This window comes from Euprymna scolopes, chromosome 2, assembly GCF_053919585.1.
Source record: "Euprymna scolopes isolate OS-2025 chromosome 2, ASM5391958v1, whole genome shotgun sequence".
In the NCBI taxonomy this organism is placed as follows: Eukaryota; Metazoa; Mollusca; class Cephalopoda; order Sepiida; family Sepiolidae; genus Euprymna; species Euprymna scolopes.
In genome coordinates, this window is record NC_136483.1 from 1,505,796 (window position 1) to 1,577,884 (window position 72,089).

A 72,089-nucleotide genomic window follows, 5' to 3' on the forward strand; every position below is an offset into this window, starting at 1 on the left:
TTTTTTATACAACCCGCTATCAACTACAAGAATACTTCGTCGTCATTGTTGATGATGACAACGACGACTTCGTCAAAACATCAACAAAATTACAGTTTCCCGAGTTCTTCTTACCAGTAAACACACTACGTGTATATTGGTGATGTTTCAAACCGTCGCAGTTCATACATATATATATATATATATATATATATATATATATATATATATATATATATATATATATATATAGTTTAACTCCCAAGTATTTACGTCTTTTATATTAAGATTTATCTAATAAAAAAAACCCAAAATACAATTAACAAAATACAGAAGTGTATTTGTCAATTATTCTATAACGACGGCGACTTCGACGTCAAAACATAAACTAAATTGCACCTTTTTTCGAGCTTTCTCATCATTAAACACAGTAGATTGGTGATGTCTTAAATCGTTGCATTTCATATATATTATATATTGAAGAGTTTATTTCCAAAATATTTGCGTTTTTTCTTAAGATTTCAACTACAAAAAATAAAATACCAAACAAAAACAAAATTATTAACAAAATACGGAAGTGTATGTTAATTATTTTCTCTTTTCCATGCGATAATATTTTATATGTTTTCTGGTAATATGATATTGAATACCACATGCCACCAACAAACTTTATGCTTTCTTACAGCAAGCTAAATAACGCAGGTGCCCGCAGTGTTTGATTTATGGTAAGACTATTTGTCGGCGACAATTTTACATGTATTATTCGTTTACAGATTACCAAAAAGCTTATATTGCCAAATTAGGATGAATGTGAAAGTCGATGAGAAAAAAAACAAATATTTTTTTTAACCTTGAACATTACCCTCACTAATGCTATATAGAGAATACGATTATATTACGGTTATTAACTCGTAATTAAATTGAAGATGTTAGCTCTATAATATTTGCGGTTTTTTTATTATTATACTGATTAAGAAAAAATACAGCAATCTAAAATGGCCGTATTGATCATGTTATTTAGTGATTTAATTGAAGAGGTTAGCCTCTAAACAATCGCGTTTTTGTGATTGTTAAGAAAAAGAAAAAATACGAAAGTTTATTGAACGAAATAAAACGAACTTATTTTTTGCTGACAATCTTATTTCTTCAACATTTTTCTTTTATAACATTTCGTATATTTTTTGTAACCAATTATAATAAAAAAGACGCTATTATTTGGAAGCTAAACACTTCAATATATAAATATATATGAAATGCGTCGATATTTCGTCACAGTATACTCATTTTGGCTACTGGCGCCATAGCCCGCTATTTTAATAATGCCTACAGTAGTTTAATTGTTTTCTTTTTTTACTACTGAGCTGGAGAATATTTTTCCGCCGGGCAACGCTGGACAGGGACCCTGCTAGTATATAATCAATCAACAAGACAGTAAAGAAAAATATATATTCATATGAATAAGTGATAAAACAAATAGAATATCTAAAGAAATTATATAATAATAAACAAATAGGTGATAAAATTAACTAATTAATGATATATATGTGTGTGTGTGTGTATATGTGTATATATGCATGTGTATGTATGTGCATATATATATACATATACATTCACATGCATACACATTCATATATATATGCACATACATAAACATGCATACACACACGCACATACACACACGCTCGCGCACAAACACACACACACACACACACATATATATATATATATATATATATATATATATATATATATATATATATATATATATGCATTGAGAACCAATCTACCAACACGTAGGCCTCTCCCGTAGACTATTGTAATTATTCCAGACGCGTGTAGATATTGCACAAACACAGCAGGAATTAACATCACTAAGTAATTTATAAGCGTAACACGTAAAAAATCATTTATATCCAAAAGAAAGTAAAAAGCTATAATAATTTCTAACAATATTAATAATCATAAAAACTCGTATCATGGTAATTGATTCGACGGCTTTACTGCGTGTCTTCCTTGCGGTTATCGATACACAATAAATAAATATATAAATAAATAAATAAGAAATGAGACAAAAAAAGCCTTACCGACGTTTCTTTCCTTGCCTGAGAAAGGGATTTTATTCTCGAAAATTCGGGATACCTAAATCTACCATCCTGTACAACAGATGTTGGTAAATAAACATATTTGAAAATGTCTTCCATAGTGACCTTATTTTTTATACACTATGTCCAGGGTATATCCAACAAATTACATTGCCATAGCCGTAAAACACAACTACTTTCTCACACAGACAGACACACACACACGCACACATATATACACGCGTATCTGTCTATCTATCTATCTATCTATCTATCTATATATATATATATATATATATATATATATATATATATATATCGCGTATATTTGAGACAGATGTTATTAAAAAGCGCGGAGTATTTTTGCTTGATTATATTCTTTTTTTATCTTTTCCATTTTCCGAATTTTTCTTTTTTTAACTTTTTATCAAACTTGTATAAGTTGGATCCATATGTTTGTTTTTTGCAAAGCGAGCGCTTTCGACTGAAACATTTCCGTCATCCTCAGGCGATTATGTCATTTTGGTTCTTAAAATTTCGTTTATTTTACATTAAGGTTTTATATTACAGGGATTAAAATTCATATATTTTCTTATAGTCATTTGCTGGTGTTTTAAATGATTGGGCAATTTTTAACAGCGGATGTCAATATTAATATTTATATTGTGTTTAATTACGTTTACAATACATTAAATAATTAGATGGTTTTAATAAATATATTTCCAATTAATTCAGTACTTATTATTACTTATGAACTTAGTACTAATAATAAAATCCTGTTTTGGGGCATTATTATCGATTCTATAACAAGGAATTAATCATTTCCGTATTATGAAAAGCTTCATCCGTTAACTCGTGCATCTTTAATAACAAAAGCGAATTATGTTTTGTTCCAAAATCGCAATATTAAAATATCTGATTTCTCCAAACAAATAATAATAAAATATAAAACAAGTTCCAATTAACAACCAGTTTCAAAACTCTCTTGCCAATAAATAAATTAAATTATTATCAATTCCAATATGAATTGTATCATATCTTCTTCAATGTATTAACGGCTATATGACGTCATAAAACAAAATCTTACTTTCATTCACAACGCTATGCTCTCTTTTTTGTAATTTTCAACGACTGTTTCCGTTTCTGATATAGAACAGGGCCATACATTTCATTACATCAAAAATATTTTTTTAAATATTTGTATTGGTTTGTTTCTTTATTATTTCTATTTTTCTCTCTATCCACCCCCTCTCTCTCTCTATCTCTATCTATCTATCTATCTATCTCTAAAAATGTATGAGTGTGTCTGTGTGTTTGAAAATTAGCGGAAATCCCTCTAAAGCTCTTTCGGCTATCATTTAAAAAACTTGATATCAATGAAAAATAATGTTAACGGCCAAAATAAGGAGCAACGGGGAATGTTATAGAACAGCCGCCTGTTCTTCTAAGTAAATGATATGAGATAGGATAGCCGAGGATTCGAACTTGCGAAGCTAGATTTGGAATTGAGAATTCCGATCATAAGTTAAAATAAATAATACAGGAATGTTATTGAAAATGGAATGTAGAATTACTATTGTTTAGTTCACATAAACTGTTTATTGAAAAAGGAATGTAATGATGTAATTTTGTTTCTGTTAAAGAAATGAAATTAAAATAAGGAATTTAAAAACGGACAATGGAAATGTTTGTAAAATGGGTTAATCAAAAATTAGGTTAGAGAGTCGGCTTTGTGAAAATGTGAGGCGTGTCAGGCCACGTGTCTGATATGCACGTGTTGGTTATGCAATGACGTCATGAGTTTTCAATATAGTTGGAGCTTGGCAAAAGGTAAGTCAGTCAGTAGGTCAGGGGAGAAGAGAGAAGTAAGTGAGTCAGAGACAGAGCTGACAATGGAACCTTGGAAGCGGGGGTAGAAGAAAGAATCATGTAGAGACTCGAATTTTTTGATGCAAAGCCATTGACCGGTCGAAAATGGAATAAACGAATATCATCATCTTTTTATATCTGCGTCTTCATGTTATGTTATTCAACAGAAAATGTATTGTCAATATTATAAAATTCATATTATAAGAACTTTGTGAAAATCATCATCTTAAAAATAGGTAAACAAATATATGTGTCAATGTTATAGAAGAACTCCCATTCACAGAACTGTCAAACAGTATAAATGTCAAACACACATCTCTCGGTCTATCCATCTATATATCAAATCTCCTCTCATTGTGTATTACATGCCGTCGGCTCTCCTGTATTAACATGTGCCCTATCACTTTATATATAAGAACTCTCTCTCTCTCTCTCTCTCTCTCTCTCTCTCTCTCTCTCTCTCTCTCTTTATATATACGCGATATATCTGCACACCAACATGAAAACTCTAATACGAACAGCCAGAAACAAATATATAATATACGCCTTCCCTTCTAAAATATAACGCAGTATGCAACCGGATATTTTTATTTAAGGTGTCAAAAGACAATTAAAATAAACGATCTAATTCAATAAACGAGTATAAGGCGATTAATATGGCATGGCGGGGAAGAAAAAAACAGAAAATTGGTGGTCAAGGTTTGCCACATTCAACTTTTTTATCGATTTATTTCTGCCAAATTTTTTAAATCCGTCTCTATCGCTATTAAAAAAACCTTCTTTATGCCGACAAAAAGAATCGATATAAACATAAATCTCTTTAGAGAACTTTGTCCCTCCTGTTTTTATTCTGTCTTCTGTTTTTCCCTCCCTCACAATTCCATTTAAATCGTTATAGTCGCCAGTTTATTGAATTAATTATTTATTTTAATCGTTTTTTGACATCTTAAACAAACATAAAAAAACATTGCTTTTTATTTTCGCCATTAATATTCTTTTTCATCGCTATTGTTTTTTCTTCTGATTAGATGATTGCCGAAAGAGCTTTAGAGATATTTCCGTTAATGTTCAAATGGGTTTATAATTTTTTTACCTACAAACACTTATACACACACACACACACACACACACAAACACAAACACACACACACACACACACACACACATATATATATATATATATATATATATATATATATATATATATATATGATAATTGAGCTGGATTTAACCCGACGATATGAAATAAAATGCGGGCTTTTTCAAGAGGAATGGTCATTGACGAGAGAGTCGGAAGATTTGGGGCTATATATAATTATGGGGGAGAGCTGTGTGTTTTCCTTATGTAAATTAGATGTCTTTATACATATATACATTTTATGAGAGAAAATAAATTAGAACAAACTAGCGTAGTGGATTACGTCAAAAAGTTTAAATATCGTAGAGATTTAACAGAGTGCGTCTGGAAATATAACCATGATAGATTAAGTAAATAAAATGAAACGAGCTTATGAAGGGAGTTTTAAAAAAATAGAGATAATTGAATTGGGATAAAATAGCGTAGTAACAAAAGATGGCGTCTAAAAATAAGAATAGGAGGTGATAAAATCGGGTCTAAAAATAGACAGTGACAAAATAACATGCAGTAAATAAGTAAAATAAAAATAATAGAATGAAGTGAAATTGCGAATGGAATTTGTGTCAGAAATAGATGTAGAAGTGAGGTATGCTGATCTGAGAAACGTGTCGGAAATGTAACCGTCTATGATAGGGAATGAGAAATAGAGAAGCTATGTATTATGCTACTAACTGCGTCTGAGTAAGTAGAAAAACCAAGCCGATTACTGTAGTGGACATTGAAGTCACCAAATACATGAACTTGTGCTCTAGTATCGAGGGGGTGCTGTATCTATGCTGTCAGAGACTTGCTTGATTAGTCCTGGGTCAAGGGAGGGCGGTAGAGATAATATAAGTAGCTAATTTTATTTTGCATGTTATCTCTAAAGCACATAACGGCCTAGTCGTGTTTTCTAGTTTTGTTTTTCTAGTCAATGTGAGGGTATTTCAAAAATAGGCTCGTCCGCATATATGTCTGTCTGAGTCCTTACAGCAAAGTGGGAGATAATCGAGCATGTTAAAGTGGTTAGAGGGGATGGAGGACTGTACGTTAGTTTCCCTTTGATATCTGGGTTGTTTGTTAGGAAAAATGATTCTACATCATCTAAATTAGTTCTAAGCTCGCGGATATTCGTACATGCAAGCCTCAAGAAAGGAGGCAAATTGGATTGTGTGGAGTGTAGGCCTAGTTAAATCATAATTTTTTATTCGATTGTCATTTTGTTTTATTAAAAAGTTTCAGTTAGGGTGAGAGGTGCTTAACACAGTGGTTGTGCAGAATACTAATACATGCAACACAAGTAACCTATCAGCCGACTCCTCATCTACAGGATTGTGGGCTCGGAAAATCGGCACTACAAACATCCCGATATTATACAACTGTTGATGGAGCAGCCGCTCTAAGCGCTACCAAAGTGTTAGGGCTTCCGTACTATCAGTCAGAAACAGCAGTCAGGAACTGACAAACGGATACCCTCAACCCGTCAGACAAAAATCAACCCAGTCCAGTTGCATTGGCATGCATGGTAATCAACCGCCCCCCCCCCGAAGTACACAGTTTTAAGGGAAGAGAATGTGGCGAAATGGGGAACGGTGTTCATTGCCCTTGTCAGGAAACAAGTGTTACATGATAAGGGCTGTCCCCTTTTCATGTAAGTATAAAAATAGAGAGATTTAGTTAAAATGAAAATGAAATAGCATAGACGAAATTCGAACCTCGTAATTTAGGGTTAGAAATAGATTACGAGAGAGAATTTGCAAATGGAATGTGAAAACAAACTATTGTTTAGCTTAGAGATAAAATAGTTTCAAGAAAAGAATGTGCATTGTCAATTCTGTTATGAAAATTCAATTGAAGAATGCAACTATAAGATAATTTAATAAACATGTTTTAAGCATATTGGAAAAATAGGTTACTGGGAATATAGGTTAAAATTCCTTTTGTAAACAAAGGAAAAAGTTTTGGACACGCATTTCCAGAACACGTGAAAGAAGACACATGTTTTAACATGTGTATGAAGTAATGGAAAATGGGAAGTTCTCGATATAGTTAGAAACTTTAGAGTTAAGCAAAGAGAAACGGGGGGAGTCTGAGAGAGAGAGAGAGTCTGAGGACGACAGACGACAGTCCAGACATGGGATTCGAACGTCTAGAAGCCAGACGGTCACTTTTGAAACTTAGAATGTGAAACTTTGAATTCTTGACTCAGAAAACCACGACCGGTCGGGAGAAGAAATAAACCCATAATGTGTTTTTATAAACGTCGTCTTTGTGTTGTAATTCTACCAAAAGGTAAAGTGAAAATTGTTATTATATGTCTTGTATATCATGTGTTTTAAAATGTCTTTACATACACGTCTCGACATCTCATATCTACAATGTGAACACTAAGACTGTCTGAACACTGTTTCATCACTCAAAGAGCTTCTATTATACTTCTAAGTATGAACATTTTATATATATGAATCTTGTCATAGCACGAACATCTCTCTCTCTCTCTAAGACACAACAACAAACTCTTAATAAGACTCTCTAAGACTCTAAGACTCAGACTTATAATAAGACGTCCTAACAAAGAACAATAATAATAATAATAATAATAATAATAATAATAATAATAATAATAATAATAATAAAAATGAACTATATAACACAAGATCGAGGATGTGATGTTTCTGCCGAGTCCTCATGCTCGAACCTCTCCGCCTGGCTAATAGACAAAAAAGGAGCATGAAAGCCGGGCGATAGACATAGCCTATCTTCTCGTTAAGTAGTTTAGGTTTTCAAACCGGTAATTGGTTCTAGTTACCATCTCTAGGAAGGTCGTCGCCCAGAACTGAAGAGGCCTCTCGCCGCTAGGTTTAGCTGCAGAGTTTTCCTTCTCCTAGGCGGATGCCTTAGATAATTTACGGGTCATTAAGCGCTGAGAGGGTTAGCCCTGCACTTGGGTCCTAAATCAAGTATTTCTGCGACCCCCACATGGTAGTTTATGTTAATGGGTTAGTTTTTAAAGGTAATATATCTTCTGAAAAACTGAAAAATTGCACTCCTCAGAAATAAAAGAACACTCCTATGTTGACCATTTCATTCTTACTAGAAAAAAGGATAAGTAAAAGTTCATGCAGTGGAAGCAACTAAATTTTCAACTGGTTGATTAGAGATGGTATTAATATTTGATTTAAAATAATATTCATATGTTAGTGTTGGGAATAGGGTAACAATTAAAGTATGATTAATTTAATATTAGGAATTAAATTAATGTTTGATGCTCTGGATATTTAAGACGATAGGAGGAATACTAAAATGTATCTATTCAATATAGAGTAAAGGAGATACATATGTATGATTCGAAGGACAATTCAGTACAGGTATATCTGGAAGTAAAGTATAAGCTATGGCGTGTTCAGTATGTATAATTTAGTATAAATAAGAATATGAACATATTTACAGTAGATACGAACGTATAGAAATTGTAGTTATGAGTTCTGACTTTTAAAAAAAAGATAACTTTGCCTTTTGTTTAAAATTCGAGATAGTATTTAGAATAAAAAAGAGTATCGGTCCAGTTTTTATGGTGTGTTTTATATTGCTTTCGCCACAACTAAGGGAAGGAGATATTGATATTTTTATTTGATACATAATCTAAGTACAAAACTATGGCGAATAAATATCTATTTTATAGCTAAGCAATGGGATAAGAATATACGCTAATGCATGTCTTAGCAATAGAAGTCTATAGATGTTTAGTGCGTATTATTGTTTAAAGAGTCAGCCTGCTAAAGTTAAGGACTTAATCCTAAACCGCTGTCCAGAGGTACGTGCAATGTATGTGATTTTTAGCAGCTTGGTAAGAAGAGCAATTGTTTAGTTTTCAGGAGAGATGATTATAACTTACAGAACACAGTACAAATACACATTAGTATATACAGATTTTTGGGTAGAGTTTAGGAATATACAAATTTGTGATAATGTTTATCATGCAAAACAGACAAAAGCAGTCCTCTTCGAGGCAAAGTATCTATTGGATATAATTGGATATACGTAGCAGTGCCAATGGCTCAGTTTTGGAAGAAACAATTAAACATCATATAGTATAGATTTAAGTAGCAATATAGCTATGAAAGTTCATTTCAATGCAGGTATAACTGGAAGTAAGGTGTAAACTACCGACGGAGCAGTATAAGTAATTTGATATAAAATAGTAATATGGGTATATTTATAGCATATACGAAGTTGTAATTATTAAGTATTTCACCAAATTCAGAAAAGCATCTTGCGCAATGTATTCTCCTGTCTTATCCGTCATCCCCCCATGATACAAAGTTAAACGATAAAAACAAACAAAATGCCGGCAACTAACGATAAAAGAAAAAAATGCCGGAAATTATTCTCTATTAGAGTAGATAAACTTAGGACTTTATATAAAAAAAAAGTTAGAACTTTTTTAACAATAAAAAAAAATGTAAATAAAATATTTTAGACATCTGAACGTAACGACTTTTATTCTATAAATAGATAGGCACTCGACCAAGTTATCCGGAAGTAGAAATCTTACGCTCCAGAAAGCATCATATGCCAGCTACCAGTTGACAAAAAGACGGCGGAGGGAACACTATGGCAAAAACGTTAAGTATTTTTTTAAAACTAATCCTAAATGTTTTTTTATGTTACCTTGTTTAAACTTGTTTTTCGTGTTTTATTTATGTATTTTGTCTGTATTCTCCTGTCTTCTTGTCTGTATTCTCCTGTCTTATCCGTCATCCCCCATGATACAAAGTTAAACGATAAAAACAAACAAAATGCCGGCAACTAACGATAAAAGAAAAAAATGCCGGAAATTATTCTCTATTAGAGTAGATAAACTTAGGACTTAATAAAAAAAAACAAGTTAGAACTTTTTTAACAAAAGAAAAATGTAAATTAAATATTTTAGACATCTGAACGTAACGACTTTTATTCTATAAATAGATAGGCAGTCCACCAAGTTATCCGGAAGTAGAAATATTACGCTCTAGAAAGACATCATATGCCAGCTACCAGTTGACCAAAAGACGGCGGAGGGAACACTATGGCAAAAACGTTAAGTATTTTTTAAAACTAATCCTAAATGTTTTTTATGTTACCTTGTTTAAACTAGCTTTTCGTGTTTTATTTATGTATTTTGTCTATATTCTCCTGTCTTGTTGTCTGTATTCTCTTGTCTTATCCGTCATCCCTACATGCTACAAAGTTACACGATGAAAACAAACAAAATGCCGGCGACTAACGATAAAAGAAAAAATGCCGGAAATTATTCTCTATTAGAGTAGATAAACTTAGGACTTTATTTAAGTAGTATACTTAATATATACTATTACTGCAAGCTTGCCTGTATTGAAAATGCTTACTTCCTTGCTGGCCAATCAAACCATCTAATATAGTTAGCCTTATGTTCAAGTACATTCGAAATATAATACAGTGCAAAGAAACAGTTACTCATGAAAACGAAACTCCTAAAGTAAAACCTTGAATAATTATCTAAACTCGAATGTAAATTAATATTAAGCCGACTTTACAAATTGATAATAGTTAATTATTGGATTTTAATGAATTATAAGGTGAAACTCTAATGATTCAAACTCGATAGATAACGACAAATTCCACCAATTAATATGGGAGGGGAGATTATCATCAAGTGTCCTGAATTGTTAACTTAGAACCGGACTTACTACTTAGATACAAATAAGTCACTTGTACCCATTCCCATCCCCCCCCCTTTTTTTTTTTTTTTTTTTTTTTTAATGGAGAGTAGATAATACAGTGGATGTGTTATCGGCAGCTCCAGTAACTCTCGCTTCTCCTATTTTGTCATTCAGTCCTCATTCAATTAGTGATTTTTCTGACAAAGGGTGAAGAAAAAGTTGCTTAAAGGTCGGTAGTACTTGGTGACAAGTAGTCTGAGATGTCGGAAATTTTTCTGTCTCTGTCTGTCCTTGTGCCCATGTCACTAGTAAGGGTGATGGAGGTAAACGTTTTGTCTGGGGTGACGTTATCCGCCTGATAGTCAGGGACCCAAAATTGGATACCACTAAGGAGGCTGTCCTATCAGCAGGCGCAAAGTACTGGGACTGCTGTATTGCCATTTAGTAAGTGGATCGGGACCATGTAGTAGTCTCTGGTTGGGCCTCTCGATGTCATACTAGTGGGTAATTGTTACGGCTTTACCTTTTCGTGTGCTACAAAAAAATAAAAAATAAAAATTTTCCTGTCTTTTTCTCTCTTACTTTCCCTCTCTGTACTGCTCTAACCAAGTATGCCGACCTATTCCATAAATCCCAAAACCTCAACATAAAATTTCTCCAGAATAAAAACTCGATTAAACCTAGAACCCCATCTTCCAACGTAGACCCCCTACTACCAGGTCTCCTTCTCCAACATCACGAGTCTACGTTCCAATCTTCCAGAGGTTGAAACCCAATTACAGGAGACGAAACCGGACATATTATTTCTAAGGGAAACTGGAATAGGGCCGACCACTTCCCTAGATGAGTTCATAATTAACGGATACTCTAATTTAACAGCTAAATCTGACACCCAAGATCGCCATGGGCATGGAATATGTGCCTACATTAAGGATGGCTTCCCGTGTGGCAGGGATATCTCTAGAGAAGATCCTAATTTACCCTATATGTGCTTCAGGGTTGCACTTGCTAACACCACTGCATTTATATTTGCCCTCTATATGCCCCACAACAGCGGAGTTACTATCTTTAAGAGCATATCTGAGAAAATAGACCACATACTGTCTTCACATCCCTCGGCTAACATCCATATCTGTGGTGACTTAAACGTCCATAATGTGGAATGGCTGACCCATTCAAATAAGACAAATGATGAGGGGAGGTTTTGTCATGATTTTGCCATTGCTTATGACCTCACTCAGATTGTTCGTGAACCAACCCGTGTGCCCGATACACCCGGTCAATATGCAAGCCTCCTAGACCTTTTTCTCTCAACTTCCCCTGAGCTATGTTCATGTTCCGTTCATTCTCATCTAGGATTCTCCGACCACTCTGTCGTATCAGTTAAGATAAAAACGAAATGTTAGGAGCCCCCAGACGTACCACTCCACCGTACTGTATACCGGTACTCTATGGCTGACTGGGATAGCTTCCGTACATTCATATCTGATTTACCTCTGCACTCCATGTTTAAAAAGGAAGTGTCCTCTATAGTATCAGATCTGACTGAATGGTTAATTGTAGGCATAGACCAATTCATACCATCTAAAAAATTCCAACCAAAAACCTAACAGCCAGCCATGGTTCTCCCCAGAATGTGCTGCTGCTATCGCGCACAAAAATCACTTTTTTCCATAGCTCTCAACGTAATAGATGCACTGAGACTAAAGCTGCTTTCAGGACTGCCAGCAACCACTGTAAAAAGTAATAAAAAATACAAGAGAGCTATATGCCCAGTCTGTTAAATCCAAGGTAGCTGATCAGCGGCTTGGACCCACCAGTTTTGGCAAATAACAAATAGGATCCTGAACAGATATGTGCGTTCTATCCCAACCATTATCAATGAACCAGAGGTCATCTCGTCAGCGTCAGACAAAGCCAAACTATTTGCAAAGAACTTTGCAGCTAATTCTACCCTATGCGACGAAGGCCATCAACTCGCCATATTTCTTCCTATAACACAGAACAAGCTAGGTAACATACAAATATCCGTGTATGAGGTCGCCAAGCTAATCAAGAACCTAGATTCCAGTAAATAACTGGTCCTGATGGCATCACAATTATAGTGTTAAAAAAGCTTCAACCAGAACTTGCTCCCATACTTACGAAACTGTTCAAGCGCTGCCTTAAGGAGAAGTGCTTTCCGACTCCCTGGAAGACCTCATCAGTTTGCCCTGTATTTAAGAATTCAGGTGATAAGTTATCTCCCTCTCAGTACAGACAAATAAGTCTCCTGTGTGTTATGAGTAAGTTGCTGGAATCCATATTAAATAGAGAAATAGTCAACCACCTCAGCAGGAATAACCTTCTAGTGACACACAATATGGTTTCCGCTCTGCAAGATCTACTGCAGATGTGCTGACGGTTATATCCCACAGGATTAGTGAATCTCTTGATAAATGCTTACTTTCTAAGGCAATTGTTCTTTACATATCAAAGGCCTTCGACAAGGTATGGAATAAGGGTCTACTTCACAAGATTTCCAGCTACGGTATAACTGGAAATTTCTCTCCGATAGGCTCATAAGAGTAGTGGTAGATGGACAAAAATCGGAGGCCTGCAATATAAACGCTGGAGTCCCTCAGGGGTCAATCCTAGGCCCAACTCTCTTCCTGATCCACATCAATGACCTCCCTAAACACATACTTAAATCATTCGTTGACATCTATGCTGATGACACGACCATCTACGGCAACACATCAAAGGCTGTAAATGACAATGTTCTCTCTGATTCTCTCTCCTCTGATCTCGAGCGCGTGGTTCAGTGGGGGAAGATGTGGCTGGTTACCTTTAACGCATCCAAAACACAACTCCTATCCTTACATCATCAACGCTCTGATCCCCAGCTGGCATCAATTGTGATGGATGGCTCTCGTCTGGATGAGGCCCCGTGTTTTGACAAGCTTCTGGGTTTGACCTTTACTCTTGATCTGAAATGGAACACGTACATCAAGTCTGTTGCCAAGGTCGCTGGAAAGATGGTGGGATCCTTCTATCGCTCAGAAGATATCTCACTACTGATGCAATTCTCTATCTATATAAAAGCCAAGTACGTCCAAGGATGGAATACTGCTGCCATATCTGGGCAGGAACTCCATAAAACAGCCTATCCTGCCTTGACAGAGTACTTCTTGGCTTAGTGGGGGATGCCCTTTTCTCTACCCTGCAACCTCTCCCCACAGAAGAGACATTGCGAGCCTATCCTTGTTTTATCGTTATTTCCCTGGCAGGTGCTCGTTTGAACTCTAATCTCGGGTCCCCCCTCGCCAATCTTTCACGAAACACACCCGTCTAGCCGATCCACTGTGAAAAATTTCCCCCACTCTTTATCTGTGCCTAAATCAAAACGTGGATTCCATGAACAAAGCTTCTTTCTTAGAACTGCACGCCTGTGGAACTCTGTTCCGTCTGCCTGCTTCCCACCGGACTACAACTTGGATGTCTTCAAGTTCAATGTTAACAAATTCCTAATGAACCGCCCCCTTAAGTAAACACTTCATCAAATCTCCACACTAACGTAATGCACTTGCAATAACCCTTATCCCTGAGTTGTTTGCGGGCCTTGATAAGTGGTGATCACTGTGTAAAAAAAAAAATTTAAAAAATCATCATTAGCAGTTTCTTTACTCCTCCTCCGTTATATTTGTCAGGGTAAATAAGTTAAGGATGGCATCTATAGTTGGGTATTTTTTTGTCTTTTTTGTGTAAAAAGCAGTGTCAAGCATGGATGTGTGCTTGCCCCATACACTATTTGGAATTTTCTTTGCCCTTCTCCTGAGAAATGCCTTCAATTCATCAGGAGACTGAATTGACTATTGGTCCAGAATGAATAGCCGTCTCTCTACCATCAGCCGCCTTTGGTCAAGGACGAAGTCCAAGAATTTGCCATCAGAGATCTACTGTTTTCTGATGATTCGGTGATCGCATCTTCCACATAAGGACTTCAAAGACGCATTGACAGATGTTCCAATGCTTGCAAAGAATTCAACCTTACCATCAGTCTGAAAAAACTAAGGTAATGTGCCAAGGAACCTCATCATCTCCCATCATCATTATAAATGGACAGTGCTAAGACGAAGTCCATCAATTCAAATATCTCGGGTTTAGTCTCAGACAACCTATCTCTTGATGTAGAACTAAGCAAGCGCATCGAAAATGCATCCAGTACTCTAGCAATATTGACAATTTTGGTTTTGGAAAATAAACATCTCACCATCACCACGAACCTTTACATCGTCTGTGTTATCAGCAACCTTCTGTATGGCAGCAAAACATGGACAACCTACAGCCACAAAGAACGGAAACTGAACACATTTCAAATGCGTAGTCTATGGAGTATTCTTGGAATTTCTCGGAGGGCAAAGCTACAAACAATGCTCGCAAGGGCATGCATCGCCTCCATATTCACCCGCTTTCGCCAAAGACGCCTACGCTGAATAGACCATGTACACCACATCCACAATAGGCGAATCGCAAAAGACATTCTTTCCGGTGAACTCAATACTAGCAAAAGGAAACTTTGTCGTCCTTACATCTGCTACGTCGACGTGTGCAAACGTGACACGACAACACTTTCTTGGAACTGCACGCCTGTGGAACTCTGTTCCGTCTGTCTGCTTCCCACCTGACTACAACTTCGATGTCTTCAAGTCCAACGTAAACAAATTCCTAATAAACCGCCCCTTAAGTAAACACTTCATCAAATCTCCACACTAACGTACTGTACTTGCAATAACCCTTATCCCTGAGTGGCTTCCTTGATAAGTGGTGACAACCGTGTAAAAAAAACTGGAGTAACTGGAGGGGGGTGGAAAAGGAGTATGTTTTCTGGATCAAGAACCCGCGTGGCAAATATACAACTCAGTATGGACTTGAACGCATCACTGAAGTGTGTCGACGAGGTATCCAGTCACATTAAGGATTACGGCCGACAACACAATCGCGGCTACCCGTGAAGAACGGGAGCGAGTCTGACTCAGAGTCAGGGACCAGTGAGACATCGCTCTAGCTCACAGCAGCTCCCTCAGAAGGTGACTTACATCAGTAACCTCCCAGCGGAAGTAGTATTCTTCAACCCCCAGTCCGCGAACGAGAGCTTAAGCGAAGAATGGGCATGCATCGTTCCCCCTCAGAGGAGTACCCGGCGACGGCGATCACCACCCCATGGCCATTTCTGTGATCATGAGATCAGGAGGGAATTTGATAGACAGAGAGGACCTACCTCAGAAACGGGAGAGAATCTGTCTCGGCACCAGGCTGAAAGACAGAAAAAGAAAAAAGAGGCCCAAGATAATGGCTGTTGTATTTAAAGCCTCCGGTCACATGTAGATATCGAGCAGTCTCGTTTTGTATATGCAAATTGGGTGTGCCCGATTCATTATAAAAGGTGAGTCTCTAGGAAGAGTGGAACAAGCATTTAAGACATGCGAGTAGAGAACATCGACGTGTATCTCATGCTGTGAACAACGAACTCTACTCGACTATACTTGTGACTAGCGAACCTTTACTTGACGTTTTAGCCAAAAAGTTCTGTTGCTTTGCGTTACACCAAGACTACTGATACAACATGATTTAAATTTAATTAGTGTCATCCAATTTGCCTTCTTTATATTAACGTGCATATAGTAATTAAAACTTAAAATATACATTTACGCATATACACATACACGTGTTTATACATATATACACTCTATTTCAATTTTTGTTATCATAATCTTCCCTTTGAGCCGAATTAAGGGTTAAATGTGTTCGTAATTTATTCTAGGAATTTAGAGAGTAAGGAACCAGTTAAATTTATTTATGTCTAGTAAAGACATCGCACGTTCATCACGAGTGTACATAATATATTTTATAGAGTTCTGTTTTCTCTTATTAAGATCATTTTCTCTCATGTATACATACAAACAAATACATAATAGTATAGATTGTATATATACAAACAAGTACGAAATATTATAGATTGTATACATACAAACAAGTACATAATAGTATAGATTGTATACATACAAACAAGTACATAATAGTATAGATTGTATACATACAAACAAGTACATAATAGTATAGATTGTATACATACAAACAAATACATAAAAATATAGATTGTATACATACAAACAAATACATAATAGTATAGATTGTATACATACAAACAAGTACATCATAATATAGATTGTATACATACAAACAAGTATATAATAATATAGATTGTATACATACAAACAAATACATAATAATATAGATTGTATACATACAAACAAATACATAATAGTATAGATTGTATACATACAAACAAATACATAATAGTATAGATTGTATACATACAAACAAGTACATAATAATATAGATTGTATGCATACAAACAATTACATAATCATATAGAGTGTATGCATACAAATAAATACATAATAGTATAGATTGTATACATACAAACAAATACATAATAGTATCGATTGTATACATACAAACAAGTACATAATCATATAAATTGTATACATATCAAACAAATACATAATCATATAGATTGTATACATACAAACAAATACGTAATCATATAGATTGTATACATACAAACAAATACATAATAGTATAGATTGTATGCATACAATCAAATACATAATAGTATAGATTGTATACATACAAACAAATACATAAAAATATAGATTGTATACATACAAACAAATACATAATAGTATAGATTGTATACATACAAACAAGTACATCATAATATAGATTGTATACATACAAACAAATACATAATAGTATAGATTGTATGCATACAAACAAATACATAATAGTATAGATTGTATACATACAAACAAGTACACAATCATATAGATTGTATACATACAAACAAATACATAATAATATAGATTGTATGCATACAAGCAAATACATAATAGTATAGATTGGATACATACAAACAAGTACATCATCATATAGATTGTATACATACAAACAAGTACATAATCATATAGATTATATACATACAAACAAATACATAATAGTATAGATTGTACACATACAAACAAGTACACAATCATATAGATTGTATACATACAAACAAATACATAATAATATAGATTGTATGCATACAAGCAAATATATAATAGTATAGATTGGATACATACAAACAAGTACATAATCATATAGATTGTATACATACAAACAAGTGCATAATCATATAGATTGTATACATACAAACAAATACATAATAATATAGATTGTATGCATACAAACAAATACATAATAGTATAGATTGTATACATACACATAAATACATAATAATATAGATTGTATACATACACATAAATGCATAATAGTATAGATTGTACGCATACAAACAAGTACAAAATAGTATAGATTGTATACATACAAACAAGGACATAATAGTATAGGTTGTATACATACGAATAAATACATAATAATATAGATGGTTTACATACAAATACATACATAATAATATAGATTGTATACATACAAACAAGTGCATAATAGTATAGATTGTATACATACACATAAATACATAATAGTATAGATTGTATACATACACTTAAATACATAATAGTATAGATTGTATACATACAAATAAGTACATAATAATATAAATTGTATACATACAAACAAGTACATAATAGTATTGATTGTATACATACAAACAAGTACACGCTAATATAGATTGTATGCATACTAACAAGTACATAATAGTATAGATTGTATACATACACACAAATACAGTATAATATATATTGTATACATACCAACAAATATAATAATATAGATTGTATATATACAAACAAGTACATAATAGTATAGATTATATACATACAAACAAATAAATAATAATATAGATTGTATACATACAAACAAATACATAATAGTATAGATTGTATGCATACAAACAAATACATAATAGTATAGATTGCATACATACAAACAAGTACATAATCATATAGATTGTATACATACAAACAAGTACATAATCATATAGATTATATACATACAAACAAATACATAATAGTATAGATTGTATACATACAAACAAGTACACAATCATATAGATGTTATACATACAAACAAATACATAATAATATAGATTGTATGCATACAAGCAAATATATAATAGTATAGATTGGATACATACAAACAAGTACATAATCATATAGATTGTATACATACAACAAATGCATAATCATATAGATTGTATACATACAAACAAATACATAATAATATAGATTGTATGCATACAAACAAATACATAATAGTATAGATTGTATACATACACATAAATACATAATAATATAGATTGTATACATACACATAAATACATAATAGTATAGATTGTACCCATACCAACAAGTACATAATAGTATAGGTTGTATACATACAAATAAATACATAATAATATAGATGGTTTACATACAAATACATACATAATAATATAGATTGTATGCATACAAACAAGTGCATAATAGTATAGATTGTATACATACACATAAATACATAATAATATAGGTTTTATACATACACATAAATACATAATAGTATAGATTGTATACATACACATAAATACATAATAGTATAGATTGTATACATACACATAAATACATAATAGTATAGATTGTATACATACAAACAAGTACATAATAATATAAATTGTATACATACAAACAAATACATAATAGTATTGATTGTATACATACAAACAAGTACACGCTGATATAGATTGTATGCATACTAACAAGTACATGATAGTATAGATTGTATACATACACACAAATACAGTATAATATATATTGTATACATACCAACAAATATAATAATATAGATTGTATATATACAAACAAGTACATAATAGTATAGATTATATACATACAAACAATTACATAATAATATAGATTGTATACATACAAACAATTACATAATAGTATATATTGTATACATACAAACCAGTACATAATAGCATAGATTGTATACATACACACAAATACAGTATAATATAGATTGTATACATACAAACAAGTACATAATAGTATAGATGCATCTATATCGATAGGTGACACAACAACATTAGATTCAAGTAGGTTAATGATATCAATCGAAATCAATTTTGTGCTGGACTGTATTATGTAACAGTTTGATGATATCTATTCACGCAGGTATATATATGCATAATATTTTTAAAATGTTAACCACATACATTATTCTAGTTAAACATTTTCGGGTAATTTATTTGTAAGTATGCAAAGTGGACTCACTTTTGTCCAGTTCAATGCATATTCTGTTCTGTTCCAGATATATTTTTATACTAAATGAACGAATCTTGAATATTGGCTTTAGTTTTCTTCTTTTTGGTGCGATGAGGTCTATCTGAACTGAGATTCCACTGAAACATGTATGCATATATGTAAGCAATAGAGTTTGCATAATACACATACTATTTACCTGCTCTGTTCTCGCCTGAGTACTGTTTAATAAGCACAGGGGTTTCAGTGGATTTACATCTTGGAACTATACAAATAATTATATATATATACAAATAATTATATATATACAAATAATTATATATATATATACATATATATATATATATATATATATATATATATATATATATATATATACATACATGCAGATTTATATTCATTCAAAAAGAATCGCAAAACAAAAAAAATATCATTTACATAAAACGCGAAACATTCGAGGTTTACGCTTCGTACCATGGGGTCCTTACTTCGAATGTCGCTAGATCCAGCCTCCCTGATGAGTAGTAGACGACGAAAAACGTGTCATTGGGTAATTATATTTAAACAATACAGAGCAGTTCCCCATTTGGAGGTACCAAATTGGTCAAAGGAAAAATTATTCCCAACTCGCATTTAGGTAAAAATGTACTTTCGTATAAATAATTGAATTCGTTCAAAAAGTATCGCAAAAGAAATAACATATATATATATATATATATATATATATATATATATATATATATGTATAGGTAGATATTTATAAATGACAATGTACCCCGGAATTAGTAAGCGTCAGTTTTAGATTCTCTGTACGAAAAGTGTAATGTTAGTGCTAATATGGGACATTATTTTATTCGGATTAAATATAGCGGGTAATTATGTATGATTGTATTTCATTCTCTCTTCCTTATAAATTCTCATATTTATTAGTACTCCATTATTCATTAGGACTCTATTATACGCTAATATTGTTGTTATTATTATACGCTGTTTTTCTCTATACCAGTCACCTGAGAACATAATTCAGAAAAGTACAATCAGTACTGATGATACTACTCGTAATGCTAGTATTCTTTCTCGCAGATTCACCTGGTATTAGGTGAAATATGCAGCTGATCTCGAAGTTGGCCTCGGTTCGGTTATAGGTAAGGGTAAAAATGATTTTTTTAATACAGTTAAGACTCGGCACGTGTCTAAATCTTACGCGTGTCCCTTTTATTTCTGGGATAGTAAGTATTGTCTCCGTTCTTAAGAAAAAACGTGGCTTATATTCTTGACCATTATTTCTCATCAAATATTTTGGGCAGTTTATATATTAAATCCATTGCTTTTTCTTCTTATCGCAAAGTTGTTGTTCTAAATTGTCTCGACCAATTTCTTACACAAATCTCGACAAATCAAATATCAGACTCTGTATAATATACTTTTCTTATATTTGGGCTGCGTAATCATTCTTTATAATTTGATTGACCCCGTCATTTCTTTCTTGCCTGCACCATCTATTACGCAGTTGTTATTTTTCTAGTCACAGTTTTACAATTATATTTTAACAAGCGTTATACATAATTTTCTAATCATTTCCTACTTCATTTGTTACAACCCGTCTCACAGTTGGTCCAGTGGTCTCCATCAAACCGCTGTTTTGATACCTTATTTTAATACTGTAGACTTGTAGAACGCTCATCCTGCTGACGGTTTTCCACCTATCTACAGCCTTACAAGATTAAGGCCTGTCTTTATGATAATCATCTTTCGTTCGTGATAGCGCCTTACACCAAATGGATTTATTGCCTTGTCTGGGGAAACTTCCATACAAATGAGAGTTTATAACTTCTTCAAAACTGTAAAAATAAATGTTTACATCATTAAAACTTGGGATGTTCTTGGTTAATAGAATGAGAAATGATCACGAATATTCAAATCTACGTGTGTTCCTTAGAACCGCACTACATATATTTGTGCCACATTATTTGAAGCTGAACAAACAAACACTACTCTCCTAACTTGTAATTATAAAACATATTCTAAAAAACTCTTTCCTTATACATAGAATATCTTAAATTCAATTCCTTATACACAGGATAAACGTAGCTTTTATTTGTAATTGATTAAACGTAGCTTTTATTTGTAATTGATTCTTAGCTGACTAAAGTTAGTAAGTGCAGGATTTGAAAATAATTTAAATCTGATTTCTTTGATTCAGTTTGTTTTTCTTTTTTTTCTACATCTTATACTTTAAAAGTTAATGATTTTTACAAGCACAAAAAACATGAGCGAAAATGCCTACAGCGTTAAAACTTGTGACTTTACCAACAGGTCGCAGCATAAATGGCAGGGTCGTATAAAAGAGGGTTTCTGAAAGTCGGATTTGAGAAAAAGTTACTTTGAAGTACGTGAGTGCAATTTTTGTAAATCAAAAGCAACTCTTTGATTTGGTTGCCGTTTGATGCTTTTACTTTGAGAGATCGGTTCGTTGTTCGCCTTCAACAAAACAAAAATAACAACGAAATGGGAAGAAAGAATTTTGTTCTTTAAGTTATTTGTTTAGTTGGAAATACTTCATTAAAAGCTTAAGGAAATTAAGTGCATGGAACTCAGGTCAGCAGAAGAGTATTTCTATCAACAAATTTTACAGACCTTATCTTGACTATGAAAACATTCTAAATTATACTATAAATAAACATATAATAAACGCATTTACATAGTATAAGACAATAAAAAAGTAGAATTTTACATAAAACCGATGGACACGTGACAAAATGATCATTACAATGAAAATAATTCATTGATGTACTTGATGATATATATATATTCAGAACTGTATATATATATATATATATATATATATATATATTCAGAACTGTATATATATATATATATATATATATATATATATATATATATATATGTACATATCAATGGCTTTACTTCGCGAACGAAGATTCTTTGAAGGTGGTTGTCCACGTAAACTGCAGGCATGTTTGTGGCTGATGAGACCAATGCGAGACAAGCAGGCTCGGCCACAGCGACTGCATTCAAAAGTTCCATCAGGTGCGGTTGCTGAGACTTCCCGAATCTTCCTCTTGTAGCGCCTTTCGCGCAGGATCTCTATGCGAGAGAATTCAAAGGAGGTGATGGCCTGGTGGACTGTGCGTCGCCAGGTGACACGGTCTGCAGCAAGAGTAGACCACTGGCGTTGGTCAATGTGGCAGGTTTCAAGTGACTTCTTCAGAGAGTCCTTGTAACGTTTCTTCGGAGCTTCTCTATCACGGGAGCCGGTGGATAGTTAACCGGAAAGAGTTATCTTGGGCAGTCGGTGATCCTCCATTCTGGAGACGTGCCCCGCCCAGCGCAGTTGTGACTTTAGCAGCATAGCCTCGATGCTGGTGGTCCTCGCGCGCTGGATGACCTCAACATTGGTGACGTAGTCATACCAGAGTACATTGAGGATGGTGCGGAGAACGCGCTGATGGAAACTCTCGAGGAGTCGTGTGTGATGGCAGTAGGTTACGCATGTCTTAGAGCCGTAAAGAGGGGTTGGCAGTACTACGGCTCTGTAGACACAGATTTTTGTGTCCTTCCTCAGGTGTTTATTCCGCCAGACCCTGTTGTATAGTTTGCCAAAATACTGTTCGCCTTGGCTAGTCGGTTATCGATTTCCTTGTCGAGCTTTGCATCTGAGGTGATAGTGCATCCCAGGTAAGTGGACTGGTGTACTGTCTTTAGCTTGGTTTCACCTATGGTGATGTGCGGAGGGTTGTACTCTTCCCGAAGAGTGGGCTGGTAGAGGACCTCTGTCTTTTTCATACTGACCTCGAGTCCAAAGAGCTGGGCAGCCTTTGCGAAGCAGGATGTGAGATGTTGCAGGGCTCTTTCGGTATGGGCAACAAGGGCTGCATCATCGGCAAAGAGAAGGTCTCGAATCATATGCTCGAAAGTCTTAGTGTGGGCTTGCAGCCTTCTGAGGTTGAACAAGCTGCCGTCAAGGCGATATCGGATATAGATCGCATTGTCGCTGTCATCAAGATCTTCGGTTGCATGTTTAAGCATCATGTTAAAGAAGATGCTGAACAGAGTCGGTGCTAAGACGCATCCCTGTTTCACGCCGTTGTTGATGAGGAAGGGTTCTGATAGGTTGTTGTTCACTCTGATTTGGCCGATCTGATACTTATGCAGCTGAATAATCATGTGGAGGGGTTTGGGGGGGCAACCAAGGCGCTCCATAATCAGCTAAAGCCCTTCTCTGCTCACTGTATCGAATGCCTTGGTCAAGTCCACAAACGTAATGTAAAGTCCCCTGTTCTGCTCTCGACATTTCTCTTGGAGTTGCCTGAGGACGAAAACCATGTCTGTTGTGCCCCTGTTTTCTCTGAAGCCACATTGGATTTCTGGGAGATGGTCTTCAACGATAGCAGGTATCAGTCTACGCAAGAGCACACGTGCAAGGATTTTACCTGCGATAGAGAGCAGGGTGATTCCCCGGTAGTTTGAGCAGGCCGATCTTTCCCCCTTGTTTTTGTATAAGGCAATGATGACGGAGTCGTGGAGGTCCCGTGGGAGTTTTCCTTGCTCCCAACAACAGGCAAGGAGTTCATGGAGCTTGATGTGCAGTTCGGGAACTCCATATTTCCAGATCTCTGGAGGGATCCCATCAATTCCTGGGGCCTTGCCGCACCTCAAATGTCTAATGGTCTCAGTGAGTTCCTCCATGGAAGGAGGCTCATCCAATCCCATTTTAGTTGACAACTGAGGAATACGGAGTATTGCTGAGTCATGAATGGTATGGTCGACTCCGAACAGGGTTTGAAAATACTCTGCCCAACGACTCAGGATGGATGTTACGTCCGTGAGGAGTACCTGGCCGTCTACACTGCGCAGAGGACTCTGGACACGGTGTGTGGGGCCATACACTGACTTGAGGGCTTCATAGAGCCCTTATAGTAACCAGTGTCTGCGCACTGTTGAGTTTTTATTGCGAGGTCGGACCACCACTCGTTTTGTATACCTCTGAGCTTTTGCTGGAGGATGCTGCAGCTATGACGGAAGGCTGCTCTCCTCAATGGGCAGGATGGTCGAGCCAGGGTGACCCGATGGGCCACTCTCTTTTCCGCTAATAGGTTATTTATTTCATTGTTGTTCTCATCAAACCAGTCCCGGTTCTTTTTGGTAGAGAATCTCAGGACCTCTTCAGATGTCTGCAGGATGGCTGTTTTTTAGTTGATCCCAGAGTAGTTCAGGTGAGGGGTCTATTTGGCTACTGTCGTTTTTTAAATTTATTTTGCAAGCTTGCTTGGAAGACGGCTTTTACCTCGTCTGATTGTAGCCTACTATGGTTGTACTTTTTTCTGGGTGGTCCTCCCTTCCTTGTTATGGGTTTAGGGCGTATTCGGATTCTGAAACGCACTAGGCGGTGATCAGTATGGCATTCTGCGCTGGGCATCACTCGGGTATGTAAGACGTCTCTGAGATCTCTTTGGCGATATAGAATATAGTCCATGAGGTGCCAATGCCTGGACCGAGGATGCATCCAGGTTGTCTTTAACTGGAAGACGGTGTTGGTAATGACAAGTTGCAGCTCCATGCAAATCTCTAGCAGTAAGCGCCCATTGTCGTTGCAGTTTCCGACGCCATGCCTGACAAGCACACCCCTCCAGGTATCTGCGTCTTGGCCCACTCTGGCATTGAAGTCGCCAAGGATAATCATCTTGTCCGCTGGAGGAGTGCGCCGCAGGACATGGCGGAGCTCTGAGTAGAATCTGTCCTTTTCTTCAGATTTTGCTTGAAGAGTTGGCGCATACACACTGAGAATCGTGGCATATTCCTTGTTCTTTAGTGGGAGGCGCAGGGACATAATGCTGTCAGAATGACCAGTTGGAAGGCTTTCCAATGTGGAAGCGATGGATGTTTTGATCATTAAGCCAACGCCTGAGTGATTCCCCTCTGTTGCAGGCCTCCCTGGCCAGAAGAGTGTGTATCCGGCGCCGTGTTCCTGAAGGTTGCCTTCCTCCGAAAAGCGAACCTCGCTAAGGGCAGCGATATCTATATCCAGTCTGTACAGTTCAAGTGCAATCAGGGCAGAGCGACGCTCTGGCCTGTTGCTGTCGTCTTTGTCATGCATGGTTCTGATATTCCAGCATGCAAGTTTCAGTACTTTTGCATCCTTACAGGTAGGTGCATACCTTCCATTTCTTGTTGAATTTCGACCGAATTAGGAGATGCCCGTTGACCGCGGCTAGCCAACTGGGGTTGACGGAAATGAGCTTTTTGTTTAGGCCACCTTTTCTAGGCCACTCTCCTTGTGGAGCAAGCAGTGCTGTCCCTAGATAAGGCTGCTTGGTCATTCAGGGCGCTGTCGAGTGATGCTGTATATATATATATATATATATATATATATATATATATATATATATATATATATATATATATATATAAATATATTTCTTTTTCGGAACATGTCATCGGAACCAGTCCCCCCCCCCGGTGCACAAAAACGCTGTTTAAAAGACCAGTTGAAATCTACTCTTAGAGCGACCAAAACTAACACAAACAACTGGGAGAGTTGGTAAAATATATATGAAAGCAATGAAATCTCCGAAAGCAACAGAGGACAAAAAGAAGAAACAAAAAAAGCACGAGAAAATCTTGAGGCCAATAATCTGTGAACCATCCTGCTATCCACTGTGGTGGCTGCAGCCATCTCTTTCGTGCACAAATATGATTTGTTTCACATCATAGGAAATGCCGATGAGTAAAATATAAACTCGCATCCGAGTTCTGCCAATGACGACAGTATATATATATATATATATATATATATATATATATATATATATATATATATATATATATATATATATATGTGTGTGTGTGTGTGTATATGTATATATATATACATATATATATATGTATGTATATATGTATATATAATACATATATATATGTATATTTATATATATATATATATATATATATATATGTATACATTTCAAAAGTCAGAAATAATGAAGACAACGAGGTTGTTAAATAGTGCTCAATAAAAAGAGCAAAATCTTTTTTTAATTATTTTGGGTAAAAATTACATATGGTTACTACAAATAGCCATCTGTTTCAGTTAAAGAGACTTCATCAGGCTACTTGGAACCTCTCGACGCCAAAAAGAAAAATGAAAAAAATCCCTTTTTTCATTTTTCTTTTTGGCGTCGAGAGGTTCCAGGTCGCCCGTTGAAGTCTCATTGACTGAAACAGATGGCTATTTGTAGCGACCATATGTAACTGTTTACCGCAAATTAATATATATATATATGTATATATATGTATATATATATATATATAATTTATATATGTATATATATATATATATAGCTATATATATGTATATATATATATATATATATATATATATATATATATATATATATATATATAGTATTCTGAATGTTATCGGGTTTATATAATTGATAATTCGGTAATCGTTCATATACCATAAAATGTTTAGTTATAATGAGATGACTTAAATTGTAAGCTTCAAAATTACCATATTATACTGTTTTTAGAAAATGCCTCTTTTTCATTCATCTCTGTGCGAGTTTTTTATTAGTTTTCCTTTCTTACTTCTTCCCTTCTTGATCTTTCTTTAATGGAAAACTTCGCCGTTTAGGCATTCCAAATAAAAAAAAGAAAAGGAAAAAACTTCATATTGCTATCCTTCGAGAACTTCTGGTTCTCACGCGATCTCGTCCTAGTCTCGTTTTCGATTCTGTCATTCATCCTTTCACCGCGGAATTTGAAACGATACACACGGCCTTTATTTTGACTCCATGAACTGGGCTATTCCCTGTTCTTAGCCACGAGGTACGTTCAGAGCATCCACTTATTCCTCACCTCTTTATCGATTTACCTCCCTATTCTTTCTATGAAAAACTTGAAACCTTATTTATGTTTAATTAATCCAGTGTTTAAGTTCTACATTCAATTTGGAGAAATTCTAATTTATTCCCTCCTTCTTCGCTCGCAAAGAACTTTCTCAGACCTTTATTTCTATTTTTATTTTATGGGCGCTTGTGTAGTTTATGCGCCGTACTAAAATAACAACCTTCGTAGGAAAAAGACCTAACTGCTCCATACTTTCACCTAACAATTTAATAAAAAAGAAAAAAGACATTTTCTAACTGCTCCATACTTTCACCTAACAATTTAATAAAAAAGAAAAAAGACACTTTCTAACTGTTCCGGACTTTCACCTAACAGTTGATTGCAAAGGATAAAAGATATCCCAGAATTTATTAATTTGAAAATCCTGTCCAAAATATATAATTTACTTTCATGTATTATTTCCTTTTGTTTAATTATTTTTTCTCCTTTTAATTCCTCCTTTTGCTTTATTTTTATTTCAGATTTCTTTTTACCTAATTAATAAAGCGTGTTCAACGTAATAGCTGTTTTCGTTATGTTAATTTGAGTTTATCTGTCTGCCCAACACACGCTTTCTGAAGTCTGACTGTTGGAAGGTATTGTAGGTACCTGAAAGCAAGATTCTGAGGAATAACTGCCGCGAGTCCAGAACATTCACATTTGTATACTACGTTTGAAGTTAAACAGTCCCCCCCATTAGGCATTCAGTAGGGTCCCGGCAGTTACATTCTTTTACGTTGTTAGATTCAGTTTCTGTCCTATCTGTATTTTTACAAAATTTTGTTTAATTTTGTGTTATATGAGCCAATTATGGTATTTGTTAAGTTAGCAGACGTTGAGAAAGATAGCTTAACAGTATTTTTGATAATTATTTTACTTAGTTTACTATCTTGCGGGAAATTTTTGTCTATAATTTGGTAAAATTCCCTAGGGATGTTATTTTTTATGTGGTGGCTGAACGGTGGATTAAACCACGTCTGGCTCTTCCATTTTTCTTTTTAACTTCTCTTTCAGTTTTATTAGGGTCTATTTTTTTTTCATTTTTCTTTTTCGTGTTTATTGTATGTTTCATTTTTCATTATTTTTGCTCTTTTTTCCTTTTTTATATTTCCTCATCGACATGTTGTAAGATATTGCATTTGCATTGTTTATTGTTCTTTCTGTGCCTATGTTATTGTTTTGAGTTTCCTTAACAAATTTAATTTGTTCTTTATATCCTGATCTAGCTAAGGCTTGGTTATAATATTCCTTGTTTTAATTGAATAATTCTTCATTTTGTGATATTTTGGATATTCTTTTGGAGGTGCTATGTATATGTGCTTTTTTTATATTATTCGGATGGTTGGACTTGTGATCTATGTAGAATAGCGCTTGGTTGGGTTTATGGTAGGGTTCATAGGAGTTGTTATCTAAATTCAGGGTTATGTCTAAGAAGTTTACACATTTGTGGTTTGGGTTTATTGTTATATCTAGGTTCAGTTTACTGAAAAATTGTATAATGTTTTTGTTTGGTTTACTCAAATAACCTATTTGTTGAGTTCATGTGAAATAATGCATCATCCCGGTATAGTCCTCCTCTTAGTCCTGGAATCTTTTTATATAGTTCATTTAGTATGTAAAAGCCTACAAGGTCGGTTACTTGTGCACTCTCCGGGGCCCATTGTGACGTAGAAGTTGAGGTTTCTGTTCTTTCTGGTCCATAGTTTGTTATCATATTTAATTAGAATTCTTCTTGCTAATCTTTAAATGTCTAATTCTAATTTTATTATATATATATATATATATATATATATGTGTGGGGGGGGGAATCACCCTCAAAATAAACTGTTCTATCCATTACATAAACCATAGACCTTTTGATCCCAGGTGTGGATTAAACATCAGAGCGACCCTCGTCTGCTCGGTGCTGTTTGCTACTCTTTTCAGTTGTAACCTTTTTACGTTGTTGTTCCAGTAATAAATTGTTTAAACTCTATTCCGTTGTTCTGTTTTCTTTGCAAGCCATAACACTTGCGACATTGGATTCGGATAACGTACTCAAGTTTAAAAACAGTGTTCTAAAAAACTAAACACTGGTGACATTTTATTCAAGGAGCATACTAAAATCGAAACAGTAACGAAATTGAAAAAAATACTCGCGTTGAAATAGTATTCTAAAAATACTAACGACGTCGGACTCAAATGTTATCAAGCCTAAGGAAGCGTCTAACATAATACTTGCAACTGAAAGGTTCACGGCAACTAAAAAAAGCAGATCATAAGGGGGAAAAAGAGTTTAAAATAAAAAAGTCCGTCACGAATTTCAAAGATGGCACTGTACTTTTGCAAAAAGAAAAAGGTTCGTCACTTCTTAGAAAGGTAAATTTTTATACTTTGGGAAAAAGAATTCGTCACTTGTGGTTTTCGCTGCTAAAATTGAGCATCATTTATTTCTCTGGAGAAAAATATACACTTGATTTTTTTTTTCTTTAGACAATGAACTTTTTATATATTTATGTTTTTTTCTGTTCGTTTTATTGTCTGGAGGAAGAAATAAGAAAGAATAAAACTGTTTTTTAAAATTCAGCGAACGTTTTGAAATTGCTAATGCTGACAAAGCAAAATGGACGAATTGAAAGTAGCGTTGGAACATTTGACCAAGTTGCATATCGATGCCGCAAAGCGTCATTCACAATCTGAAAAACACTGGACTGAACGTCAAATACGATTCGAGGAACAGCAAAAGGAATTGCAAAAACAGTTAGCGGAATGTAAAATACGAACCGAGGAACAGCAAATGGAAGTTCAAAAACAGTTAGCCGAACGTTAAATACGAACCGAGGAATTACTTAGAAATTTTTAAGAATAATGCGAACGCGGAAAGCAATTCAGCATTTTCTCAGAATACAATATGGACCGCGATAGACAATTGGTAATAAGAAGAAGAGGAAAAATCATTCGCAGCGTATTTTCGGCCTCATGAATTATTTTTTATATTGACGGCAGCAGCTGGTCAGATCAAAAGAAAACAAGACTTCTACTACAAAAATTGGAAATGGCTTAGCATGATAAATTCGTGGATTACATCTTGCCTCGGAAAACAGCAGATTTATCATTCAATGAGATGGTAAATTTGTTAACAGAACTTTTCTCGCCGAAGACGTCTCTTTTCCATAAGCGTTGGAGATGTTTGAATGTGGTAAAATACGATAATGACGATTTTGCCACCTAAGCAGCTGTAGTGAACAAACACTGTGATGACTTTAAGTTATCTGAACTAACAGCAGACAATTTTAAATGTCTTGTGCTTGCGCAAGGGTAAACCTCAGGAAAAGATGCAGAAATCAGGCGCAGAGTCCTTACAAAATTAGAAAATGAATCGAAATTAACACTTCAAAAATTGACTGAGGATTGTCAAAAAGTAGAAATTATTTTTAAAAAATGCAAAAAATATCGAAGCAGGCATCGCAAATATAAAAAAAGTAACTAAGAAAAACCCGTCGAAATGGCACACATACACTAACCACTGAAACTAAAAGCACCGAGCGCTTCTTTCAGATGTGGTGGAATACATTGGGTAAGGGATTGCTCATTTTTAACAAAAAGATGCTATTTATGCAATAAGATCGGTCATAAAAGTTCGGACTGTAGGAAAACTCAGAATAGAAGCCGTGTGCGTCAAACCAGAACTGAGGACGTCGTAGATGAAAATCTACGCAAATATGTAACGGTAAACATTTTCGGCAAGGCTATTAAATTCCAATTAGACAGTGGATCGGATCTTTCAATAATAAATCTCAAAACGTAGAAAATATTACGAAAGTTGACTATGTTAAAAACTATCAGAACGGCGACGGCCGGTAATGGTACAAAAATCATTTTGGAGGTGAATAAATTACAAACGTCACTTTACGGGGGAAAACAAAAAAAAACTACGATTGTATGTGCTAAAAGATAGTGAGGACCTGTTCGATTCTGACACATAGAGGAGTTTCGTCTCTGGGATCTTCATATATCAACATTTTGCAAGAAAATAGATACTGGCCGAGCAGAAACGGAGAAACTTATAACTTGTTTTAAAAAAGAATTCACAAACGTATTTACTCCTGGCCTGGGGAGATGTACAAAAATGGCCGCAGATTTTAAGTTGAAACCTGGCACACAACCGGTGTTTAAAAAGAAACGTAATGTTCCATTCGCTTCCTTGAACCAAATAAATCAGGAACTAGACAGATTAGAAAGCATCGGTATACTGGCTAAAATTGAATACAGTGAGTGGGCTGTTCCGGCAGTCGGGGATATTTGCGTTTGCGCCGACTTCGGGACCGGACTCTTTCTAAGATCGACCTAAGCGACGCTTACCTACAGATTCCTATAAACGACAAAAGCGCTTACCCCCTTTGTATTAACACTCATCGGGGTTTGTACAGATACGAAAGACTCGCGTTTGGTATCAAGGTGGCACCCGCAATACTCCAGTAAGTAATGGATACTATGCTGTCCAGCTTGGACACCGCAATCGCATATCTTGATGACATTATCATAGCGAGCAAAAGCAGAGAGGAACATGAAAAATATATCAAAGATCAAAGCCGATAAATGCGAGTTCTTTTTACAAACAATTAAATACCTGGGTCAAATAATCGATAAAGATGGCAGACGCCCACACCCAGATAGGGCGACCACTATTAAAGAAATGCCGGCAGCAGCAAACATAACTCAATTGCAGAGTTTTTAGGTTCATCCTAAATATGGGTTCATCCTAAATATGCACAAATTGCGCGCACCACTTAATGAATTGCTGAAAAAGGATAAGGCTTGGGAGTGGACAGAAGATTGCCAGACATCATTCCATAAATGACTTCAAAACTATTCCTATAGCGTTTCAACCCGCAGTTGTACTAGCGACGCTAGTCAATATGGCGTCGGGGTGTGCATGCTACATCGACTACCGGATGGCTCGAAACAGCTTATTGCTTTCGCATCACGGACTCTCTTGCCAGCGGAAAAAATTATTCTCAGATCGAGAAAGATGCCCTTGCAGTTTCAAAATTCCACCGGATCTGGCACGGAAGACATTTTTTTCTATAAACCGACCATAAGCCGTTGATATTCATTTTTTGATAAAAAAAGGACTTCCAACATTCACTGCGAACTGACTATTAAGATGGGGGAACTATTCTGCTGAACTATAAGTTTACAATTCAATTTCTCCCCTCAAAACAACTAGCCCATGCAGACGGTCAATCGAGACTGGGTCCTGCCAAAATGGATCCTCTTGAAGATTCAGTAATCGCGGCATTACGTATTAATAGTGATGTAAAAACCATGATAAACCATATTATCCGCGAACTGTCGGTCACACTTAAGGAAATTAAGTCAGAATCCCTGAATGACAATTTCATTCAAACCACGAAGCAGAAATTAGCTCTGGGTGACACCAGTTCAGACATTTGTTTCTGGTTGAGACGAAATACTTTTATATGGTTAAAGGGTTGTCAACACCCAAACCCTTCAAAAAAGAATTCTCAGGGATTTTCACATGGTCATCCAGGAATAAACTGAATTAAAAGCCCAATGAGAAGTTTTGTTTATTGGCCAGTTATGGCCCAAGATATTACCGACACGGTGAACAGATGCAAAAGTTGATCTGGCTGCAAAAGCACCAGCGATAACATATAAACCTTGGCCTAAGGCCGAACAACCATGGTCGAGGATCCACATCGATTATGCGGGACCTGTGGAGGATTTTTACTACCTGATAGTGGTCGACTCTTACTCTAAATGGCCAGAGGTACTAAGATGCAAAAAAAAACGACATCGGCAACAACAAATTTTCTATTGGAATTGTTTGCTCGGTTTGGGGTTGTAGACTGTTTGGTTAGCGACAAGGCTACACAGTTCACCTCGACAGTGTTCAGAGAATTCTGCCAGACGTATCAAGTCAAGGCCGAAGGCTTCGTCGATACGCTTAAAAGGGAGTTAAAAAGGCGTCCGGTACACCGACAGAAAAGACCCTTCAGCAGTTTCTACAGGTTTACAGAATCATGAGAAGTCCAAACAAACCAAATGCGGGATCCCCAGCAGAAATCATGTTTGGACGGAAAATAAAATCTGTATTTGATAAACTGCTACCCAAACACATAGTACACAACCGAACCGCTACAATACCAACTAAACGGTTTAACAGCGGAGATAACGTGTATTTAAGACATTTTAGAAATAACGTTTCTTTTTAGGAAGAGGGTACGATCTTACGAAGAATCGACCATGTTACATACATCATTCAGGGCCCAAAGTTCCAACATAAGAGGCACCTGAACCAAATCAGGAAACACTTCTACGAGGATCAGGAAGAACCACCGCAGGACGGCAGTGAGGCGATTGAAACAATGTATGACTGTTTTGACATAGACCCTCCAAAAGGGATGTCAGAACCGAGACGCTCCGGCAGAGAGAGGAGTGCAGAGACTCCTTAGTGGTCTGCCCCAAAAGGAAGAAATACTGATTTTCACAACTTCGGAAATTAGCTTAGGAGGGGGTGTTGTGAGGGAATTACCCTCCAAATAGACTGTTCTATCCATTATATAAACCATAGACCTTTTGATCCCAGGTGTGGATTAAACACCAGAGCGACCCTCTACTGCTCCGTGACGTTTACTACTCTTATCTTATTCCGTTATTCTGTTTTCTTTGTGGATTTTTGCAAGCCATAACAATATATATATATATATATATATATATATATATATATATATATATATATATATATATATATATATATTAGTGTTTGGGTGAGTTATCTAAATTGCGATCGGGATTTGGAATATATATATATATATATATATATATATATATATATATATATATATATATATTAGTGTTTGGGTAAGTAATCTAAATCGCGATCGGGATTTGGAAAAATCGAATCCAGCGATATCGGAATCTTTATCAGAATCGGAAAAAATTGAGCCTAATTAGCGATTAGCGATTCCAAAACGATTTTTGTGATTTTTACTTAATAAATAAAGAAATAGAAACAAAAACAAATTTATTTATTAGAATTTGTTCATATACAAAATAAGATTAATGGCCACAGAATTAGTTATATGTCCTACTCCCATAGATTCTTCCAGTCTAATATATTTCATTTCATTCATTAATGTAAACATCTCTTTGCAAACACTTTTCGCACATATTCGTTAAACGTTGCAAGGCATTCATAATTGATGTTTAAAAAAGTTTTAAAATGCCCTAAAAAGGTTTTCCAATTTCGTTTGCGCCGTCTGGATACTGTCTTTGTCTGTAAGTTATTTTAAATGTGTGTGTGTTTTTTTTGTTTTTTTTTTTCTAAGAAAATAGACTATCGAACATATTAAAATTATATTAAGATCTATAATTTATATGATTTCATAGCTGTCATAGTACTACAATTATATTTATAAAATATAAGAAGTTCACTATTTTGGACCCAGAATCTCATTTTAAATTAAAAAAAAAAAACTATAGATACCTGCATTAGTCCGGTATAATTATTATACAGTAGCTGTTGTCTGTACATGGCATTGCTTATAACACAGCCATCATCGAATGATTACTCTGGATCCAGACATGTGTTCTGAGCTGGAGTATAATTACCCATATTTGAGATCGCCCCGATTGTATCTTATGATACCACAACACTTCCTCTAATGTGCGTCATTCTATAAGATGTCCATATTTACCTGGATGCAGTTAGATCTTTATATTGTGTTTTCATTATATATTTCTTTCATGTTTGTCAATTATAATCAGTTTCTATAACTGGAAATGACTCTCTTCGATTTAATTCTAATTTATATTCTTTATATAATAATTTCTTTAAAACTTTAACATGAATTAATTATTATTCTCATAAGAATATTAGCCAGTATATTGCGAATTACTAGTACCTTCTCTATATAACTTTATATGGCTTGCTTCTATGGTTATGGATTGTAAAAACTTCCCCGTAATCGTGAGTGCTTTAATTGTCCATCGCAATCTATTGTTCTGTTTGAGAACTTTCAGTTTTTCTATTGAGTCCGCAACAGGTATATCTAGGATTTACATAAAGATATCGGTATTACATAATTAACGAGACATATCCGTAATTTTGATGGCAAAAATGATAGGACATGTTAATAAACTATCCCACTCTAGTTGTGTATCGCCATTTATCTTTCTTTTTTGAGAACTTTCAGTTTTCCACAGCCGAAATTTCTAGGATTTACATGGAGATATCGGTATTACTCTATTAACGAGACATATCTGTAATTATGCCTAAGTTTTTATGACAAAATGCTAGGAAATGTTAATGAACTATCCCACTCAGGAATCTCGCACAATCGACGTTTATTTAAAATAATCTGCTGTCATGTCTTAACATGTATGGAGCGTCAGCTTTCAAAAGATTGGTACGTATAAATAATATAAAATCTATGCAAATTCATACAATTTTACATTTGTGTATGATAAACATTACGATATAAATAACATTGTGTAAAATGTTTTTGACTTGTGATGGGGGGTATTTATTTAAATGCTGCCCACATCAGCATTATTTGACACAATGCCTGGAATGTGGGATACCCGCAGGTACCCCTAAATGAGGGGCACTCCTGCAATTTTAAAAATTGCCTGAGTAACCCCGTCGGCATTCCCCGGTCGGGGCGCCTCAGGCAGCAAGCAATAAACTTGCCCCACCGGAAAGCCCGGTGGCAAGGCCTGGGAGGGTGGACCTTCTAGGTATTACCCAGGCGGTGTACCTCAGTCCAACAGGTGCTGGGCCGGTTCCCGGCCCCTCACCTGTTGGGCTGAGTATCAAGTGACGAATCCTTGACTTGTACTACCCTGTCTCCATGCAGCCGAAGCCGCTAGGAGACACATCCCATCATAAGAGGTTTTAATTGTGATGGGGGGGGGTATGAGACGAATGGATTCGCCAATCATTTTTATAACCAACGGCTATGTTAAACAACCAATCAAAACGTCGCAGAATTATTATAAAAATCGTCGAATTTTGGATTCAATCAGTTTTCCATTTGCTATGTCACAGACCGCATTTAATTCTTCGCCGCCATCGTGGTTACTGATCTGAACTACGCTGCTATCTTTGTTCAACACAAATGTCTCAAAACTTAACACATTCATGCTCAAACCTAGTGTAATGTTAATTATGTCGAATAAATAATTATAGTATTAGAATAATAAAAAATCAGTAACATTTATTAGTTGTTAAAATCGTAAATAATTACACTGTATTTTTTTCAATTTTGAATGTTGTCTCGATTTCTACAATTGATTTAACGTATGTTTGCACTGCTGAATAAAGAAATGGCACCCGGCCAGGTCTTTGTACTAAGTTTATTTGAAAACAATAATAATCTTGTGACAAAATCGATTACATTTTAGTGTATTATAAGCCGATTTTTTTCAACACTTATTATTGTAAGTATAGTTTTAAGAGCCAAATATGTTGCCAACAATATATTTGTTTACCTGATAGAAACATCGATTACTGTAAATTGAATGGCAGGCATTGATAAATGTAAGTATACGTAATTTACATATTGCTACGCCATTTTTCAAAGTAAACTTCCGTTACTTCGAACTCTTGGAATGCTCAGCGAAAGAGAGGTTCTCTTTAGTAATCATCCATCATGGCTACATCTCAACGACCCTGATACTTGGTTTCCATCTCTTTAAGGCCCTGATTAATCTCTTCCCCTGTTCGCCACTCATATTTCCCAAGTTTTCAGGAAACTGGTTCATATGTAAAAATAGATAGTGCACCTGGACGCTTTTGCTGCTGAAAGCAGTCAGCATGTTGTTGACAAGTTCTGCATATTTTCTGGCCTTATTTTTTTCAAGAACATTTCTTCATTATCAGAACAAATGCCTTTCATTCTGCAGGTTCTACTTCGTTTATTGAGTTTTTGAACTTTAGGCCTCTGATCTGAGGACCGTAAAAGATGCAAGCTTTAAGCTTCTCCTTGGTCAATGCTAGAAAGCCTTGGCACAAATAAGTGAAGCAGTCATCATTTTTGTCCAGAGCTTTGCTGAACTGCTTGATTAGCCCGAGCTTGATGTGCAGTGGTTGGAAGAGTATTCTGTTGCTGTCTCTCAGAGGATCGTTGATAACGTTCTTCCTTTTGCAAAAAAAAAACAATTGCTCCAGCATAAACCAATCCTTCGTGTATGCTGAGCACTAATTTTTGGAATATTTCGGAATTTTATGACTTCAAACTGAATCTTTTTTCGACATAACCACCCAGAACTTTCGAACCTGAATTCTTCGTGTCATTAAAACAATCATTTTCAATCAAAACATAACATTTTACCCGCACTTTTTTCAAAAATGCTCCACACATGCATACATGTGACAAAAACGTAAAAAAAACTATATGTGGCTATAGCTAGAACAAGGCTCCCCAGATTCCCAGTACTCTCCACTTCTTTAGATAACCTTTGCTGGTAAATTTGTATAATAGCAACCGTTGCTTTCCATTGATTTCTCGTTAACGGCAACAATTGGTCTTCACTGGAATTTGGGTTGCAATAAGCCTACCCAAGGTCGCATTCATCCTTGCACTTATGCAATGGAGATCCAGCTAGTGCTTTCTCTCTTCGGTCTTTCTATCCTTCTTTATCCTCCTTGATTATTTTATGTGGCATCAGTTTATGGTCACACAAAAAATGAGGGGTAAATCGGGAGGATTAATTTACAATTATACAGTTTAATCTTTAATGATTCCATGTGGTGCTTCTTTGTGTTTTACACCTGTAGCAATCTCTGTGTGTCTACCTTATAAAAATCGTGCTAAAAAAACTAACTAAATTAAATATAAAAACCGATTGTCATTCTGCTATATTATAATCGTGCTGAAAAAAAAAGTAAATATATTAACCGATTGGCGTCGCTAAAAAAATAACAAAATTAAACATATTTACCGATTGTTTTCGCACCTTACAGATTACAATCGTGTTGAAAAAAATTAAACATAATAACCGATTGGTGTCACTTAAAAACAACAAAATTTAACATATTAACCAATTGTCATCTCTCTCTACATATTACAATCGTACTGAAAAAAAATCGAAAATTAAACATATTAACCGATTAGCGTCTGTCTATACATTAACTTTGTTTTTGTTTTTTCTTTGGGGTAAATTTTAAGATTAGTTTCACCTCAAAAATGTTTTTCCATAACAACATTTATATGGTTTCGACTATGCTTATTACGAAAATCTCATTTAAATTTGGTATAGACAAGTACTTTTCGATGATTGGGGGTGTCTATTCCGAAAGCTGTTCTTAACATGAGGAGGTTGGGGGTAAGCCATGAACAACAATCCTACTTTAATTTATTACGAAGGATGGAGCTGCGTCAACCTGGCAATGCTAGTTATTAATAATGGCAGCATGCAAACATTCTCTCAGGATGGTTTACACATTATATGGTATATATACACGATCGTTTACATGTCTTGCCTTTACAGTTTAGAGCGTAGAAAGAGGGCATTAACTAAATAGTTAATAGTTCCAAGCCTTGTCTTCTTAGTATACGAAGAGTGACAGTTCTCCTAAACACGAAAATTTACTTTTTGCGGTTTTAAACCGAGATAAAAATTTAATCAGATTATCTGCTTCATATAACTGGAGATATCCCAGATACGTAGCTCTAATTTAAGCTTAACTCTTAATTTAATGTTTCAATTCTTTGCTTCCCTAAACCCTACGTGGAAACTTCAGCCTTTGGTATCACATCCGTATTCAACCTTACTAAAATGCTTAAAAATTGCATTCATAACATCAATGAATAGTAGTGGATCGTGATTCTATTCAATACTAGATGGACCACCGCCTAGGCTTTATCTTCTAGTTGGGATAAGGAATTGGTTTAAAATATATAGCTGTATGTTATCATAATCGTTTAGTGACAGATACATGTACTATAGAAATGGTTGTAGATACCGTTCCAAGAAAGGACCAGAAAATAGGAGGAATGGTAAAAGAAAAATAACAGAGTAAATTATTTCAAAGTTTGAAATGCGAAAGGGATGTGTGGGGGAAATAGTCTAGCGGAAAAGTGGAGTGGGTATAATGAACAAAAAAAGACCAAAAAAAAATGGAAATATTTTGTGAGGCGTGTAAGGGGATGGCAAGGAAGGTAGCGATTTGGGGTGAAAGTGAAAGGCCAACTCGGACTTCGTAAATATCACAATTGAGGATAACGAAATGAAAACAGAAGAAATTCAGCTCAAGTGCCATTCAAAAATCTTGCGAGATTTTGTTTACATTGAAAAACGCGCCAGGATGACGAATCGAACTTTAAGAGCGAAAAGGTCAAAATCGGTGACTTTTCAAATACAGAAATATTTCAACTATGCACACACATACGAAGCAACGTGAATACCAATGCACACACACACACACACACACAGTTACATAAACGCACATTGTTATAATTACTATTGGATATTCATATACTCATATTATAAAATAATACATCACGTGTATGTACTTTTGTCTTCATATTGTCTTGCATAAACATTGGAAAATATATCTCTTTAAAACAATATAAAAAATAATATAAGATGTTTTAGCCACATAAGTCCGTTAACACTATATATATATATATATATATATATATATATATATATATATATATATATATATATATTTAAATTGTAATTCAATTCATATTCTAATATTAGACTGGTATTTATTTGTTTTAATTTAATCATCCTGAAGAAGTTAGAAATAAAATCGAAAAGTTTGGGAATATAACTTGTTTTGCTTATTTTCTATCCGTCCATGTCGGAATACTATTTTCTTCATTCTCAGTTCACCATATATATATATATATATATATATATATATATATATATATATATATATATTAAAATTGTAAATCAATGAATTTCAAAAATCTCTCATTGAAATGAAATGAAGTGGTTGTGTTTCATATCAAAGAATTTTTTATTATTCTAAGCAAGACAAAGAATGTTTTAGAAAATTAATCTCCTTAACCTATAGGGTTTCGATGTCTACCATCTCATCAGAGGAGAGAAAATATTAGCAAATAGTTATAAAGGTATGCACCCTATTTGCTAAAGTCAGTGAGACATGGAAAGTCAAAGTATATATATATATATATATATATATATATATATACTTTGACTTTCCATGTCTCACTGACTTTAGCAAATATATATATATATATATATATATATAAGTTATAAAGGTATGCACCCTATTTGCTAAAGTCAGTGAGACATGGAAAGTCAAAGTATATATATATATATATATATATACTTTGACTTTCCATGTCTCACTGACTTTAGCAAATAGGGTGCATACCTTTATAACTTATATATATATATATATATATATATATATATATATATATATATATATATATGCGCATGTATGTAATGTGTCAAATTGTCTGGGATACAAAAATCATTGTTTTTTTTTAATCTTTCTGACAATATATATATATATATATATGTATATTTATATATTGTCAGAAAGATTAAAAAAAACAATGATTTTTATATTTTCCTTTGTATCCCAGACTATTTGACACATTACATACATGCGCATATATATATATATATATATATATATATATATGCGCATGTATGTAATGTGTCAAATAGTCTGGGATACAAAGGAAAATATAAAAATCATTGTTTTTTTTTAATCTTTCTGACAATATATAAATATACATATATATATATATATATATTGTCAGAAAGATTAAAAAAAAACAATGATTTTTGTATCCCAGACAATTTGACACATTACATACATGCGCATATATATATATATATATATATATATATATATATATATATATATATATATATATATATAATTATTACCAGAATCATTTTTTTATTTTTAAAAGTATTTTTAATTTTTTCATTACAAATAGTTTTTTATTCAATTATTTTTTAGTTTTTTTCCCCAGAGACCTGCTGCGAAAATTTTGAGGTAATAATTAAAGAACATAATAACAAAATATTAAATCGGAGCAATGAAAACAATAATAACAACGCACAGTGAACAACGTGATAAAAATAAAACTAACAACAAGTTCAGTCTTTTTTTTTATTTAAAGATATATATATATATATATATATATATATATATATATTAGTACGAAAAGTTGAGTTTAATAATGATAAAATTCAAAATGGCGTGATAGAAAAATAAAAATGGTATATGCAGCTTCTCTTCCAATTTTCGGATTTTAATCATGTCAAACCACACTTCATTTCGTTTTGACGGCTTGATTGTTGCTATTTCTTATGATGAGTTAAGGGCATAATAGATTCACTGATTGATATAATAATTAAGTGATTGATTTTGCTTTACGAATCAGATACTGTCAAGAATTGTATATGTCAACTGAATTAAAGGAATAAATTATAAGATGGTCAACATCATGCATTTTGGAATATAATTTTTTGTCATTTATTTTCTATATTGCTCTTTAATTACATTGAGCTTCTTAAATTAGGATTGATATATATTATAAGAACATATATTTCCACAGAATTATATATATATGTGTGTGTGTGTGTGTTTGTGTGGGTGTGTGTGTGTGTACCTTCAATAAGTTACTAAATCATTTTTCGTATAAGCATCTTCATTGATAGAACTTATATGAAACTCTGCTCGCTTTCAAAGTAATCTGCAATGTACTTTTACCATTCTAATAACTTCTGGAGGGCTCCATGGAAGTCTTATTGTGTGAGTGTTTCAATGACCTTCGTCACAACCTTTTTCATCTCCTCACCTGTTTCATAACGACAGCCTCTAAAGTTTTTTTTGTGAACTTAGAGAATAACCAAAAGTCATTGAGAGCAAGGTCTAGACAATAAGGAGGGTGGGGCACTGTGTTAAGTCCCATGTTTGTCATGACAACGTCTTTCTCTCTGATCTTCGTATAGCACCGTTGGGACAAACTTGGTCCAAGTCTTCCACATCTTCAGTTCCTAATAGTGAATAATTGCGTGTACAGTTTCCTCATTGACATAAAACTGTGCACTTATTGTCTATGTAAACACATAATGAAATTCTTTATTTGGCCAATCAACTGTGGTGATGAACATATCTTCATGCTGTTCTACTCCCATATTATTCTGTGAAAGTAACTATTAAATATATTACCATATAATATAAATATTCACATATACATAAACAGTTCATGAACAAAGTTTAACAGAATATTATTAGTGAAATATATTTCCATTGAACTGCTTTGCGCCCACTAAACTGGCTAAATTTTATTTCTTTCATTTATCGTTTTTATGTCTATTTTTCTACATCATGAAACTAATATATTCAACTCATTAACACTTATCCTCGCGTTTATTTAAGCCTTGATAAATTGTGTTTGAGTTATATGAACAATTTTCTCATGATATTTGTCATCATCCAACTGACAATCTATTCATTCAATTAACATTTATCACCGAAAACTTTCTACAAAAATAGTAAGTCATTCTTAAAATATTGAAACGGAAGTCGTTTTATGTGCTCGTTTTTAAAAGAAAAAAAAACGTATCTTAGAAAATAGCTTCAGCCGTGGATCACGAAAACTATAGCCTGACATTATTCATTCGCTCCTCCCACATCAGATGCCATATAATACGACTATGAATTCATAAGTATTTTGATGCCCGCCAATAACTCACTTCTGTAAGGTGTTGATCCTTTTAATGTCAGTCCGGCCCCTGTTACCCTGACGTTCATTTTTTTCCTGTGTGACCGATATTGATAGGGATTGATGTCATTAATTATCTTATAGTCATCCAAAATATCATAGGGAACAAATACGCACATGAAACTGTATAGACTCTAATCTTATATAAAGTTATAAGTTTCAACAAAGTGCAACATAAAGTATTTTATCGGTCTGTGTAAATGTGATAAGATTCGAACTAAATACTCTAAATCGTCATTTGACGACGTGATCCACTACTACAATTAGCACTACACAAATTTTCCAAATCGTATATAAAATAAAAACTTCAGCTTAATGTTTGCTGAATTTGTTGGGGTAATATATGTAATATAAGTAAAACTGCTCACAGTCGGTGAAGCAAGCAGGGGATCCGATGAAACTTCCGATCAAAACAAATGATATGAACAATCAGCCTTCATCTAAAATTTCTGAACTGAAACTTCCTGATGCTCTGAATAGGTCAGCAAAATATTAAATGCATGTGAAAATGTTACCTGAGGTAATCTCGTCAGCATCAGACAAAGCCAAACTCTTTGTCAAGAACTTCGCAGCTAATTCTACCCTTTGCGATCAAGGCTGCCAACCCCCAATATTTCCTCCTGTATCAGAAAACACGCTATGTGATATACGTATATCTGTACGTGATGTTGCCAAGCTAATCAAAAACCTTGATTCCAGTAAAGCAACTGGCCCTGACGGTATTCCAATTATAGTACTCAAAAAACTTCAACCTGAACTAGCGCCCATACTTACAAAACTGTTTAAACGTTGTCTTAAGGAGAATAGTTTCCCATCTCCCTGGAAAATCTCATCAGTATGCCCTGTATTTAAGAATTCAGGTGATCGCTCATCCCCCTCTCAGTACAGGCCAATAAGTCTCCTGTGCGTCATGAGTAAGTTGCTGGAATCTGTGTTAAATACAGAAGTAATCAACCATCTCAACAAAAATAACCTTCTTAGTGACACTCAATATGGTTTCCGTTCTGCTAGATCTACAGCAGATGTGCTTACAGTTATATCTCATAGGATTAGAAAATCTCTCGACGGAGGCAACCTTTTTAGGGTAATTGCTCTTGACATATCTAAGGCCTTTGATAGGGTATGGCATAAAGGTTTACTTCATAAGATCTCTAGCTATGGTATTGCTGGAAATGTCTTCTCAATTATTAAATCATTTCTTTCTGATAGGTTCATAAGAGTAGTAGTTGAGGGGCAAAAATCAGAAGCTCACAGTATTAATGCCGGTGTCCCTCAGGGGTCCATCCGGGGCCCAACTCTTTTCCTGATCTACATTAATGATCTTCCAAATCACATCCTTACATCATTTGTAGACATCTATGCTGACGACACTACCATTCATGGTAGCACATCTAAGACAGTAAACGACCAAGTTCTCTCCAATTCTCTCTCCTCTGATCTTGAGCACGTAGTACAATGGGGTAAAGAATGGCTGGTTACTTTTAATGCATCTAAAACCAAGCTTCTCTCTTTACATCATCAACATTCTGATCCACATCTGACATCAATTGAAATGAATGGCTCTCGTCTTCAGGAGGCCTCAAGTTTTGACAAACTTCTTGGCTTGACCATTACTCCTTAAATGGAACACGTACATCAAATCTGTTGCCAAGGCTGCTGGAAAAATGGTGGGATCTTTCTATCGATCCGGTAGATATCTCACTGCTGATGCTATTCTCTATCTATATAAGAGCCAGGTACGTCCAAGGATGGAATACTGTTGCCACATCTGGGCAGGAGCTGCTAGAAAGGACTTGGCCTGCCTTGATAGAGTTCAAAATAGACTTCGTAGCCTCGTAGGAGATGTCCTTTTCTCTTCCTTACAACCTTTATCTCACAGAAGAGATGTTGCGAGTTTGTCTCTGATGTATCGTTATTTTCATGAAAAGTGTTCGAATGAGCTTCAATCTATGGTCCCCCCTCGCCAAACTTTCACAAGAAACACTCATCTAGCTGTAAACACTATCAATAATTCCCCCCACTCTTTATCTGTGCCTAAACCTAAACGTAGATTCCATGAACAAAGCTTTTTTTCTTAGAACTGCACGCCTGTGGAATTGTCTTCCGTTTTCCTGCTTTCCGGCTGACTACAATATGGTTGTCTTCAAGTCTAACGTAAATAAGTTCTTGATGAGCCGTTGCATATAAGTTATCAACTTTACCAAATTTTCATTACTAATGATTACTATAATATCCAATTTCTACTGTACACTCTTTAACCCTTATCCTTGAGTGGCCTCGATAATGTGGTGATGCCTATGTAAAAAAAAAAAAAAAAAAAAACGTATTACATTTGTGTCAATTTTGTATTGTATACATTTACATGAAATAATTTTTTCTGCTTAAATTTGAGAATATATATATATGTATATATATATATGCATATATATATGCAAAATAAAAAAATAATTGTATTATTAAAGAGTAAATCGTTAAGAAAGAAAAACTCATAAAGATAAAAGCTCAACACCATCAAAGGAAAAAATAATAATATAGGAAAAATGAGAAATAACTCTATAACTTTATTATATCATCAGAACAGTAAGAAAAAGTTAAGTGGAAATTTAAGAAAAAAATCTCTTTAGGCCACGGCATTTCGAAGCTAAATGCTTCTTATAAGAAAAAGAGTAGGGCCAAATTTATAAAAATTACAAATATAGAAACGACTGGCTTAATGACATTTTGAAATTGAATGAGATTTAAGGAAGGGGATAAAATGTTGAATAGTAATTACAAGTAGGTAAAACATACATGGGTATATCGGAAATGTATATATATGCCAATAATATAAAAAAAAAACACCATATTTATCGCACAAATATTGGGCTCGATATCAAAGCTTAATAACAATGAAAATAACAGATGATTTTTTCTACCATATAAGTCCGTTTTTCTTATCTGTTTTTTTTAATCAAACAAGACACAGTTCCACTTAGTCGTAAGGGCTATGTAGGGAGTTGGGCAGCGAGATGTTTGTTAACATTACACTTGACCTTCTGCATGATAGAGGCTTGAGAGGAAATTCCTAAAGTCTAGCAGTCTGAGGGAGAAGCTATTCGAATAAAAGACATCCAGTAGGTATCGAAGCTATTCGAATAAAAGACATCCAGGCTTCTAGGTATCTTTACAGTGTGATGGTGGCGTTTTGCTGATGGCGCGTTTATTGAAAGACTATTGGCAGATGTACCAGCTCAGATGTGAAAACAATATTCCATGCATTGGCGAATAGTGACTCTGTAGTGATACAGCATTCTCTCAGGTGTGAGTAAATTTCTAGCACGGTAGAGGTGACCGCCTTTCTCGTAGGAGCCCTGACAATTATCTCAATGTATTTGCTTAATTTTTATTAATGTTGAAGTCCCTCAGGAGTTCATCCTGGTCCAACTCTCTTCCTGATCGACATCAATGATTTCCCAAAACGCATACTTAAATCATTCGTTGACATCTATGTTGATGACATGATCATCTATGGCAACACATCAAAGGCCGTAAATGACAAAGTGCTCTCTGATTCTCTCTCCTCTGATCTCGAGCGCGTGGTACAGCGGGGGAAGAGGTGGCTGGTTAGTTTTAATGCATCTAAAACCAAGCTCTTATCTTTATATCATCAACGCTCTGATCCCCATCTGGCATCAATTGAAATTGATAGCTCTCGTCTAGGGTAAGCCCCATGTTTTTATAAGCTTCTGGGCTTGATCTTTTCTCCTGACCTGAAATTGAGCACGTACATCAAACTTCGCAAAGTTCGCGGGAGAAATGGTAGGATCCTTCTACCGCTCCAGAAGATAGCTCGCCCCTGATGCAATTATCTATCTATATAAAAACCAAGTAGTCCAGGGATGGAGTACTGCCGCCACATGTTGGCAGGAGCTGCTAAAAGCAGCCTATCCCGCTTGACAGAGTACAAAATAGGCTTCGTTACTTGGTGAGGACTGCCCTTTTCTCTTACCTGCAATCTCTCTCCCACAAAAGACACGTTGGGAGACTGTCTTTGTTTTATCGTTATTTATATGGTAAGTGGTCGTCTGAGCTCCAATCTCTGGCCCCCCTCGCCAATCGTTCACGAGGAGCACCCGTCTAGCTGAAACCATTGTCAAAAATATTTCCCACTCTATATCTGTGCCAAAACCAAAACGTAGATTCACTGAAAAAAGCTTCTTTCTTAGAACTGCACGCCTGTGGAACTCTGTTCCGTTTGGCTGTTTCCCACCTGACTACAACCTGGATACAATCTTCACTTCCAACATAAACTAATTCCTGATGAACCGCTCCCTTAAATTAGACACTTTATCAAATCTCAACACCAACGTACTGTACACGCAATAACCCTTATCCCCGAGTAGCTTCCGGGTCTTGATAAGTAGTGATCACCTTGTAATATATATATATATATATATATATATATATATATATATATATATAATGTAAAGACATTTTGTGGAGTATACTTTTATGCCATATCCCATCAAAGACCTTTGATATGTCAAGGGCAATTGCACTAGAAAAAAAATCGCAATAGAGAGATTCGGTAATACTTTGAGATAGAACTGTTAGAACACATGCTGTAGATCTAGCAGAACGGAAACCATATTGCATGTCACTTAGCAGGTTATTTTTGCCGAGGTGGTTGATAACTTCTCTATTTAACACAGATTCAAGTAACTTACTCATGACGCACACGAGACTGATTGGTCTGTATTGAAAGAGAGATAGCCAATCACCTGAAATTTTAAATACAGGACATAATGATGAGATTTTCCAGGATGTGGGAAAACAATTCTCCGTAAGATAACACTTACACAGTATTTTATGTCTGGGAGCTAGTTCTAGTTGCAGCTTTTTGAGCACTATAATAGGAATATAGTCAGGGTCAGTTTGTGGCGGTTCTCCCGTTACTCAGGTCAATATCTGACCTCTGGCTTTGGTCGTAATTGTCTTCATGGAGATCTCCACATGAATTCTCAACGCCTCGATGTTGAATTCTGCTGAAAAGTAAAAAGAAAATCTTTGCATGCGCGCCGAAAAGACAAGACAGACAAAACCAGGGTTTTCTAACTACGAAAAGTTAATTTCACAAAAGTTACAGATCCTTTTTACATATGTACATCGTTTAGTCATCAAAAAATTTTAATGTTCACAAATATCTTTCTTCGTCACTGGATGGGTGGTCAGGATGGCGGAGATGGGGTGATCTTGGAGCGGGTGTGGTTCTTCCGTGATTTCGGCGCAAATCTGTCAATTCGGAGCGGGTAATGGCTTTTTATAGAGGGCTCATGGGGTGGGTCGGTCGATCCATTCAACCAATCGGCAATACGTTTCCTGGGGAATTCCAGACCCGAACTTCGTGTGTGCAATTCAGCAATACGACCAGAGTTTTTCCATCTGAGACTAAAATGAAATCATTTTCACACGACCTCAAGAGGTCAACCCCTGTCAATTTCCCTGCTTAGAACCCAGAGCGTCTGGGCCGGGATTCTCTAGGCCAGACGAATGTCATTGCCCCTTATTCTAACATTTCCTGTCATTTGTTTTCAAACAATAAAATATATGTCTGGTTTTTGTTTCAAGTACGAGCATATCACTTTTGATACCCGCCGTTGTCCGGGATTCAATTAGACAATCTTAGCATATTCGCCCGGTCTTCCTCGGGTCCCAGGGGGGTCTCAACCTCCCCAATGGGGAGAAAATCGCTCGCTCAAGAAGGTGATGTCACAACTTGCTTTACTGGAATCGAGGTTTCTGATAAACTTGGCAACATCACGTAGATATTTGTATGTCGCATAGCGTGTTTTAGACACAGGAGGAAATACGGGGGGGTTGGCACATAGAGTAGAATAAGGGTAGAATAAGTTGACGAGATTAGCTCCAGTTAAATTGATGATAGTTGATATAGAGCATACACTTCTATTCAGGGCCCTGTTTGTTATTTGGTGGGAACCAAGCCGCTACTTTACTACTTTGGATTTGACAGACTTGGCATATAACTCTCTCACGTTATTTATTAATCTTTTACAGTGGTTGCTGGCGGTCCTGAATGCGTCTCGGTACATCTATTACGTTGGAAGCAATGGTAATAGTGATTTCTGAGCGCAACGGCTGTTAAGCTTTGCTGGAATATTTTGGAGGTGTGAAACAGTCTATACCTACAATTAACCATTCTGTCAGGTCTAATAATATAGAGGACACTTTTTTTTAAACATGGAAGGTAGAGGTTGATCTAATATAAATGTACGACAGCTATCCCAGTCAGCCATAGATTATTGAGTTACTGTATGATGGTGAGGTATGTCGGAGAACTTATTACATTTTGTTTTCATCTAAACAGAGACAACCGAGTGATCGGAAGATCTCAATGGGGGCAGAATGGAAGATGAACATAGCTAAGGCAAGTTTTGAGAAAAAGGTCTAGGTGACTTGGTTGGTGACCATCAGCATCGAGCACATGGGTGCGTTCGTGAACTATGAATCAGTGCAGTCTGTATTTATGTTCTATATGTATTCCTTACTTTTACGATTCTTTGTCTAATCGTGTTCAGGTTACGAACGCAAATGAACTAAAAAGCTGCAGAAAAGAGAATTTTAAAAGACTTAATCAGTGCAGTTTGAAGAGAAGTTTGAGGAATTTTTAATTTTTTTTTTTATTTTGACACGGAAAGAAGTTATTTAAAAATTGAAAAAAAAAATGGTACACACACGCAAAACAATTCAGTTATATTTAGCAATTTATTGAGATTGTCGGGCTGACTTCCTCTTCTTGGTTGTCATAGTCACAATGTTTTGGCCATTTTGCCCTCCGGCCTTCATCAGGTGTTTTGTATCGAACTGGGAACCGTTTGTTAGGAGTCTCGAACCCAACCCTTTATTATTATTACGGGGGTACCGTGTTCGGACTCCAGCTAGGCTCTGGAACATAGTTGCTTATTATCTGCTTTGAATGTTACTTTTCACTGCCTTCGTTCAGGATTGAACTCAGCACGTTTGGGTAACTGTAAACTTTGATACAACGTCTCAGAGCACTCGGCCATATGTCACTAGGACAACAATCTTGACCTAAATAATAAATGCTGCCAAAATAAATATATATATATATATATATATATATAGAGAGAGAGAGAGAGAGAGAGAGAGGGAGGGAGAGATGTTATTTGTTTTTGTGTTTGCGATACGTTTTGAATGAATGCAATTATTTAGGAAAGTGCATTTTTTTAACCTAAATGCGGGTTGTAAATAATTTCCCTTTAAGCAATTTGGTACCCCCATTTGGGGAGCGGCATATATATATATTGTTTTAAAATATAAATATCCACTGGCACGGGGCAATTCAATTATTTACGAAAGTGCATTTTTTACCTAAATCCGAGTTGGGAATAATTTTCCCTTTAACGTAAGGGGAGCGGCATATATATATATTGATTGTTAAATATAATTATCCATTTACACGTGTTTCGACGTCTACGACCCATCTGAGTGGCTGCATTTAGCGAGATTCGAAATCGGAACCACATGGTAAGGAGCCTAACTTCTTACCGCTCGTCCATCTGGCACGACTGTTTGGATATATGGCGATTTACTTGCATGTTCTTTGTTTTTGTTTTTGCGATAAGTTTTGAATGAATTCAATGATTTACGAAAGTGCATTATTTACCTAAATGCGAGTTGAGAATTAATTTCCCTTTAACCAATTTGGTACCCCCATATGGGGAGTGGCATATATATTGTTTTTAAAATATAATTATCCACTGACACGTCTTTCCATCTTTACAACTCATGGCTCGTGCAAGATGGACGAGCGGTAAGAGGTTAGGTTCCTTACCGAGGGGTCCCGATTTCGAATCTCGCTCGATTCAGCCACTCTGATGAGTCCTAGACCATGAAACACGTGTCAGTGGATAATTATATTTTCAAAACAATAGATACAGATATAGATTTAGATTGATAGATAGATAGATAGACAAATAGACATGTGTGCACGTATGTGTAACAAAAACACAACAATAAGAATAATAAATTTGGTAATTTATTATTAGCATTTTGTCTATTTTTTGTTTATAAATTACGCCAACAAATTGAATATTTTCAATACAAATACATGCGTGTTTTCGAAATATTAAAATACTTATTTCCTTTTAGTTAAAATTCATTCAAATCTTTAAAAAAGTGAAACCGTGTTTTAGTCTTAATTTTTAAAATATCGAAGAATTTTCTTATACAATTTTTATCGAATCGCATTAATTTTACAGATAATGTCATCATTTTAAAATACTTGCTTTAAGAAACTGCGCCGATAATCTCGGCAAAATGCTATTGCAACTGATAAGTTCCAGCACTCTAGGACTTCTTTATATTCATAGTTTATTAATGATCCGTCACACTGGGTACAATTCTGAATTGGCTTGGCTTTATGAGCGTCTCCCGGTTGCAATTATTTAGGAAAACGTCATATTCTCAACCTACTGATCAGCAGGATATTCGATGAAATTTCCCTATTTTTCGTGTATACGCTTTATAAAATTTTATTTTGGAAAAGATTATCATGAATTTTTAAATTTAGATCATATTTTGTGAAAGGTCGGGTCATGTATTTATCGACTAAAAACAATTTTATTTTAATTTATTACGATTTCATTAAGTAACTTGCCATAAAAAGAAACTTTCTTGTTATTTTTGTTATTATAAAACAAAATTCTGACTCACTTAGAAAATGGTTTCTATTTTACATAAATTTTTTTTGTAAGAAATATAGAAACCATAAACGTTTCTTGTTGCAACGTTTTGCTATTGTACATAAGTTCTGGAAAGGTTCTCTTTGTTGCTAAATTTATGATGATGTTAAATATTGCTATATAAATATAATGATTCGTCGTTACATAATTTGCAAATGTCCGAATTAATCCTTATTTTCCCGTAAGAGTAAACATTAATTACTAACAAAGAATCAACATTGATGTGAATACTTAACTCACACAAATCTGGTTAAATACCCGATGTTTTTAATATGTATAAATATTTTACCGTCTGAAACAAATGTCATTTCAACAAAAATACAGCAATGTAACGATAATAAGAATATTAATTGGACGTGTATGTTGAATGGTACACATTCAAATAAAAAGGAAATTATATTTCCAGTTTAAACGCGGCGGTGATATAAATGTAAAGATACGCTATAGAATATAACTGAGCCTTGTAGAAAATTTGAAATGTCGAAATTTTCATAAAGTTTCCTATTTAAATTGATCACTGTACGCTTATTTACCCTCATCCTCGAGTGGCCTCCAGGCCTTGATAACTTCACACATCACCAGTAAAGTGTAACGGACTGTTGAGTATCAGGAACCAAGGTTTATAGTTCGTATCCTGGATTGAGTTTTCTGAAAAATACTTGTTCATATTATATTTAAATTTCTGCACGTTGGTACAGTCGAGGAAACTGGGACCAGAGAGAATTCCAATGTCAAACAGTTTAAAGTAAGAATCTCTAAATGTAGAAATTATTCCTGGAGACCTTTACAATAATATTAAATATTCTTGCTGATTGGCGGATTAGTCGAGGTTATTTACTTCGAGAGGGCACAAGTTTACAAGTTCGTCTGAACACAGTACATTATGGTATTGGAAAAAACAAGCCCAGAAATGCAACAATGTGACGATAAGAAAGGAACTGGAGCTTGGTAGACAGTGAGGTGCATATTACATTGAAGGCTCCCTTTTGGACTATTTCCAAGAAAAAGACTCTAGTTATTTGTATATGTGTTTATTTCGCCTAATATAATATAATACAAAAAAAGCCTGCCATTTAAATATTGTTTGTAAATTTTATAAAAGGGTTATTCAACAGATATTTAAAGACTGGAAGTTCATATTGAAATACATAAAAGATTCATAATTGAATGGGAATAACTACAGTTTATATATATATATATATATGTGTGTGTGTGTGTGTGTGTGTGTGTATATGTGTGTGTGTGTGTGTGTGTGTGTGTGTGTGCGAGTGTCTGTGTGTCTGTGTGTCAGTATACTTATATGCATATAGGTTCTGAGAAGATGGAGAATACATAAAATAAAGGTCAAAGTTATATTTGTTCGGATGAGACTGAATAGACAGAGAAAATATTTTCTTTGGAATAAAAACATTATTTCTGTCGTTTTGATGTCATTGTGTTCTGAAAATTCTTTCATAATGGATTCAAATATCTTCTAATGAAAACAGAAAACTTTTTATGGCAACAAAATCTCCTCGACAAAAACAATAAAAAAATCGAATTTCTTCTTCCTCTTTCTTTTCTTCGTTTTTCTACTTCTTTTTTTCTTCTTCTTCTTTTTCTTCTTCTTCTTCTTATTATTATTTATTGGGAGTCCTCACACAGCAGCGATTACTTTGTAACATAGCGCGCACGCGCGTATGCAAATGCATGCTAAATAACGTCACCGGTTAAGGAAAAGACTATAAAAAGAAGAGAGAAGACGATCACGGTAGAAACGTGATTAAGGTTCAAGATAGCATTTGAAAACGTTAAAAAATCTTGACACTTCAAAAGCATGTGGACCTGATCTCATCCCGGCTGTGCTATTAACAAAAGTGCTCGGCCGAAATAGCTCCAGTACTCGCCAAACTTTACAACAAATACCTTAATGAATCTTGCTTTCCTGCCTACTGGAAAACTGCTTCTGTGATACCAGTTTTCAAGAATTCGGACGCAAAACCTGACCCATTAAATTATCGTTCCATTAGCCTCCTCCGACCTTTCGCCAAAATATTTGAATCCATGATTAACTAAGCTCTAGTCCATCATCTTACAGATGGTAAACTTCTGACCGACCAACAATATGGATTTAGGCAAGCAAGCAGACATCCTCACTGTAATCTCTGGGCGTATATACCACTCACTAGACAAAGCAGGGGAGGGTAGAGCTGTAGCTCTAGAGATATCTAAGGTTTCTGACAGGGTATGACATAAAGGTCTTCTCAGGAAAATCAGATCATACGGTATCACTGGGAGAATGCTTAACATAATTAAATCCTTCTTAGATAAGAGAAAAATCCAGATTGACTCGATGAGCGCACATCTAAACAATATGATATAAATGCGGGAGTGCCTCAGGGGTCTATCCTTGGACCTCTATTAGTCCTAATATTCATAAATGACCTCTCTGGCAAAATTGTCTGTGTTATTTATGCCGATGACACCCAGCTCTATAACAGACACGACAGGGAAACAAAAAAAAAGATTTTCGAAGAAATGGCAGAAACACTAGAGGATGACCCCAGTCTGTAGTGGAATGGGGACAAAAATGGATGGTCTGCCAAGACTAAACTTGTTTCCTTCAATAACTACAAGAAACTTCTCTACCACCAATAGAAATGGCCAAAGACTCTTTATCTGAAAGTACATCTTTTAAACTCCTCAGCCTAAAGTTCACAGAAAACATGAGTTGGAAAAATTACATTGAGAGTATTGCCAGGACCACTGCGAGGTTACGTTCTCTCTACCGTGCTAGAAATCTACTAACGCCCGAAAGTATCCTGTACCTCTATAAGGCCATCATTCGCTCATGTATGGAGTATTGCTGTCATATTGTGGCTGGTACATCTGCTACTAGTCTCTCACTCTTAGACAAGGTTGAAAAGAGAGTCACCAACCTGATAGGTCCTGAACTGTCATCTAAGCTTCAGCCTCTGTCCCATCGACGAAATGTTTTATCCCTTTGCCTGTTCTACAATTACTTTAACGGTGAATGCTCCGACGAACTGCAAACACTTGTACCCCCTCGACGTAAATACCCCCGACAGAACCGACAAGCAGCAAAACCCCACCCCTTCACATTTGAGATCCCTAGATGTAAGAGAGTTTTCTACTCCAGTAGTTTCTTCCCCAGAACCGCTAGACTTTGGAATTCCCTTCCAGGTTTCTGCTTTCCCAACTGTACTGATATGCGGAAGTTCAAGTGTAACGTGAACTGACATCTTGCTCCCAACTCCCCTCATAGTACATCTGTAGCTTATGTCCCTGATAGTAGCCCCCTACATTAAAGTGGCAATGTGCCTTGTTTGGGATGAAAATGTAAAAGAAATAAATAAAAGTTCCACTTAAGTTAACAAATTTATCGAATTTCCACTACTAACGATTCTATGATTCTGATATTGTACGCTCTTTAACCCTTATCGTCGACTGGCCTCTGGGCCTTGAAAAGTGGTGACTCCTATGTAAAAAAAAAAAAAGAAACTGTATAAGGAAAATGAATCGCTTAAGGAAAATGAAAGCAAAAGAAAAAAGAAAATGAAGAAGAAAAGATCATACAAGATTCATCTTGTATGATCTTTTCTTCTTCATTTTCTTTTCTTTTTTTTTTTTTGCTTTCATTTTCCTTGATTTCCATTTCCGTGCCAGATGGGTTAAAATGTACCTGAATATAACAATCCTAATTATTGGAATCTGCCGCCAAGAAAGCTTTGGCCTTTGTCTTATCTGAACAAGAGATATAATATATCGAAACGTCGTATGAAATGAACGAATCCTTTCACACATAAAAAAAATCTAATCATCTTTATCCATTACCGTCGGATATCCCCCTCCTTCCCTCTTTCTTTCTCTCTCCCAACACACTTGTCCGTTTCGCCTCCTTCCCTTTATCATTTCACTTTGTCTTTATCCAACGGCCACACAGTTCGTTGTCTATAAACAGTTACCCAAGATAATACGGCCGACATGCGCCGTGTTTCCTTTATGTTCCTCCGTTTGATAGGCTTTTAACACTTATTAATGTCGTCTGCAATGGCCGAAGCGGGCTTTAATCTCGTCGGCCAAAGTCCACCGAAATAATCCCCCTCCATCCTTCCCCTTCTCGCATTCTCGGCTTTTGATCAGATGCTGCCTGTTGGAACATGACAAGATGATTCGGTTGGCTTCAAAGCGCTCACCGTTTACGATTTCTCTGTCTCTTTTCTCTCTCTCTCTCTCTCTCTCTCTCTCTCTCTCTCTCTCTCTCTCTCTCTCTCTCTCTCTTCCGTCTCTCTTTCTCTCGTTCTCTTAAGCGTTATATATCTTTTCGTAGACATGCGCAGATGAGTGTAAAATGCCGACTAGGAAACGCACGTACACATACACAAGAGATAGATCAGACTAGTTAGTAAAATCCGGAAATCTAACACGAAAATCAAACTAGATTTTATAGACACATCCATACATACTTATAACATAAGGTATGTGAAAAGAAAAATATCTTAGAGAATATATAATAAATCCTATTTAAAAGTTTATGGCTGACATTGCTACATCTCCGTTCGTTTTTTTTTTGTTTTGTTTTTCTTGGTTGTTATGCGGCATATCTATCTTTTTTGGTTATGTCATGCCTAATCTAGTACTTTTTAAAAGGTTTATCAGTTACACCTGCACATAATACATAATTCACACCTGCATATACATCATACTGTTTGGACGCACGACAATCGAAGACAACCTGCATTTCTCTTGTATGAGAATGGTCTGATTATATTAAGTATTCATCTAGTAATATCGTACTACTAAATAATGATAAGAATACCTTCGTACCAAACCCTGCCAATATCTATCTATCTATCTACTTATCTATCTATCTATCTATCTATCTATCTATCAATCTATCTGTGTGCCTTTCTGTCTATCTGTCTATCTATCTATCTATCTATCAGGGTTTAGCGGTCTTGTTATTTCTCCCTTATCCAGTGCACAGTATCTACGTTACAGTTAGATGTCTACAATAGAAAGAGCATGCCTTAATTCATACTGCTAATCTGAAAGAAGTTCAGTATCTCTGTAGGATGCAAATGGGACGATAATTGGGTGGGCCACGTCTTCCAGCAGATATTGTGAAAATTGGTTTACACAGAAGTAATTTTCCAGCAGTCAGAGAAGCAAAATAGGATAATGTATTTGTTTAGGAGTTTGAAGAGAACAGAGGGTAGCAAAGCAGGATGGTATTAGACCCACAGATCCTAGAGTTTTGCTTTCAGATCATCGAATGGGGCTTCTTGTCTGCAAAGGGGTATTTGTTTTTTAAGATCTAAGGTAGATTTTAAAGTAAACCGTTTACAAAGTAGGTCATATTTCTCAGTATCCCTGTAATATAGCTCATAGTTGTTAAATACTTGAGGAATTGTTCATTGTTCATTATTTACTACAATGTTAAATTTTCTTCCAGAAATTGTAAGTTTCTAATTTCTTGGACTCAATGAGTTATCTGGTTATTTTGGTATGCCTTCTTTTCTCTGCAGCTGTTTTATTCTTACAATGATTTTTAGCATCTATAACGCGTTATCTGTTAGTACTTGGCTCATGATGGATTAATATGCAGAATGCATTCTGCCTTTGCACAAAGGCAGAAGTTACAGTGAAACATTTAGGAAAGTTAGGCTTGCTATAGAACTTTCGATTAGTTCTGATGACTTCCTAAATCAGTTTTTTGAAGTACCTTGTCATTTTGAACAATGGTTCCTAAACTTAAAATTAATATTGCAGGGTGATGTTTACGAACATCACAAACTGATTAGTGTTCCCGAGTAGGCTATAGGTATTTGCCACATGGTACCTGAGAACTGTAGTAAGCGATAGTTCAAGAAGGTACGCTTACTGTTCCTGGCCGTTTAGGAGGTAGATTTGAAACGTGACAGTCTATGTAAGCGAAAGAGATAGAGAAACAATAGATGTGTTCTACCATATGTATCTATATGACTCGGGAAACGAAAACAGTTAATATGGTGGACATTAAAATCACTTGTACATGGGTGCAAGTATATAAAGCAAATGCTGCATCTATGTTGTCAGAGACGTGATTGATTACGGAACAGTCATGGCCCAAAGGAGAACCACAGAGAAATAGTAATGCTATGTTTAATGTAGTGTGGCGTTACACTTTACTTTAGTAATTCATTAAATAAAACTGGAGTAACTTAAATAAAAACCCACATCGACACTATTTTTCTTTTTTTAATAAAAACGTTTATTACCATCAATCTCCCGTCTCGACACAACTTAAACAGTCTCTCGCTAACACATGCCAATCTTTTTCAACCGCCCTTTTTGTTCCGTCTTCACTTTACACGTCCGTCTACTTCGCCGTCGATATTTTTCTCCCCGATCGCATGATGTCCTTTTTTTACTTTCTCTTCAGCCAAACCTTTCCTAATTTGCATACACGGTCAAACGCTGCTCGTGCTTCTAATACAATCGCTTGTTATCCCTCATATGCGCTCATATGCGCTCTGCTACATATGTTACAACGTTAATTTAAATCACACGAAGGCCCTGTCGTCTAATTCTGGTTGAAGTCCTCTATATTCCAAGCCCATATGTGTGTTTGTATTGTACTTATGACAAAGTGGAAGATAACATGCTATGTTAATTTCATTTAGTGTTAAGATATCTGTAGAGTTTGCTAGGATAAATGATTCTACATCATCTAGATTAGTTCTAAGCCGACAGATATTTGTGAATGCGAGTTTTTGAGGAAGGAGACGAAATCATTTTGTTTGAATGTCTCTGGTATGATCGTATTTTTGTTTGGGCTGTCAGTTTATTTAATGCTTTATGTTTCAGGGTAAGAAAGGTTTACCATAGATGATGTGCATGATTGTCAAACATGCACATACAAGTTCATCATTAGCCGATACTTCAGGATTCTTTATAACACTTCCTTTTCATAACCTATCATACTTTCATAAATCAGAGTCCATTTTCTGTAGGTTGTTTTTGAACCCGGTCAAGGGTGGGTACTTTTGCTAGTATATATATATATATATATATATATATATATATATATATATATATATATATATATATATAGTAAGTTATAAAATGTATATGGCGATTAAGCTACACTGAATATTCCGCGTTTCATCCACTCTAGGATTCTTCAGGCTTATGCGCTAATTCTGTGGTTGTTTGTCGTTTTTATATGCGCATCTTCTATTGAGATTTTAGTTAGCCAATCAGCTTTCTAATATCCACCGCGCCCTTCCTATCATCCAATGAGCATGCATTTATCGGACAAAGGCCTATTTGACCTCTGGTTGACCTGTTCCTTTGTGTGTGTGCTCTATTTAGCCTGGATACGTAGTTTCTTGATCTGTTTTAAATCTAGGTTAGTGTTTTTTTTGTTTTTTTTATTAATGTTAGTTTATATATAAATATATATATGTGTACACACATATATGCACATATATATATACATATATGTGTGATCTTTTATGTATATTCATGTTTATTTAATTTATTTATTTGTTTATTTTCTATTGTTTTTGTTAGTTTTAAAACTATTTTGTATCGCTATCCTAGAGTAAATTTTATCTTGTGAACACATTTGTATGTTATTTCTCCTCTACAATTTAATAGATGTTTGGGTTCTTTAAAGTACAGGATAGCAAATTTTTCATGAAGGCATAATCTACATGGGTCGTCTAGGTCCCTACACGTGGTAGCTTGTCTTATTATTTTCCATTCGACTAACGGCGAATGTCCGCTTTCCTTAAGCTCCCAGTATTTATTTGCTAGTGTTGTTTTCATACGGTGCTTTTTACTGTTGAATGTACTTTTGTGGTCATAGTATCGAGTAAGGAAGTCATACCTACGTAATATTTCTTGTTATTCGGGGTTTTTTTCACAAATATTGTGGCCTGGTAAACTAACCAAAAGCGTAGTTTTCAGTGTAACTTAATCGACATATACATTTTATAACTTATTAACTAGTTCTACCTACGTATTGAGCACTTTTAAAGTAAATACTTAAAGTTTACGCATAAATCTATACTTTCGTATATTAATTATATGTGAGTAAATTAAGTAGTTATATATATATATATATATATATATATATATATATATATATATACGTATATATACTCTGTGTGTGTTTCGTCATAAGGAATAATATGTTGCTACACAGTGATAAGCATGTTTCGGTCAGCTAGTTACCAGTAACTAGAGACTTCTTCAGGCGATACCGCTTATACGAAATCATAGTTTTCAATGAAAATATTAGGCATTCCTCGTCACAGGGAGTTAATATAATGAGGTTCTGTTAAATGTTATGAAAAATAGGATTTTGTTGTATGCAAATAAGACCCAATAGGGCGGATTTGAGTCTTTGTCTATATCTTACAGCACTCCAGTATTTTCTTTAATGTATATATATATATATATATATATATATATATATGTGTGTGTGTGTGTGTGTGTGTGTGTGTGCGTGTGTGTGTGTGTGTGTGTGTGTGTGTGTGTGTGTGTGTGTGTGTGTGTGTGTGTGTGTGTGTGTGTGTCCTTACTATCACTTCATTCTTCTGTGCATGCAACACCGGTATACAATGGGCGCATTTCGAGCAAACGTGTGTAACCCCACCTGCGGTCAGGGATACTGACCAGATGAGACCTTTTTAGTATAATTGATACAGAATGATAGAGAACGAGAGATGACTCTATGAAGAGAGAGAGAGAGAGAGAAAGAGAGAGAGAAAGAGAGAGAGAGAAGGAGAGCGAAAAGAAAGAATCGGGGAAATGGTGCGTTCATTCGCTGGAATGAACAGCATTAATGTCCACAATGTCTTGTGTCAGGAAACCCATTCGTAAAGCAAGACTAACAAACTCACACGATGGATCGTCACTTTTGCCACTACCCCGGCGGCTTTATAGGTATGTGTGTCAAACGACGAACTAATGCTTCGTAAAAGATCTCAAAATGACACAAAATGATAAAGAATAGCAACGTGAGAGCGGAGGTGAAAAGCGAACAAATATTAACATAAAAAGAGCTTTAAATTTTAAATCATTTTCGTTGTCATGTATTAAAGTACAGCTGTGTTTGTTTCTCGTGTTTTCTGCCATCGATAGCATTTTTCCTATAAATTACATGACTACATATACTTCTGATATTGTGTTCTTTGGAATATAGTTGAAAATTAATTCCAATATATTAAACTAATTTGCACATTTAACTCGATTAATATTTGATTTTGGAATAGAAAGTTTTTTTTTTTAATGCGCTGGTTTCAAGTCGCATAAAATTAAAAAAAGAACAATTTTAAATCTCTATATTTGATATCATTATTTTTAATAATTAATACAATAGGACAAAGAGAGATAAAAGTGGTAGAGAAATTAATTTCTGTAATTAGCTTCCAATAGCATCACTAGACATTAATCATAAGGATTACCACATCAAGTAAACCAGTATGAAAATTAAGGCGAAATTATTAAAGGCCGTGCTCCCAATCTCGCTATCCACATATTTTTTCTTTGAAAAGAAATAACAAATAATAATTACGGGACCTGTGGAAATTCAAAAGCGGACACTTTCAAATGTAATATATCGATAGTGGCATTATGTGGATGTCCCTGATAGTATTGTAGCTCTTTTTTAAAAACTGCAAACTAACAGGGACGACCGTGGTGGCCCGGGCGTAAAATATGCTTTCATATGATATTTTAATTGATGCAGATATGTTATTATAGAGTCAATTTTCTATCGATTCCTATGTATTATAAATTTGTGATTTCAAAAATGAAAAAACATATATCTATATGACTTGGGTGCATCAGTTTTTATCGAAACTGAAACCAAGACTTATTAAAAATATATCTATATCGATTTATATCTACATATATATATATATGTATATATATATGCATGTCTGTGTATATATGTGTATATATATGTTGTATGTATATATGTATATATGTAGGTGTATGTATGTGTATATGTATATGCATGTGTACATGTGTATGTATGTATATGCCCAATGCATCGGGTTGAGGGCCCAACCAATATATACAGTGATGATCATATTTATTGGCACGGTAAAATAAAAGTTAAATTTTGTCTAATAAATTCTAAAAAAGGGATTAAATTAAAGAAAATAACAAAGTATATTATGTATTTTTAACTGGCCTTTCCGATGCAGCAATCGGATTTTAGAAAAAATAAATAACAAAGGAACAACAAACATAATTGCAAAAAGCCCTTGTTCAAAATTATTGGCACGATTTATTTAATAATCAATTGTATAGCCTTTGGCCTTGATTACCTTCCTCAGTCGCTTTTCATAGTTTACAACCAAGTTGTTGCACTCTTCAGTAGTAATTTTAGCCCACTCTTCCTGACAATAATCCTCCAATTGAATAAGATTCTTAGGCTTCCTTTGCATTACCCTCAATTTTAATGTTCTCCATAAATTTTCAATTGGATTAAGGTCTGGGCTTTGTGATGGCCACTCCAAAACATTGATATGATTGTCCTCAAGCCATTTCTTAGTCAGTTTAGCCGAATGCTTTGGGTATTTATCTTGCATGAACCACCAACGACGACCAAGTGAGAGCTCTTTAGCAGAGTCTTTCAGGTTTTCATCCAATATTTTAACATAATCTTCCTTTTTTATGCTACCTGTGACCTTAACAAGTCGCCCTGGTCCAGAGGCAGCAAAGGATCCCCAAAACATCAAACTGCCTCCACCGTGCTTCACTGTGGGTATGGTGTTCTTAGGCAGGAAAGCTTCGCCAGATTTTCTGTAAATATAAGACACTTTATTATGGCCAAATAACTCTATTTTCGTTTCGTCAGTCCATAGAACACGTTTCCAGAATGCAACATCTTTATCAATATGACGTTTTGCAAAGGCTAGCCTTGCTTTCAGGTGCATAGGCTTCAATAAGGGAGTCTTTCTCGGACGACATGCTTTTAAACCAGCTCTCTTCAAAACTCTACCAACTGTATGTCGAGATACATTTACTCCAGAGGTGCTCTGTTCATCAACAATCTCCCCAACAGAGATCCTTGGGTTTTGTTTTACTTGTCGAACAATTTTCCGTTCATCTCTTGGGGAAAGAATCCTTTTTCTCCCTCGACCCTCTAAACTCATAACGTGGCCTTGCGATTTGAACTTGTTTATTATGGCTCTAACAGTGGATTTGGGAAGGTTTAGCTTCTTTGAAATCTTATCATAGCCCTCCCCATTGGTATGGCATGCTACAACAAGCTTCCTGACGTCTTCGCTGTGTTCCTTAGTTTTAACCATGGCGATTGAAAATTATAATTTAGTCACTTATAATAGTTTAAATAAATCGCTATCTAAAAATTATCTGAAAAAAATTATTCACTGAATTAGCGTTAAACAAGCATAATATGGCTATAAAAAAGTTCAGAAAGCACGTAAACCGGAAATTGATTGATATTATACTGATACTAAAAGAAAAACAAAGCCGTGCCAATAATTTTGAACAAGGGTTTTTTGCAATTATGTTTGTTGTTCCTTTGTTATTTATTTTTTCTAAAATCCGATTGCTGCATCGGAAAGGCCAGTTAAAAATACATAATATACTTTGTTATTTTCTTTAATTTAATCCCTTTTTAAGAATTTATTAGACAAAATTTAACTTTTATTTTACCGTGCCAATAAATATGATCATCACTGTATATGGAAACTTTACGTTGCAATTGCCTAACCTCGCAATATAACCACAACCATCTGCTTATTTTTTTATTTTTTTTAAATTTAAAAATTTTTTTAAATTTATATTTTTCCTTCCTTTTTTATATTATTATTATTATTATTATTATTATTATTATTATTATTGATTTATCTATTATTGTCTATGTGTTCGTAATTTAGCCTATTTACTTAGCATAAATATGAACATGGTTGTATATATATGAATATGTATACGGATGTGTGTATATATGTATATATATATATATATATATATATATGTATATATGCATATGATTGTATGTGTGTGCCTATATGTGTCTACATGCTTATAATTTTATTAACACTTATTAATATCTATATATATGTAATTGCATATACATGGGTAAGAGTAGATGCATATGTATGTATGGCTGTATGTGTGTATGTACATCTAATTCTTACTTGAGACCTTCTCTCCACATATACTTATATAAGTGGGCCTGTGTATATATGTGTATATGTGCCTATATACTTTTATGAGTGTACATATATGTATAAGAATTGTGTATATGTGTGTGTATGTCTACTTATGAACCCATATATGTCTGCATTAACTTTGTCTTTATATATATATATGTGCGTGTACGTATGTGTCTGCATGTCGTTACCTAAACGTGACCATATGTATATATGTGTATATGTGCGAATGTGCGCGTCCGTTAACTTATGTAATATAAAATAAACCTATTATAAACAGCAAGGAAGAAGCCGATGTACAACGACAAACCCTCAAAGGAACATCGTCAGCTATAATGGAGACCGAGAACCAGAACTTATGAAGAATTTTTTGTAAAATTATTTCTTACAACAAATGGAAGGCCATAAAAATTAAACTCGGAAGAAATAGGATATAAGCGTAACACAGAAAATAACACACAGGATATCGTATTAATATACATCGACTTTCTAAAATATATAATATATAAAATATATTACCATATACATATATATATATATATATATATATATAATATATTCATAATGTAAATAATGCAACGGGTACGTGCCTCTTCTTTCGATAAACATTGGTCTTCGTCAGGCTTTATTATTAGCTCAATACTTTTTCTCCCTCATATCTATCAGCATATAGGGAATATTTTTCATGAAAATAAAGGCCTTTCCTGATGTTACTACTCTGTATTCTGGTGTTGCTTCTTGAATTGTTCTGGAATCATTTCAAATATTCAGTTCATTTGGAAGAGGATTTTAGTTTAGGTGCGGCTTGAGCGATGCATCGCTTATTTTGTTGAACCCTGTTAAGGTTCATCTCTTGTTTTTCAATCTTCTCTTCTTGAGATTTTTAAACTTTGCTGATTTCCTCGGGGAAAATTCAGATCAAATCTTTCTAAAGATTCATATATTAAATCTGCTGCTGTTTCTCCTATTCTTTTATTGCAAAAAATACTGGTCTCTGGTCCCTCCTCGCCAATCTTTTACGAAAAACACCCGTCTAGTTGAAACCACTGTCAAAAATTTCCCCTACTCTTTATCTGTGCCTAAATCAAAACCTAGATTCCATGAATAAAGGTTCTTTCTTGGAACTGCACGCTTGTGGAACTCTGTTCCGTTTGCCTGCTTCCCACCTGACTACAACCTGGATGTCTTCAAGCCCAACGTAAACAAATTCTGATGAACCACCCCCTTAAATAGAAACTTTATTAAATCTCCACACTAACGTACTGTACATGCAATAACCCTTATCCCTGAGTGGCTTCCGGGCCTTGATAAGTGGTGACCACCTTGTAAAAAAATAAACTTTCTCACACATAAAGCTACTCTTAACAAATCTACCATCAGACCATGTATTCTTTGTATGGAGTACTGTTCTCATATTTGAATTGGTTAATGTCTGGCTCATTTCAGGTTTCTTGATAAGAAGGGAAACATATCTGCGATTGGATTTGAACCACCTTTTCTTCTAATCTATTCCCACTTTTCACAGAGAAAAAGTTACTAGGCTCAGTCTTTTCTATGTGTATAATTATGAGTCCTTCAGAATCGTCTGATCAATTCTATGCTTTTTTTTTCTTCTAGCACATTTAACTGGTAAAACATTAAAATTAAAAATCGTTTTCATAACCTTTTTCATTTTTCGATTTTATGATGTTTTTTTTCTCTGTGTGTGTTAAACTCAAAAAATAAATACTGTTTTCTATGTGTCACGCATGCTTTCGATTCCTCGTTCGAATGACCATTCGTTGAAGATGCAAATGAATAAAACAAAATCTGGAGAAAAGAATATCTAAATATTAGTTATTATCGATCGATCTGTCTATCTATTTATCTATCTATTCAATGATATTTTTAAAATAGTTTATATTGGGAGTTATTTATTATTTATAGAATAAAGTGTAGCAATGGGTTTTATCTGAGGATGTTTACATAAATTGGCTAAATTAAAAGAAAACAAAATAACCTTGAGCAGGCGTACGTGACAGAGGAGATCACGTTAAGGAGGCGTGTCTTTTAAATCGGTCATGTCATGCGGTCAAAAGGTCGGAAAGTTTAATCAAATAAGAGTTGGAGTTCAGTGACAGAAGTAAATAGACGTACTTCAAGCCTTGATATGGATGAGCATTGCATGAGGATAGCTTGATATGGACATCTAAAACGGTCCTAATTATCGGGCTTGAAACCAACCGTACCAATGATTTATCTCATCTAACAACTTTCTGTACACAAAACATAAAATATAAATACGCTCTTATTTTTCGGATTTTCCTTTTAATTGAACATTCTGCTGGGTTTCTTTTTTCCAAAAAATTTAATTTTAAAATTACTGTCGACAGGCGTCAAGTATCTTCGTATAATATTTTTTATTGCATTCTCATTTTAGCTGAAAATAATGAACAGATACACCAATTACAGCACCTCTTTCAAGAAAATTCAATTTTAAAATGCACAGTAGAGTTAAATAATAACAATAAAATTCCATTTCTTGATGTCCTTATTGATACGTCTAATAACACTTGTAATACATCTGTATATAAAAAACAAACTAGCATAAACTCTAGCCTCCTGAACTTTAAAAGTGAGTGTCCACAAAGGTACAAAATAGCCATAATAAAAAATTTACTAAATCGCGCTAAAATGATATCCTCCACAAAAAAAGCATTGCTAATTGAAATAAAAAACATTAAACAAGTACTCATCAATAATCATTTCCCCAATTACATTGTTGATGAACAAATAAAAAAAAATGCTACAATCTTCCGATAACCAGAATAATAACGTTAGCCAACACCGCAATGCAAACCCCATTAATATATTTTACCAAAATCAAATGACGCCTAATTTCAGAATCGAAGAAAATGCAATAAAAAATATTATACGAAGATACTTGACGCCTGTCGACAGTAATTTTAAAATTAAATTTATTATCTATTATAGGAAATTTCGAACACAAAACCTTGTGGTTAAAAACAACTCTTCACCGGCGATAAAAACGTTGGAGCAAACCAATGTAGTGTATAAATTTAAATGATCTATTGAGAATGTAACTCCAAATATAATACATACATTGGGCATACAACAACAACGTTGTCCCGGCGAATAACTATGCACCTTAACGACACAAGCGCGATTTACAAACATTTAAAAAAAGAACATAGCTGTCCCCCCTCCAATGTTGACAACACAAAAATTATACAACGGGAAAATAATGTAAAAAAATTAAAGATTCTTGAAGCGTCGTACATTAGAACTCTTCAACCTAATATAAATGACATTGCATTTCAAAAAAGCAGTAACGTTCTGAAATGTCTTGCGTAGTCTGTGTTGGACGGACTTCGTACATGGTGTCTACGAACTTGCTGGTTTTAACACTCGAATTTTTAATCGACTTTTATTCTTAATCGACTTTTATTTTAACTCATCACGGACTATATATATTTTAGTTTTCATTTTTAATCCTCATTTTCGCAATCCTGTATTTTTAACACCTGATGATGATTTGTGGACGAATCGAAAGCGCTCGTAACTGTAACATGTATGGATCCTTTATTAATATTTTTGATTTTGAAACAAAAAAGACAATACGAAAAATTGAAAAATTTTAAAAAAAAGAATTATAAGACAAAATGTCTCCGTTGTATTTAATAATATTTGCTTGAATGAAAAAATGCTGCCTAAATATACCAATATATATATATATATATATATATATATATATATATATATATATATATATTGGAAAATATAGAATGATTCATTTAATACTGGTATGCATACTTTTAGTTAAGGGGTTAAAGGGGACACTTTCTCCTCATCTTGAATTGAGCATATTAAAAAGTTATACACGAATTACCATTAGCGTATAAAGCGATGCTCTTTGTGTAAACAAATCGAGCTTAGGTATTTCGGATGATGCCAAAACATCGTTAATTCACGACTCGCACAGCAGCCGCCAATTAGCGTAATTGTTAGGAGCCTTGACTATCGTACAGGCGGTTGGGTTTCAATCCTGGCTTAAGGTAGTTGCCTGTCTAGCTGCACTGATGAGCTGTGAAACAGCGAAACGGTACTATATGTGGATGAGTATATATATATATATATACATATATATATATATATATATATATATATATGTGGTACTTGTGCATTTAACGAACTAGACGTAACTCAGTATTTGCTCGGCTTTGTCCGGCGCATGACGTCAACAGCCGGATATAACCGAGCGTTGCCGATTAAGCAGACGAGAATTTCGCTATCAATTGGAAGAGTGTCACAACTCAAGAAACGCTTATTTGAAGAGAGTTAAAAAAAAATGTTTTAAAGATAACTCACAAAATAATAATGAATATTATAAACCTTGCGGACCAGCTCCAGACCCCAGAGGCTGCACTAAACTTTTGGCCAGGATTGTGTACTTCAAAGAGAACAAGCCTTTCCGACGGTTACGGTTGGAGGTGTAGAAGTGTAACATGTCGTCGATGGACCTCCATTAGGATTGGGACCTTCTTCTCAAAATCCCGACTAACCATCGCATGTATAATAAAAATAATATACTTATGGGCGTTCGAGATGGCATCTACAAAAAATCTCCATCGCGAATGTGGGTTAAGTTCTCGCCACACAATCGTGGAGGACTATTTTCTTAGGAATCCCCGGCAGATTGGAGGCCCAGGCGATACGGTAGAAATCCACGAGTCCGTTTTTAACCGCAGAAAACAAAACGTCGGCAGACTTCTGACACCGGTGGTCTGGGTCTTCGGTGGATACGACCCCCGCCGAATAGGAGGGTTTCTTGGTCACTGTACCAAATAGGAAGGCCGAAACCCTCCTTCCACTAATAAATAAAAAAAATCCTTGTTTCTGGCAAAAATAAGTCTTTGTTCTTGCCCCCCCCCATAATTTTTATTGCCCTTTTTTAGGCTTTTTTCATTTATTTGACATAAAGAGTTGCAAAAAAAAAAATTAACTTTTACGTGTTTAAGACATAGACAATGTATTTTAGGTTAAAAATTGAAGAAAACAAAACAAAGTTCAGACAAAAAAAAGTTTCCTATTATTTAACAAAAAAAAGCTTGTTTTATATGTATTTATTTTGAAAACAGAAAACAATTTCAAACAATAATAAAAAAAACATAAATGAACGATAGATTTTTGCTTTTTACTTATTTAATTTTTTTTATGTTTCTACATTTTACAATTTCATTGTACAGTTATTTTGTTGTAGCGTTGTTTTTATTTTATCGCCAACGCTCGGTTTTATCCGGCTGTTGACGTCATGCGCCGGAAAAAGCCGAGCAAATGCTGAGTTACGTCTTGTTCGTTAAATGCACAAGTACCATATATATATATATATATATATATATATATATATATATATATATATTGTAAAAGTAAACTGAATTAAAGGAATAAATTGTAAGATGATCAACATCATTAATTTTGGAATATAAATTTTTGTTATTTATTCTCTCTCTCTCTCTCTCTCTATATATATATATATATATATATATATATATGCATATGTATATATATATGCATATGTATATATATATATATATATATATATATATATATATATATATATATATATATATATATATATATATATTAGCAAAAGTACCCGTCGTTGACTGGGTTCAAGAAAAGCCTACAGAAAATGGACTCTGATTTATGAAAGTATGATAGGTTATGAAAAGGAAGGGTTGTAAATTTGGGTTGAATTTGGGGGTATCAAAACCAAAGCAAAATATGATGAAAGTAAAAATAAAATAGATTAACCCCATAAATTAATATATCATACCTGTTCACATTGAAACACATGTCACAATATTCTGTGGATTTATATTAAAAAACCTTGTTAAACTTTGTGACATATTTCCATTCTATGGAGGTCAGGCGCGAACGAATACCCCATAATTTTATTATACCATATTTCTTCAAACTGAAACATAATTATCAAAGTATACTTACGCAGGTAGATATGAAAAGTTTTTATTAAAGTGTGTGCCTATTTCCATTCTATGGAGGCCAGGCACAAACGCAGACCCCACAATTTTAATGAATCATCGTTCTTCGGATCAAACATTCCTGTGTCTCGATACATCTTCTATCATTATATGTAATCAGTTTTTTTAAAATAGTCAAGCATATAGGAGCCTATTCGTGACCACACACACACACACACACACACGCACATACATTCAGCTTTATCTCTTCTTCTCTTCTTCTCTATATAAATAAAATGAACTCATTTTTTCCCGTCTTATTTTGACATTAATAGGATTAAAAATCAAGATAGTTCATGCAAATATAATATGCACAAACGGCAGAACAATATCTGAGGTGTGTTATAGGCTTATTATTTCTCAAATTCCTCGATAATCTTAGATTTCTATACTTTTTCTGCTGAGAAGTCACGGCCAAAATCGGTTAAGATCAATGGAAGTGGTAAAATATTTTCTCTCTAATAAATTCCTCCTCCCCCTGCCACCACTTAACACCGTTTGGGGATCGTTCACAAGGAACAGTTGAGAAGAGAACACCGGTTTGGCTTCGTAGTTCTTTCATGTGAAGTTATTTAAAATCACTAAACTAAGCTGCAGTGCTCTGTGGCGTAGTGGTTAGCGTGCTGGAAAATTCACATTATATTTTCACGTTCGCGCCGACCTACCGTAGTCGTTTTTTTTTTTTTTTCCTAAACAACTGGAATGGACTTTTCTTGGTGGCCGAACTGTTAACGTTGCAGATGTTTTTTTTGTTTTGTTTTTTTTTCACACTTTATTTTCCTACTTTTACTCATGACTCCGAGTTTGATCCTTCCTACTTACCTACCATAACATTTTTTAAAACTCCACCCCCGTCCCGGAAACAAACACTCGGGCAACGCCGGGTACCCCCGCTAGTATATATATAGGAGTCGAAATTATGAAAAGTTTTTTTCAAAATCATAGTTCCTAAACAAGTAGAAACTTATTATAACATTGCAGGTTAGCGAAAGAATTAAATACTTCAAAAAAGAAAGTAATGGTCTAAAAACTATATTAAGATGTACAACCACGTAAAAAGAATATCTAGATTGCTGCCAAATTAGAAATAATAAAATAAGATCTTATGAAGGAAAGTCTTTGAAAATGGGTAAAATACGTAAAGCGATTACTGGTAACAATGGATACATGAATTAAACCAATCTTAAAAGAAAAAAAAAAGAAAGAAATGTTTTTTGATAACAATTCTCCATTGTATGAAAGTAGCCGTTGGAAATAATCAAATTCATCTACTATAACTGGTTTATGAACAAAATATTTTAAAATAATAATTTACATAATTGTAGCTCATCTTCTATATTGATGTTCTAGCCTAAATATTGAACATTTTTATCGAGACAGAATTAAATTATAAATATTAATACTTTTTATTTCTATTTTAAAATGATGAATGCCACAATTTT

At 34.7% G+C, this 72,089-nt stretch overlaps 1 protein-coding gene across 1 annotated transcript; it reads right to left on the bottom strand.

Moving 5' to 3' along the window:
- Positions 1–25,262: 25,262 nt before the first annotated feature.
- LOC145302958 (protein CFDP2-like) lies at positions 25,263–26,126 on the bottom strand. Its single transcript, XM_080144684.1, has one exon. It carries the CDS (start codon positions 26,124–26,126, stop codon positions 25,263–25,265), a length of 864 nt encoding a protein of 287 aa, XP_080000810.1.
- Between the last annotated feature and the right edge of the window lie 45,963 nt (positions 26,127–72,089).

What these genes read in the sequence shown, in the direction of transcription:
- LOC145302958 (XM_080144684.1), bottom strand. Translation starts at nt 26,126, where the DNA reads ATGCATGACAAAGACGACAGCAACAGGCCAGAGCGTCGCTCTGCCCTG.